Below are 72,089 nucleotides of genomic sequence, written 5' to 3'. Positions count from 1 at the left end.
AGTCATACAAATAACTTAATCAATTTACTCTCAGTAATAACGTCATATAACTTATTGGATAACAATGTTCTTAGTTAGAAAGTAATACGACTGATTTAATCTATTTACTCCATTAAGAAATTCAAACAACTGCTTTGAATCAATTTACACAAAGTAAGGAAGTCATACAACTGACTGAATCGTTTAACTCTCAGTACGAAAGTCATACAACTCATTCACACAATTTACTCTCAGTACGAAAGTGATAAAACTTATTGAATAAATTTATTTTCAGAAGAATTACTTGGAAAGTCAAACAAATAATCAAATTGATTTGCTCTCAGTCATTCAGTTATAATGTCATGCAATGTATTACATAACCTTTCTTTCATTTAGAAAGTTATACAACTGATTTAGTCCATTTACGCCATTAAGAAAGTCATACAACTGGTTGAATTAATGTACTCTCAAGTACAACGTCAAACAACTTACTGACTCAATTTTTTTTTCACTACGAAAGTCATACAAGTGATTGAATCAATTTACTGGTACTCTCAGAACAAACGTCACACAACTGTTTGAATCAAATGACTCTCAGCAAGAATGCTTTCTGACAGCAACCTATCGAACAAATACACAAACAAACAAATATCTGACCAAAGTACCGTTTAAAATATATACAGTCTCTTTTAACGTTCAACTTTAAAAACGTATATTTTCTTGTGCATTTCCGTGCCAATAATTAACCGTTTCTTTGGTTCATCAACTAGTATGTGTGTGTTTATGTTTGACCATTTTATCCGTAAAGTTCAAGATTGTTCCTACATACCTAAAATTCTCATCAAATTTATGTATACTATAGGAATGACCAACGGACACAGGAATATTATTCCTAGTTGTAAGAAGTGAAGATTCGTCGGCCGGCATTGTCAGTGTCAATTGTGCAGATAAGTTTACCTTTCATATCATACTGTCTTAAATGACGTTGGACATTGTCATTTAAGCCTCCACCACAGGTGACGAAGATGAAGTCACCTCTACAGTAAATACCTTTGCATGGAACGCCATCTGTGAACGATGTTGTCAGTGACATAGTTCCAATAGTGTACTGAGCAAACTGTATTGTTTGCTTGTCTCAAATTGCAATATCTAATTCTTAAGATCTTGAAGTTTTACATGTTCCCCATGATTCCCCTGGGAAGATGTGTTAGCCATTTGTTTAAATCACCTGCTAAAACGTTTCAGTATGTCGGTGCATGTCATAGCCAAGGTGTCATCATTCCAGATACACATATTAAATAATTATCACATACATAGTACTTGTTTTATTCGTAATCATCGAACGAACATAATAACATTCTCTTTCTTAAAAATGTTTTTAGAGGTACGTTTGCTATAGCAAGTCCGTAAACATGGTCGGTGGCATTTCAAATACTGTTGCACAACGAAAAACTAAGTCCTTCAAAAGTTTGAATATTTTTGTCAATGGTCGAATATCAACACCTTATTACAAATTTACGACTTTGCATATTATTTGTAAACAATATATGTCCAAACTTCTAAAAACAGGATGTATTTATATGCAACTGGATATGAATAAACATGTTTCTGGTAGCAACCTATTGAAAACATACATGTACACAAAGAGACGAGTATCCTGGCAGGTACATGGATTTCGTCTTTTTCTTTAAATATGTACAGTCTCGTTTAACATTCAACTTCATAAACGTATATTTTATTGTGCACGCCCATGCCAACAATTAACCGTTCCTTTGATTCATCAAGTAGTATGCCTTCAGGTTCAAGCATTTTTTCCGTAAGGTTCAAGACACTTCCTACATATCTGACATTTTCATCATATTGATGTATACTAAAGGAATCAAGGCCAGAAATAAGAATCTTATTCCGAGTTGTAATACAAATACTGAATCCATTTTTCAGAAAAGAATTATACAAATGCCTTTCTATCTTTCCATTCCTGTCAAGAACAATTATTCCTTGTGTCTGTCTGCTATATATACGTTTTTTTGTGCTTGAATCAAGAGCCATTAGGCGGGGAGATGTGAAGATTCGTCGGCTGGTATTGTCAGTGGCAATTGTGCAGATAAGGTTACATTGCATATCATACTGTCTTAAATGACCTTGGACTTTGTCGCTGCCGCCTCCGCCACAAGCGACGAACAGGTAATTATCTCTACAGCAAATACCTTTGCATGGAACGCCTACTGTGAACGATTTTGTCAGTGACATATTGTTAACAGTGTACTGAGCAAACTGTATTGTTTGCTTGTCTCGAATTGTAATAGCTAATTCGTTTGGTCTTGAAGTTTTACATATCCCATTCAATTCCCCTGGGACCGATACATTAGACATTTTTTTAAATGATCTATTTAAACGTTTCAGTCTGTCGTTACATGTCATAACCAAGGTGTCATCATCCAATATACACATATCACGTACATTGTTCCTTCTGTATTCGTCATCATCGAATATAATACCATACTCTTTCTTCGAAAGAATTTTGACAGGTACTTTTGCGGTAGCAAGACCGTCGACATGTTCGATTTTATTTCTAATACTGTTGTCCAACGTAAAACTAAGTCCTTCAAACGTTTGAAGATTTTTGTCAATCTTTCTTTTTTCGTCTCTCATTGGACTCGTTCTCTTCATTTGAACAAACAGTTGTGTTTCACCCACATTATCTATCTCTCGCACAAAATTTGTTACCTTATCTAATAAATCACTTACATGACTTGCAGTTGCATTCAATCTTTCTATTATTTGCTGATATCTTTCATTCACTTTCTCAAGCGACCTACTCTCCAGTTCTTCTATTCTTGAAACTAACTCTCTCTTATACTCTTTTATTTCTCTGATAATTTCAGTTTTTACGTTACTCATTTTCTTTATTTCATCTTGGATAGACTGTTGAGTGTCCTCGTACACGGTTTTGATCGTTATCATCTCATCCGCGAAGTCGTTGTATTCTTGACTTGTTTTGATATCTTTAGCCAGCTTTAGAATGTAGTGAACGTCTTTGCACTCTCTTAAAGTAATACATTACAAAACGGCCATGGTATGTAGTATAGAACAAAACTGCTTGTCAAAAGAAAAGTATTGTCTAGGTCAATCTCCGAAATTTGGACTAGCACATCAGAGAAAGTATCATGATGGTCCAAAGATGGGTTAAAGCTAATTTAAGATATACATGATAAGGATGCGACCGTCTACAGACAAAGTTGACAAAAATAAATCGTTTCAAAAGTATAAACATGATCCTACAACAAACCTAAAAGAGATATGTTTTTGAAACAAAAACGCAAAAGTAGAAAATTAATGTTGACAATCGTAAACAGACAAAGTTTCAAACTGATCTAATATTTACCGCTTTTTCTATAAGAAAGGCACAACAAACGATGTACATTTAATTAGTATGTCTGTCAATATATAATTTAAAAAACCTGCTTAAAATTCGAGTATAAAGGGCATTACATTTACGGAAATAAAGGTAACACGACATGTGTTAATTTGGACTGATACATGAGTGTCTTTTGAAAGAAATGATAAAAACGCAAGGCTCTGTTTATCATTTATCAACGAGTGAACAAAAATTAATGTAAAAATATACGAATGTAATATCATGTTATCACATTGTAGTTCTTTTGCTGAAACATCGAAAATTCTTTCATATTTTAAACGACGTCAACGTCAAATGTTATTACACATACTAATAATTCGATTGAAATACAGTTTACCAGTTTAGTGTAATACCAAATTTATGTAATGAATTATATCACCCCACCAAGAAAGCGTTATAGTTTTTGAACTGTATCTACGTTAACTTAAAAACTAAAGTATAACTTTAAAATATCTATCTTCATTTATCATAACATGCATGAACACTTATAAGTACAAGCTAAATAATCTTAAATTGAAAGCACATTTTGTTTCTAGAATTCTTTCAAACTGTGTTCTAAAATCGAAAATTGGAAATTTAAATAGTAATAAAAGTAAACAAAGTCGTAAACCGTATGTCATATAAAGGGTGCGATAGCAATTACTTATTTTTATTGTTTATAGCAAGTACGACATCTAAAGAAGAGGAGTATGATAAACATTTTTAAGAAATTAAGATAGTGGTTATAAAACATTTCTATTATTTTTTCTCTCGTATATGTGTTTTAATGTAATAATTTTAGGTCTTAAACTGACTGTATATACACTGTATTAATAGTTTTAAAACAACATATCACACTTAAGTTTAACAATCTTAAGTTGCAAGCATCGTTCTTTATACAACATGAATGTTTCCAAATGTTGTTATCGATTATATAAAATTATATGTCCATTTATATTTAGACCACTGTTAGGTAAAATCAAATGTAAAGATACCTGTGATCAAGTGCTATACACACAGTGCAGCAGACAACATCATGTTCACCACAGTACATTTTTATTATTTCTTCAGGATGGTCCTCACACGGTTCAGTTGGTGTTGCTTGCGTGGATACACCTGATGGCCCAGTTTCAACAGTCTGTTTCGGTTGAGAGGTCACATCTTTTATCAGGTGTCTTCTTAAAGCCGGAAATTTGTTGTGTTCGCTGAGACATTTCTTACAATAATATAGTTTACAACTATTACAGTATTTATGTGCTTCCTTATATACTCCAGATTCTTCGCACGGCGAACAGTTACAATCATATATTTCCTCTGAAGCACCGAGCACAGTTTGTGACAAGTGTCTTTCCTCCGCCATGTTTACGGTTTCAAAAGCAAACACTTCTTTAGTTTTCCATATACATAGCTATTAAACAACTATTATTTATCGTGCAAAAAACAAAATAACTAAAGATAAAGGTAGACAAATATTTACTTAAGATATTCAACATCGACTGTGCTATCATTATAGCATGATCTTCAAAAAACATCAATCAGGAAGATTTAAACGGTGTACAAATCAATGATATGAAACAAGATTAAAACTGTAAAGTGACTGGGTAACTTTCCTCTTCAAAGTTTCAGGCTCCGCGGTAAAAATGATAATTTGATTATTGTTTTTTTTCTTCTGGGTTTTGTTGTTTTTGTTTGTTGGTTTGTTTTTGTTACGATGAGGTCACCTTTCTCAGCTCTTGATTCTGCATAGAGGGGAACCTACGTGGTCGAGTGGTTAAGTTCGCTGGCTTTGATTCACTTGCCCCTCACCGACGTAGGTTCAAGCTGCGATCACTAGGGGCGTTGAATTCTTCATGTGAAGAAGCCATCCAGAAGGCTTACGGAAGGTCGGTGGTTCTACTCCCATGATGAAATAATTACGAAGGGCACCTGTGGTCTTTAGGAAAAGCTTGAAGTCGCCATACGACCTATAGTTTTGTTGGTGCGACGTTAAACCCAACAGAAAAATAATGTGTTCAGATATTTACAAATAGAAACATGTAGACATACTTAAAGAATCAATAAAAGTTGTAAATTTATAATTCTTCAAATAAAAATCAGCGGAACTGGACAGAAATGAATACATATATACCTTTTATTGGCTGAAAATAATATACTGTTCCCAAAACGTTTCGTTACGTTTCAAAACGGTATTAGATAGATATAGTAGATACTTTCTCTATAGACATAAAACAGAAATCCTGAATAGTATGTTTTAGATTTAAAATGAAGTAAAATGTTCGGAGACATTAAGTTGTTGCTTCTGGATAATGATTTATTTCAAATCTATGACTAATATGACTATCCATTCTTTGTGAACATTGTTGATGTGTTTGTCCAAAATACTGTTTTAAACATTTATTACATGTTATTAAGTATATAACATCAGTTGAATTGTATGACAGATCATACCTTACATGATGAACTGGTAGTACTGGAAAATGAATTGGATTCATTTATATTTTAATATTGGGTTCAGCAACGTCTATAACATTTAAATACACTATCAGTCTGTATTTCTTGTTCAACTTAGAACTTCTTGAATATTCTTGTGTCTTTTGTAAGCAAAAATAGGTTTATAATAGTCCGCTCTCACAAGAATATTCCAGTGTTGGTTTATCAATTTACCAATATTAGGCAAAGACGGGTTGTAAGTCAACAGAAGGAATTACTTTATCTGTATTTCTGTTATTACGCGATTCAAGAGCATCTTGCATTCTGAGAGAAGAGGCTTTCCTTCAATGCCTCATTCATAACACATGCAGAGTAGTTACGTGCTTGCAAGAATTCACTGAGTTTGACCATTTCCTTGTCAAAAATGGTATAATCCGAAGTAATACTCATAAAAAGACGCTAAGACTGACTCTTAACAAGAGACATGGTGAAAATTGTATGTACCGATGACAGTATCTATTTTTCATTAATACTAGTATGTAGGGTACCATTTTCATTTCATTCTATCAGTAGCTGTATGTTTAGCGTAACCATATGTAAATTTTATAGTATCATGAAAGCTGTTCAATCTGTCAATCTGTCAAAAAAGTCTAATAATCCTTCCTCTGTCTGAATTATTTTATTAAAAAAACGTAATCAGATAAGTGGTTTCTATAGATACTCTTTACCCATAAATAGAGAGGAAAAACAAGGAACTATTTTTGTTTCCATAGCAGTACCTCATATTTAAGAATAATCAGTTTCATTGAACTTAAAGCGGCTTTTTGTGATTCTTATGCCCTTGTTACCTATTTCCGGCTGCCTTTATTTCATTATTATACAGGTACATCTGATGTGTCACTGAAACATCTTTTCTTTGGAACCGCCTGGGTAGCCTAGTGATAGAGCTTCCGCATCGAGTGCGGGAGATCTTGGGTTTGATCCCGGGCCGCGTCATACCAAAGACGTAAAAATGGTTCTAGTAGCTTCCTCGCTTGGCGGTCGGCATAAAGAGCATAGAACTATGACTGGTCAACCCGGTGTTAGTATAATGTGACTGGGCGGGGTATCATGACACTTGTATACGGTGTGATATCCTAGTGAGCCAGCACTATAAAGTTGATTTTGTGCTCACTTCTACAATTAGACGCCGTCGTTTATATGACTGAAAAATTGTGGAAAAAGACGTTAAACCCGAACACACATACACTCTTTTCTGTGGATTATGTTATTGAATTGAAAACGCCTTTTTTCGGTTTGTTTTATTGTTTTTATTGCTTGAATAATTGACGATGCATATTTTTATTTTACACTGATGGAAAATAGTGATAACTAACAATTAGCAATAAAAAGATAAATCACATCTTCATGAATACATGTATAATATCTAATCTTACAAGAAAAGAAAATGCATGTAACATTTTGCTTAACAAATGTTTCAGTAGTTTAAACACATATTATTTCGTGACAATGGAATTTTCATGGTTTATCAAACTGGTAGTCGAATTCCAATGCATGATAAATACGAGTAGTTGTCTATCGAAACTCACGCGACCTTACAAATGAAAATGACAGAAATTGTTTGAGTGAGCATGATAAAGCACATATTACAGTAGACATTCTTAAAGTAATAAAAAATAGACAATTTTCAGCGTAAACATCTATATATATATTTATATAGGCTACTCCATTATAAGAACCCATTCTTATCCATGCATTGGTTTCCAGCCATAGGCCATTCCAGTCACTGCAAACTGTGTCTTTATGCAAGTAGTGACCCTAAGCCGCTCACCTGACATTGACTTTTTGGCCTTGATATGAATGACACACTAAATCATGAAAGGCAAAAACTATGTTTAATTTAAATGATTTTTCTATTTTTAGTTCCGGCAGCCCCTAAAAATGTCAAGCGGACCTATTTGAACAAACATGAGAGCGGACCTTAAAAGTATGCAACAGACCAAATCTGATGATAATCCATTTATCAGTTCATTAGAAGAAGTTATAAAGGTTTTTCTACTTTTTCAGCTCTGGTGGCCCTTACAACAAGTAAAGTGGAACCATTTGTCAAACAAAATCGAGAGAGCACCTTAAAGAAAGCTACAGACTAAGTTTGGTGATTATCCATAAAGCGATTCATGAGAAGAAGTCATTTAAAGGTGATTCTATTTTAGCACTGACAGCGCCTAATATCAGTAAAGCGAAACCGTTTGAATAAAATCGGAAGAGGACTTTACAATGATGCTACAGACTAAGTTTCGTGTTGAACCATCAAGTGGTTCATAAGACGTAGTCGTTTAACGGCGGTTCTGTTTTTTAGTTCTGGTGGTGCCTAATATCAGTCAAAGTGAACAGTTTTGAGAGAAGACCTTACATGAATGCTACAGACAAAGATGATTCATCAAGCCATTCATGAGAAGATTTCGATTTTTTTTTCAGCTCTGTCAGTTCCTAATTTAATCAGTCAAAATTGATAGACGACCCTATAAGGACGCTACAGACCAAGTTTTATGATGATCCTTAGCTGAGGTCGTATAAAAGGTGAAAAGCTAACGCAAGCCGATGGTTAACGAACGATCACAATAGCTCACGTTAAATCTTTGATGGAGGTGAGCCAAACAGTCATACGTAAAATGATAACGCGTTCGATAAGAATCAGCATCGATACTGTGCCTCAGGAACTCGTTCTCAGATATTACAGTATAGATCAGAAGTCCTTTGCCGTTTCTAAAATAAATGCCTTACAGCGAGACATACTAGTATTGTTTTTGCCAAATGTCAAATGTGGTGCCGTGCGACATTTATCTTTTTCTTTCATAAAAAGACAAAATTCAAATATCAAATATCGAGTACGACATTCATTTTACTTTGTTAAAAGTCGAATGTCGTGACATTTTATTTTCTTTCTTCTTTTCTTTACTCTTAAATTTCAAAGACGAATGCCGCATTTTGTGCAGCGCAACATCCGTGTTTGGAGAATGTTGTATGTCTTATACTTCACGCAGTTCTTATTTCACGGCAAGTGACCTATTACGATGAACAGTAGCGACAATACAAGGAAGTTTTACAGAAAACAATTAAGAAACACTTAACACTAAAACAATCAAAATCAAATTCAGTTTGAGGAAATCATCATTAGTTGGTTAAGTACTTAATATGTTAACCTACTAACAAACCATTAACGAGGACAAGTTGTTTCTATATCTAAACAGTTCATGTATATTAAAAAGAAAAGTTGTTGATATAAAACAGTTTCACTTTCACAGACAACACTAATCTGATCTTCAATTCAATATAGAAAGCTTTGTAATCTTACTATCTTTTTATCAAAATTAAAGAAATTGGCATATATGTGAAGTTTATTTACGGTGTAACAGGGCATTATCTTTTCAGGACTGAGCTACAGATTACTTATTTAAAAATAATTAAAATGTACATAAGGGTTCGATAAATAGACTAACAGTAAAACTAACCCATTCGTAGATGGTCCAACCTCGATGCTGCAGATTAGGAGAAATAAGTTTTAGGCAAGTTTGCCCTTGTTAATGTTTGTTGAAATGTTGCCTTAAAGCCCTGCTCCGCGGCTATGCAAATTCTTTTGTGGGTATGCAACCCAAGATTACAATAGGTAACAGTTAACGGCCACGTACCACACTATAGCATGCAAAACACAGGTATTTCATACAGAATTTTATATAAAATAGACTCTATTTTGACAGGCGTCACTGTTCATAGTCAGGATATTCATGCATTTTCAGTGACAATTCAAGGTTAAAAGGTAGGACGGGAGCAGGGCTTAAAATAAAAAATGTAAGTATTTGCATAAAATGATATCTCAAAACATATCACAAGCAACATTATTGAAACAAACAAGAGTCCCCTGCATAATACTTCTGCAGATATAGAAATAATCACACTGGAACGGCCCGGAACTGTTATAAATGTGTATGGCATTTCATACTAGTGCACATGTTTCGACAGCAATATTCCTTATCTATAAGAAAGTCTTAAAGGCAGATAAAAGCTGTTCTCATTAATCTTAAACAAATGGTCCGTTCTTAATTGATATAGAGAGAGCATAATAATTGAAATAACTTATACACCTCATGTAAAAGAATATCAAAATGTAACATTTCACTCACACTAATAAAAACGGAAAACAAAACTATTACACTCTCACACAGGCACTAGGTTTCAATACCCTCTGGCATGCAAATCGGTATGATCATCTGTGCTTAGCGCAATGCTTTCTTGTTTTTTTGACCCTAATTATGATGATTAGACAAAAAAGTGTCCTCATATTCATGTTCGGGCACGAATTAAAGGCATAATTATTGGTATCTCTGAAAAAACGCCGTCCCTTGAGGTTTGCAGACGTAGGAAGTGTGTGTGTGTGGGGGGGGGGGGGGGGGGTGACTTGATGAAAACAAAGAAAGATTTTTATCGTAGCTAACAGTGTATATGTTCAATTTTAGAAATATAAGCAAATTCAATGCATTGTCCTTGTTCAGATACGAAATTAAACAACCTCCGTTTTAGTCTGTATCCAATTAAACTACTTCCACTGTATCAAGGTCAAGTTCCAAAAGCATACATAAAGACCAAATTACAACAAATGACCCGCCATGTTTGATTTTATAGAGTCTCATTTAACATTCATCGACTTCATCAATCTTCACCAAGCTTAGAAATTCCTGTTGTTAGCAGTATGTATAAAGGACAAATCATTTCATTCTTGAAGTTCTCCTTTGTTCTGGCATAAATGAAATTTGTATTATATTGCTGCATACTATAGGAATACTGGCTAGCCACAAAATGATGTTGTAGATTGTTTGTAGTTAAAACATACAATAAAACGATTCTTCAGAAAAAAAATCATACAAATGGTTAGTAATTTTACCATTCTTGTCCTGTAGAACTTATTACACTGTCTATGTCCGCTAAGTAAATGTTACATGTGCTAGAAGAGGAAACGTGTTTGTGTCAACTGACTGTTTGCTCGTTTGTATTTAAAATAAGCCACGACTCGTACAGAGGCATTGTAATGTATTAAGACTATTGGTCAGCAAGCTGCCTACTGCTATGATGAGCCCCGCCTACTGTAACTGCCTCTCTGATACCAATATAATTGTTGTTGAATTTTAAAATTAGAATAGATTTAGTAACTATCAAAGTGACTTGTGTCTTTCTAGTCCAATGACTACTAGTATATAAGATTATATCATATAAGAACCCACAAGAACATTACATTACTAATAACATAGTGCAGGATAGCACTAGCAGCTTAACATTTGCAAAACACCTACATACGGGATTTTTATCAGACTTAGTTGGAGTAGCAGAGGATCGAAGTTACCACCCTTAATTTTATAGTCAGTGTATCAAATGAATCACTACGACCGCTCTAGTGTATTTGTACAAATTTGGTTACTTTTTGAACCACCCTTTTAATATGACATTAGACGTTATAATTGTCGCCGCCGCAACAGATGACGAAAGTTGTCATTTTACATAAACTGCCTGGCATTGAATGGCCGATGTAAACTACTTTGTCAGTGACATTGATTTTGCATTTGAACGAAACGGAACGCGGCAAAACAGGATCTTTTAACGAGGACATTTTACGAAGACACATGCCAATGTTTGGCCATATTTCCGCTATATTACTAACATGTAGTGTCATAACCGTACTCGTAGACTTTATTGTGATTTTCCAAGCCAACAATTAACCGTTTCTTTGATTCATCAACTAGTATGCCTATAGGCTTATGCACTTTATCTGTTAAGTTCAAGATTGTTCCAATATACCTAAAATTCTTATCATATTGATGTATACTATAGGAATCATACCCAGAAACAAGTATCTTATTTGTAGTTGTAAGACAAATACCGAAACCATTTTTCAAAGAAAAATCATACAAATGGCTTTTTATCTTTCCATTCCTGTCAATTACAATTATTCCGTTGTGTCTGTCTGCTATATATATGTTATTTGCGCTAGAATCAAGTGTCATTAGACGGGGAGATGTGAAGATTCGCCGGCCGGTATTGTCAGTGTCAATTGTGCAGATAAGGTTACCTTTCATATCATACTGTCTTAAATGACCTTGGACTTTGTCAATGTCGCCTCCGCCACAAGTGACGAAAAGGTTATCATCTCTACAGCAAATACCTTTGCATGAAACACCTACTTTGAACGATTTTTTCAGTGACATATTTTTAGCATTGTACTGACCAAACTGTATTCTTTGCTTGTCTCGTATTGCAATAGCTAATTCTTTTGATCTTGAAGTTTTACATATACCATACAATTCCCCTGGAACCGGTATATTAGCTAGTTTTTTTAATGACCCGCTAAATCGTTTCAGTCTGTCTTTACAGGTCATGACCACAGTGTCATCATTCAAGATACATATATCATGCACATTGTACGTGCCGTAGTTGTCATTATCGAAAATAATATCGTACTCTTTCTTCGAAATAATTTTGAGAGGGACTTTTGCGACAGTAAGATCGTCGACATTATCGAGAGCATTTCTAATACTGTCGTCTAATGAATAACTAAGTCCTGCAAACGTTTGAAGATTTTTGTCAATCTTACCTTTTTCGTCTTTCATTAATCTCATTTTTTTCATTTGAATAAACAGTTGCGCCTCTCCCATATTATCTATCTCTCTCACAAGACTTGTTACCTTGTCTAACAATCTATCTACATGGCTTGCAGTATCATTCATTCTTTCTGTAAGTTCCTTATGCCTTTCATTCACAGTTTTAATCGACTTACTCTCAAGCTCTTCTATTCTTGAAACTAACTCTCTTTTGTACTCTTTTATTTCATTGATAATTTCAGTTTTAACAGTGCTCATTGTTTGTATTTGATCTTGGATGGACTGTTTAGTTTCTTCAAACATGGTTTTGATTCTTGTCACCTCTTTCACGTAGTCGATGTATTCTTTACTGGTTCTGATATCTTTAGCCAGGTTTAGAATGTAGTGAAGTTCTGTGCATTCTCTAAAAGAAAAACATTACAACTGTCGTGGTATGTAATATAGAAGATATCTGCTTGTCAAAAGGAAAGTCTTGTCGACGCCATTCTCAGGAATTTGGACTAGCAAATCAGAGGAAGTATCATGATGGTCCAAAGACGGGGTTAACGCTGATTCAAATATACAAAATAAGGATGCGACAGTCTACAGACAAGGTTGACCAAAATACATCGTTTGAAAAGTATTAACATGATCCCGCTAAAACCTTAAAGATATGTTTAAAAAATATAAAACGTAAAAGTAGAAAATCAATGCTGACGATACATTGCAAACAGACATATTTTATATTTACCTCTTTTTATATATGAAATGTCCAACAAACGATAAACATGTATTTGGTATGTCCGACAATATATAACTGGGAATACCTTCTTAAAATTCCAGTATAAAAGGGGCATCTCATTTACGGGAAAATAAGGTAATACCATGTGTGCTAATTTAAAATCTATAAATTTGCATGCTTATTTTAATGAAACATTAACCACAAAAACATATGAAAAACATGACAACTAATACCATATTAAAAAGGATCTAGTTCTTTTGCTGAACATCGAAAATTCTTCCTTCTATTGTAGACAACGTTAACTCAATCAACGTCTTCTATATTTTAAACGACGTCAATGTTTTTTGCACTAACTAGTGTAATACGATTAAAATATAGTTTACCAGTTGAATGTAATATGAACTTGATGTAATGGTTATATTGCCCCCATGACGTCAAACCAAACTACCAAAGATAATAGGTAAGGGTAAATTACTCGGAAGCACAGAGTATCACAAACAAAGCCTCAATGCCACGCATTTGCAAAGTAGGCCAACAACAAAAAGAAGCTGTAACGGAAAAATATTACAGACGGGTTGCTTCAAAAATCCAACAAGTACATTTTAATTTTATGCTAAATTTAGATAGAGGGGAGGAAGGGGTAAGGGGTAGAAGGAGGGGTGAGGGAGCCGGTTGAAGGGGAAAGTAGAATAAAGATGAATATATAAAGGGAATATCGATAGTTTTTAAACAATCATAAAGTAAAACTTTAAAACCATTATCTTCGTTTATCATAAAGTGCGTGACCACATAGTATGAGTATCAGCTAAATATTTGGTAGCTGCTTATTCTGTCAATTCAATCGAAAGTAGTTTCTTCCATATGTTAACAAATGAATACAAAGTCGTAAATTTATGTGTGCGATTCATCATTTATAGCAAGAAGTAATACAGTTGGGACATGGTAAATAAATATAACAAAAAGAAAAAAGGAGTGCCTCTCTGAGATTACAAAACGTTTCTATTATTTTTCTCTCGTGTGTGTGTGTTTTAATGCAATAAATTTAGGTCATAAATAGTATAAATTGTGTTAATGATTTTAAATCAACATATCAATATGTAGCGACATTCTTTATACAACATGAATTTGTCCAAATCTTGTTATAGAATAAATAAAAGAATATGGCCATTTTATATTAAGACCACTGTTAAGGAAACATAGATAACAGGTAAAATGTAAAAATTTGATATTGCTATATGATGGATAGAACCTAAGAGAAAGAAGTTAAAATACCTGTGATCGAGTGCTATACAAATAGTGCAGCAGACAACATCATGTTTACTACAAAACATCTTTATCATTTCTTCAGGATGGTTCTCACACGGCTCAATTTGTGGTGCTGGAACGGATACGCCTGGTGCCCCAGTTCGAACAGCAGATTTTGGTTTAGAGGTCACATCTTTTATCAAATGACCCCTTAAAGCCGGAAATTTATTGTGATCGCCGAGACATTTCTTACAATAATATAGTTTACAACTATCACAGTATTTATGTGCTTCCTTATAAACTCCAGATTCTTCACACGGCGAACAGTTGTAATCATAAATTTCCTCAGAGGCACCGATCACACTTTGCGAAAAAGTTCTTCCTTCCGCCATGTTAACTTGTTAACCAGTTTTCGTTTTCAAAGAGAACAGTTATTACAGTCATGTATATAAAATCAAACTTTAGACAGTTTTATCTTATTTACCAATAGTGATGCGCGATCAGCAAGAAATCTGAAAAATCTGAAATCAGTCCTAAGTCAGCTTATCCCGAAACTAAATAGACGGAAGTAAATTCGGAAGTAAATTAAGTGCATTTTGTACAAGTACAGTCGGAAAACTGCGAACTGTCCCGATAACATTTAACGAACACAAAGATGCAAAAGTTGGAAATTCGGTATGAATCATCCATATTTTAAAGGAAAGATAATGGTCTAAGGTTTTGTCTTTTTTTGCAGTTTCATGGAATGTAATTTTTATCTTTTTATGTATGAAGTATGCTGGAGCTTTCAAATTTTGGGAAATTCCGTAATAAATTTGCAGCATTTCCATTTTGTTGAATTGGGGAAGAAGCGCATCTAGGAATGTTCCAGGCATATTGGTGCAGCGCGATGCTACGTAAACTCATGCAGAACCTGGATAAAACTACCGGCCTTCCCAAGAGCAGCTGGATCGCTCCTGAAGATAACTTTTCATGTTAATAAACAAAAATTTCAAAATCAATATATATGTCATAGGTCGTTATCTTCATTTTCATGAGTTGCGTCAATCTTAAGTATAGTGCCTTAACACTTATCTGTATGGGGTACAAACCATTAGAATACTGGAAGCCGTTTAGTGTTCATAAAATGATGCAAGTCATGGGTACTTCATGGCAAAAACATTTAATGACCGTGAGGACAAATGAAATAGAGAGATAACTTGATTTACTACATCTTTTTCGATGAATTGCTGAAACACTGAATATATAAATGTATATTATTCCCTGATATAACACTACAATTGTGTAAAAATTGGTCAAGACTATTGAAAATCCATCAAATAAAAGAAAAATCTGTATGCAGGTGTATTCAAAACATCTTTCACTCGTGAACACAAGAAAGCGTAAAAATATCATAAATAGAATTCTCTCGCTGGGGCAGATATTTCAATCTTACACACTGGAACTAACGAATATCCTCCATGCAATGTAAGTCATTCAGAGAAAATCAACCGACTCACGGCCGAAAAAAAATAATTTAGGGATAGTTTTGCATAGAGCAGTTCGCAAATGTCTGCCCCTTACTAAGATCCTTAGGCAGTCTGGGTTTTCCGCATGACAAGTCTACTAATTATGAGGAACATCCCTTGAAGCACGACAGAGTTAAGGACCAAACACGAACGTGTAGACGAACTTAGTGACGGACGAAAAATTGCAATCCCGTTGTCCGTAACACTGATTTTCAACCAGCAAAGGACTAATGAGGAGGCATAATTAATAAAACATTGCTGCCAAAAATGATGGACTATGGTTTGAAACAACTGTTTCAAATTTAAACAAATCCATTTAATAATTACAGAGAGAGAGCGGAAGTGCCTGAAATTCTAAGTAAAATGCGGGCATGATTAATGAAATATTGTTGCAAAAGTTATGACCTTTTTTGGAATATGATGTGGGCGATTATATGAAATTGCGTTTTTGCTGTATTTTCACGCTTGAAAGTAATATGCACTTTTTGTAAAAAAAAAGTAACGAAATTTAAAGTTGACAATACCACCATGTACACTTGTGAGAGGTCATTGACTTACATAATCTATAAGCCACGAGGTACTGGGTTCGAGCCCACTGTGGTAACGAGCGCACCTTCTCATATGTCACCAGTACTGGTTTTTCCAGCTTAAAGCTTGCATCGCAATCGATTGTCACTTGGGTAATTTACAACTGAAACCTGTTTCTAACAGTACATTAAGTGTACAGCCATGAATTTTACTAATATAAACACAGTAAGACACCTTTTGACTGTAAACGACACAGGTAACAGATCAGCTATTGGTGTGTGTGCGTGGGTTCGGGTTTAACGTCTTGTTTAACCATTTTTGACTTTTGACTTGGCCAGGAATTGAACCCATGCCTTTCCGCACGCAAAGCGGGCGCTCCACAACCGGGCGGCTACAGAGGTGGTGATCAGTGAGGCTGTCATGGAAATTAAAGTGTGTCCCATAACAAATTGTAAATTTAATCTTATTAAGAACATGTTTCATTAAAGTCCTAGCTTCTATTCGCTCTAAACATCTGATCCTGTACACTGACATGCTGAGCACTGCTTTGAGACCTGATATGTGTAGCCAAATTCGGAGCTCTGTGTATAGATCTAGTTTCACTATAAATGTGATATCAATATAAAACTAAAACGATATGAATACACTATTTTAATAAGAGGTTAGAGGAGTTTAATACCCAGTGCATTGTCTTGCCCATCGCTGTTTTCTTGCAAAAGAATGCAGTAACATAAAATTACACGGAAAGTTTGCAAGAGGAAAACTGTCAAGCACGCCTGAGAATTGTATGTTAATTTAACCCATGTACACCCGCACATTCACTAGTAGCGAGAAAAAACTGTAGACTTACCCTAAGCCTTCTTTACACAAAGGAAACAATACATTGATATAGTGGAATTCTTGAGTGAACACCGTTTGTTAATCCTAATCCTGTCCATATTATATCAGTGCAAAGGAAAAGTAACATATATATGTTAAATGCTATGCATGATGACACAGTCATGCATCTGACAGTCCTGAAATTGATTTCTTCAGTTTTCTCATATTTCTAGATATTTTCCCATACTTTGACGCATATATATGGGTAGTTGAGATTGTTCTCTTTCCAGCAGTAAACTTTTCAATATTAACATTTTCCACCTGTGGGTTTTGACTTTTTAAAAAAATCGTCTGTTTGTTGACAAATTTCACCACAGAAAATGTCACAATTTCCCCAGGGCATTAACTAATTTGATCTTTACATAGTTTTCTATTCAGATTGCTAATCCATGTGGAAATTAAGCATGCTTCTTCCCTGCTTAGAGGTAAAAAGTGGATAGTTTGCATGAGGTTCTAGGTCAATAGCCATCTAAGCCTACCACAAAGTCTTAGCGAGATGTCTCCATTTTTTCCAGATATTTTACACGGGATCATTTTTTTCAGTTCAAATAACTCTTTTTCAGAAAATGATATTTTAATATTTTGTTTCAGTTCTTGTACTTTGTTGCAGTTAACTACAGATATATCTAAAATAAATAGTTCCTACTTGAAGTTTGTATTTTTAGCTCACCTGAGCAATGCTCAGGTGAGTTATTGTGACCGCTCGATGTCCGGCGTCTGTCGTCTGTCGTCTGTCTGTCGTCAGTCAACATTTACATTGTGTATGCAAAATAGGCTGTATTTTTCGACTGATCTTCAAGAAATTTTATCAGAATAGTTACCTTGATGAATTCTAGGTAAGTTCGAAAATGGGTCATCTGGGTTCAAAAACTAGGTCACTAGGTCAAATCAAAGAAAAAACTTGTGTTTGCGATAGAGGTTGTACTTTTCAATTAATCTTCATGAATTTTGGTCAGAATAATTGAATTGATGAAATCTAGTCGATGTTCGAAAATGGGTTATCTGGGGTCAAAAACTAGGTCACTAGGTCAAATCAAAGAAAAATCTTGTATATGCAATAGAGGATGTATTTTTCAACTGATCTTCAGGAAATTTTGTCAGAATAATTACATTGATAAAATCTAGGACAAGTTCAAAAATGGGTTATCTGGGATTAAAAACTAGGTCACTAGGTCAAATCAAAGAAGACCCTTCTGTATGCGATTGAGGCTGTTTTTTTCAATTGATCTTCATGAATTTTGGTCAGTATGATTGTCTTGATAAAATCTAGGCCAGGTTTGAATATGGATCTTCTGAGATTAAAAACTAGGACACTAGGTCAAATCAAGGAAAAACATTTTGTATGCAACAGGGGCTGCATTTTATACCTGATCTTCATGAAATTTGATCAGAATGTTTATCTTGATGAAATCTAGATTGAATTTGAATATGGGTTATCTGTGGTCAAAAACTAGGTCACCCGTTCAAATTAAAGAAAAACCTTGTGTACGTAATAGGGGCTGCATTTTACACTGGATATTCATAAAATTTGGTCAGAATGATTGCCTTGATGAAATCTAGGTCAAGTTAGAATATGGGTCATCTGTGATTAAAAACTAGGTTAAAAGGTCATCAAAGAAAACCTTGTGTAAACAATAGAGACTTTATTTTTCATTTGATTTTCATGAAATTTGGTCAGAATGATAGCCTTGATGAAAGTTAGGTCAAGTTTGAATATGGGTTATCTGGAGCTAAAAACTAGGTCGCTAGGATAAATCAAAAAAAATGTTTTGTATGTGATAGAGGTTGTATTTTTCAATTAAGGTTCATGACATTTGGCCAGAATGATTGCCTTGATCAAATCTAGGTCAAGTTCGAATGTAGACCATCTTGGTTTAAAAACTATGTCACTAGGTCAAATTAAAGAAAATGCTTGTTTACACTTTAGAGACTTTACACTATTTTTGGTCAAATCTTAACGAAAATTGGTCAGAATATTTGTTTCCATGAAATCACTAGGTCAAAAATGTTTACACTGTTATGGTGTTTTTCAGGTGAGCGACCTAGGGCCATCTTGGCCCTCTTGTTAGTTACACTGCCTACCATTATGTGAAAGAATGGGCAAATCGAGGCGCAATGGATAATTGATAGTTTGAGGCTTTTCTCTGACTTAAAATACGGTCCTCACGAACAAATCAAGATTGTCGTGATATTATATAATGTCTCTAATATTGTCCTCTTTGAGGCAAAGACAATTCATTGATTTGTGTCTCTGTGCTAAATAATGGAGTTAAAATTAGATAGCATATAAATATTTATTGCAACTATAAATTTTTAAACATTAATGATATTCAGTGCTGATTCTTAGGAAAGTGTCGAAAGTCTCGTTTTATCACACTTATGAATTATTTGAAGTACCTTTACAAAAATTAAGATTTAACTTGGCCATATGATGTATGTATCAATAGTTGTCCATGCTTTGTTCGTGCTGAGTTTGCAGTTTTATATATGTAGGTTACTAACCGAGTAGGAGGTGTTCATGAAATGAAAATACACGCGCTCGTGCGAATCGTGACACCGATGTGTTACCGCACGAGCGCGGGTATTTTCATTTCACGAACACCGATCTAAGAGGTAAGTAACCGACTTATACAACGTCATTTTAATTTGTTAGTTTTTATTTATTTATTTATTTATTTATAAGTCTTTCCTTCTCCCAGTCAGAAAATAAATTATTTTGGGAATTCCTTTAACTTCAGCTGGTAAATTGAAATACGTAAAATGATATTAAAAACGTTGATGAAAGTTCTGCTAATTCGCCAATGTAAATGCATTTATTGTTTGTTGGGATTTTTTTTTATCTTTTAATGCACAACTTTACAGTTCGATTGCATGTTTATAAAACATTTTTCATGATAAACTTAGTTTCGGACTCTGCATTTACGGTTTCGTCGTGGTCGTGGTCGTTATCATCATCATCATCATCATCATCTAACAACAATGTTTAAAATGATTATCTTCTTCTTCTACTCCTCCCTGTTAAGTACTGAGCCGTGAATGTATCTTGTAGATGAAAACATGACGATCGTAATTCAAAGGTCAAAATATACAATATTTAAAAAAAGAAGTATGCATGTGTAAATTCTACTTGACGCAGGTATTGTCTATTTTCCGTAAGTATTGACCTGGCACTCATTTTTCTTCACCAGTATTTTCGGGGGTTTCCATTACTTTACGAAATATTTGTATCCTGAAATAACCAGTATAAATAACCAATGGCACTAGTGGTAGCTGTCTGACTGCCACGCACGATACCACGAGTTCAAAATCACCTCAGACCATTTTTTAATTCAATGTTATGTTGTTATTGATGTTACTTTTACTCTTACAATATCTGTGTAACATTTTTCACGAAATCTGATTGTTTTCTCCTGTAGATCTAGTATTCATTTTCAGGAAACGCTGGTGAGAAATACTTTGTCTTTCTATCTAAGATACTTTTAAATATGTATTATTCAACATTTTCCATAATGTTTATAGACCATAAGGTTTGATCAGATAAATATGGCAATATTTCTACCGATAAAATTTGGGGGAAAATGGTCAATACGCTGGAGTTGAACCAAAAATGCAGTTCAGCAGCTAAACGTTTTGTCGGCACAGCTATTTGCACATGTGACATTGTGAAAATTATAAAGAAATATATACGCAATATTTATATCGCTATTTAACTTCAGACACCGAGAATTAATTTACGGAAAATATACGGAATATTCTTGAGTGTCAGGTCAATACTTAGGGACAATAACATGGCATTAAATAAACATTACAGTTTGAACTCATCTAACATTCTTTTCACGTGCTCAGGTTATGGTATGATACCTGTGCACGAGCGCAGGTATGGTATGATACTTGTGCACGTGCGCAGGTATGGTATGTAGGTAATCATTTTGGTTATTAACCCGCAGAGAACAATAGAACAGTTGTGTAAAAATCAAGACGGGTCCAGGTAAAGACATTCTAAAATGTATGTATGTATTTTATATCGTTATTACAAAATAATCGCTCTTATCTCGTAATAACGAGATATTCTATCAATTTTATTAGAAGAAAATTACCCGTATCACATGAGATCTTTACCCGTTATAACTCATATCTCGTTTTTACGAGAAAATATTTCGTTATTACAATAAATAACATCGTTATTGCAAGAAAATTGTTTGTTAAATCAAGATCATTACGGCCAAATTTTCTGGTAATACCGAAACGCACAGTAAAACATTTTAGGGAACTTGACTTTTTTTTTTTTTGTCTTTGTAGTAGAAAGGTGAAATTGCACGCTTCTGGGTAAGACTGCAACAAATGTCAGTTATAGCAAAAATTTAACCAATTTTACATGAACACTGCATGAGAAAGATAGGTCTGCAACATTTGAAAAAGAAAGACAAATTATGTTTTAGCTCGACTATTCAAAGAATAGGTGGAGCTATTGGACTACAGTTTGTTTAATTCTGCCCATTGTTTTCTCGTTTAGGGCACAGCCATTATTTTATCTGGGGACCATACGCCGCTTTCATGGAATTGCACTCTATACAACATTGAAGGGTCCATGTGCACCGCCGTATGAATACATCTGTGGATGTCTCTAAATTACATTCTGGTACTTATAACATGTGTAAATGTTGAGTTCTGCTCAACCCGGGGCTGGAGGCCGTGGAAGCTTGCACTTTCAGTACCGTCCATGAACAGGCTCAATCAAACCGAGCCTGCAACATTTTCGTTTATGTCGTGTTGGGCGACCTGTGGTTTTTCGCTTTCTTATTTCATCCATGCGTCGGCGTCGGCGTCGGCGTCCACGCCGGCTTCCCGATTTCGTTAGGTTTTTGTATGTAAAGCTGGTATCTCAGTAACCACTTGTGGGAATGGATTGAAACTTCACACACTTATTCACTGTAATAAATTGACTTTCACTGCATAGTTTCCATAACTCTATTTTGCTTTTGTATAAATTATGCCCCGTTTTCGTCTTAGACATGTTTTATTAAGAATTGATATATTATTATTATTATTATTTTTATTATTTTACCACATTTATATAACACTCTTTTCATGCACATGTACACGTTCAAAAGTGCTTTACAGAATAAATTACAAACAATACAACAAATGCGCATACAAAAATAATGCATTCCACATTAACAAAAATCATGAATGTAAAACATATAGATTAAACAAGACAAATATACATACGTATTTAAAAGTATTTAAGTGACACTGGGGTAAAATACTGTTCTACGCTGTTTTATGAAGAAGAAAAAAGAAACAAAAAAAACATCAATGTGTCGGTCAGTTAACAAAATATTGTACAAAGAAGTGGGTTTTTAGCAGTCTTCTGAAAGCAGAAACCTGTTTGAGCTTCCCTGATCTTGACGGGAAGGGAGTTCCAAAGCTTTGGAGCAGTGAACAAAAACCTGCGATTGCCATACATTATGGTTTTAGTTTTTTGCATAACCAGTGACAGCGTGTCTTGTGATCTTAGGTTTCTGACCGGTTTATACACTTCTATATTCCTAATATAGGCAGGGGACTGATTGGGTAAAGCCTTAAAGGTGTGGGTCAGAACCTTGTACTGCACCCTGTATTTCACTGGCAACCAATGGAGCTCCTTCAGAACCGGTGTTATATGACTGCTACGGGGCTTCTTAGTGATGACGCGAGCTGCCGTGTTCTGGACATGTTGCAACTTGTTAAGTGTGCTGTTTGGAATGCCACTTAACAAGACATTACAGTAGTCTAACCGTGAAGTAACCAGGCTGTTGATAAGGGTCTTTATAACATCACAGGTAAGATACCATCTGATGTGACCTATTCTGCGTAGTTGTGCATATCCAGTCCGGCACAGAGTTGATTTGTTGTTCCATATCCATACTGTTGTCAAATACTGCATCAAGATTCCTAACACATTTTGTGGCTTTTATCACAGAGTCACCGACCTTCACAGAGGCGTCATCAATGTACTTGGAGTTACGCTTGATGTGAATAGCATTACCTCCATTTTATCAGCATTGAACTTCAGCATGTTGCAATGCATCCATGAGACAATTTCAGCCAGACAGCTCTCAATGCGGCGCAAAGCCTCACTTCTAGCCACATCCTCTATCGGCCTAAAGGGTAGGTATAACTGAAAATCATAGTCGTAGAAATGAGGAAGAAGTCCATGACGTCTGCATATGGCACCCACGGGTTTAGTGTACATGATATAGTTCTTTGGACCAAGCACTGATCCCTGGGGCACACTGTATTTCATTTCAACATAGGCGTCGACAACTCATCATCAACGCACACAGTTTGATAGCGGTCACTCAGATATGATGACATCCATGCAAGTGCTTTGTCTGTGACTCCAAAATGATGTTCGAGTCGGCGTTACAGTGTTTGGTTGTCAATTGTATCGAAAGCTGCAGACAGATCCAGTAGCACGAGAACTGTTACAATATTTTGGTCGAGAGATGTGAGGATGTCATTCTGTACCTTTATCAAAGCCGACTCAGTTGAATGAAACTTTCTGTAAGCAGACTGCAGTCCCTCATGTAGCTTAAGTGCCGCTCAAGACGCGTATCTACTACCTTTTCTAAGAGGGCGGTTAGACACAGACCTGTAGTTTTTTAGAATGTTTGGTTCAAGACCTGGTTTGTTAAGCAGGGGTCTTATCCTAGCACTTTTAAACTCTTTTGGTACATAACCTAATTCCATTGATGTATTTATGATGTTTGTGATCAACGGCCAGAGCTCATCAAGACATTTCTTCAAAAGCCATGTTGGTAAAGGGTCAAGTTCACAGGATTTGTTTGGAGATTTTTGTATGATTTGTTTTACCTCTTCTATCGTTGCAGGAGCCAAATCAATAAGACAGTTTGCTACTTCCTGGTGTTCTGAACAATGCAAGTCTACTGAATCACAATCAGTTTGGCTATGCGAAATAATGTCAATTATCTCGATAAAAAGGTCACTAAACTTCTGCGCAAGTTCCTTTGATGATGAGTTAGAGGGTCGGGAAGCAACAGGGCTGTCTCCTAGTAGATTTTTGGTTGTCTTGGCCAAACTTTTGTGGTCAGTGCCACACGACTTCACCTTATCAGAGAAGTAGTCGGTTCGGTCTTGAATTAGGAGTTTATTCACGGTAGCACATTGATCCCTATTAAGTAAGTTGATGGTCGATTGTTAGTTTAGATTTACGCCATTTCTGCTCAAGCTTGCGTTTTTAGTGTTTAGCTTCATGAAGTTCGTCTGTAAACCACGGACAGCTAGGTCGAAGAACGATAGTTTTTGTGCGTAAGGGAGCATGTTTATCTATCAGTAACGATAATCCTTTTAAATATGCATTTACTAGCTGATCCACGTCTTTGCCTTCTGGAAACGTATTTAGTGCAAGGGATGCTGAGATGTCTTGTTTTAAAGAACTACGTCAATAGAGCGTAATTTTTGAAAAGAAACTGGCTTCCGTATCAGAGCTGGTTTTGTGGCACAGGCGTTGAAATGAATTGCAACATATGTAAGCTGGTATTTCAGTACCTACTAATGGAAATGGGTTGAAACGCCACACACTTGTTCACTGTGATGAGCTGACGTGCAGTGCTCAGGTTCCATAACTCTACTTTGCATTTTTACAAAATTATGCCATTGTTTCGACTAAGCATGCGCAGTTGTTTGTTAATATTTTGTATGTAAGCTGGTATCTCAGTACCCAGTGATGGAAATGGGATGAAACTTGCACAATTGTCCATTGTCATGAGTTGAAATGCATTGTACAGGTTCCATAACTCTGTTCGCAATTTTACAAAATTATGCCCCTTTTCCGACTTTAGTATTCATTCAATTCACAAGGCTGTTGAATAGTAGAGCGTTGTTGTCCTCCGACAGCTCTTGTTTTTACATTTAGTTGCCTATTTTCGACTAAAAATGCCATACCAGGTGTATACCTGCGATACTTTTCTATTGCGATGTTTAGGAGTACACATAGAGGACTTTACTACTTTCTAACGGTTGAAGATTTAAACTAACATTTGTAATTACTTTTGGCACATTGTTTGATTTTCATTTGACTGATAATTTGTGAGGCGATTTGGGTTAAAGTCATATGTTCCTTTTCAGAGTTTTTTTATTGCAGCTACAAGTTCTGTAAAACGTTGCAGTTTACATTTTGAAACTTTCGAATTTCATAAGTTGATGTATTCACATCTCTCAACGTACAAGGTTGTTACTATACCTGTCCATTATTAACCTGTACTTGTCCATTTTTAAAGTATCCATTATTTTAAGAATGGACAGTTACAGGTTAATTATGGACAGGTATAGGTATAGTAAAATAGTCGTGTGTATAGAACGGTATCGGTACAATAACCTATATAATGGACAAAACTAACAAAGGATTACATCACAACCGTGTTTTAATATATACGTAATCAGTCTATTAGTGTAGACTTACATTAATCTACATAAAAGACATAATTGTTATCATGAACATCAGCAATCTCTATTTATTGATGAATAACCGTTTTATGTTTCAGTGTCACTGCGACCTTGACCTTTGACCAAATGACCCAAATATAATCGTCTACAGATAACAGGCAATCAGCCTATGATTTGGATACTCCTACGCTAAAGAATCCCGAGTTATTAATTTCAAACCGTTTTCAGTTTCAGTGTGCCCTTGACCTTTGACAAACTGAGCCCAAAAACAATAGTAGTCATCTAGTGACCACTCACAATCATCCTATGAATTTTAAGTACTGTTGTCCTATGCATTCATTCTCCAGTTCTTGATCGTTAACACTTTTCATTTTTGAAATTCTGAGAAAATGTAACACAAACTTTTGCCATTAATACAAAATGAATTTAAACATATTTAGAGGCAGCGTTATAAGTAAATTGCCTGAATCTACAAACATTGAAAAACATAATTTCGAATATATTTATGGTGAAATGTATACAACACAAAAAGACTAACACAATTTAATCCACTCCAGCTTGTCAAAACGTTTTGCCAGTGGTAATCCAAAAAAGAGGTTTCCTCAGATTTTGTTAGATGTGCTAGACATAATTGATAAGCCTTTCAGAAAACACTGTTCTTTGTGGACAGCGAACGGAGATGTTCAGATATGCTCTTATAGATTAAAACAGTCCTTCAGATTGTTTAAAACATACAAAATGTATAATCTGGCTAAAGTATTCGATTTTCCTAAATGTTAGGTCTGAAAACGACCATTCAAATTTATCTTTCTGTATAATCAGTTTTCCAATATTGCTATTTTTATTTCCACTTTTTTATTTATTTATTTTCTATTTGAACCAATCAGACGACTTCTTTCAACACGCGTTTGGCCTAAAGGGACTCGACTCCAGATTTTTGTTAAAAAATGTTCTTTCATTAAAGTAAAATGTAAACGTGTAAATAATGCCCGAGTCGGGAATCGACCATCGCTGCAATAAAAGCTTTCCCGCGTTCTTGACCAATACACCACGAAGGAATACATAATTAACGATCGTTCATTACAAAGCAGTTTACTACCTCCGGTGTCCCTGTTAAAAACGTTTTTCAATTTTGAATGGAAAAATAGGAAAAATATCTAATTCTCATGTGTTTCCATAAAATATATTCTTTCAGTAATTTAGTTTCATATTTGGCAATAATTTCCTGATATATATAAAAACAATCCTTTATTTTTTATTGTCGCTCGATCTGGAATCAGTGCCTTCAAAATTGTGTCGATTGACGAAGTATTATACGATGCTTTGAAAAGAATTAAAATCGATAAATTTAAAACAAAATAAAGAACTATTTCTGATGTGTGAACTCCGCCATATCTATCAGTTTTTGCTTTATTACTTGTTTCGTCGCAAACAAACAAAAATCAAGAGCGTTCAGTCATAACTACAAACCATTGAAAATCACATATCGAAAACTGGAATCCCAGAATAAATATAGATTGCTTTTAACTTTCACATTCAAAATGTTGAAAACAAGGCTCTGACTGGCTAGAGGAAAGGTCGTCTGAACGTGACTTTAGATTCTATGTGTATGATTTTATTCAGATTGACTTACGCAAGTTATTTATCGCTGGAAACTGACATTTTGTTTTCGTGTAAACATATCTACAGGGATTCATTGTCTTGCAATTGAACGAAATGATCTCATCGTTAGTTCAGAACGTGTTTTTACGTTCAAGGAAATTGAAACGTTGGGTATTTATATCAGTTTTTATCACAACCATACATCAAGGAAGCATAAATTTGACCAAATAACCGCTTTGGCCCCCCCCCCCCCCCCCCCCCCCCTATGCTTAACTCATTTGTATTCACGTTTCTACGTCCTGAACGTAATTTTTGTCATGATCTTGTATGCTTACCAACGATTGTTTCTTTGATTCGTCAAATAGTATGCCTAAAGTATAAAACATTTTATCAGTGAATTTTACGATTGTTCCTTTGTATCTGAAATTTCTGTCATATTGTTGTATATTGAAAGAAGCACAACAAGATACAAAATGTCATTCATTAGTAAGACAAATACCTCAACCATTTCTTAGAAAAGTATCATATGGGTGGCCAGATATCTTTCCATTGGTACCAAGTACAATAATTCCGTTGTCTCTGCCCGCAATATATATGTTTTTGTGTCAGAATCAAAAGTCATGAGACGGGGAGACGTAAAGAGACAAAGAGCGGTATCGTTTATGTCAATTTTTCAGATAAGGTTACCTGTCATACTACTCTTTCTAATATGATCTTGGATATTGTCATTATCGCCTCTGCCACATGTGACGTAAAGGAAGTCATCTCTACAGCAAATACCTCTGCATAGAACACCTAATTTAAACGTTTTTTCAGTGACATTGTTTTTGCAGTGTACTGAACAAACTGTACTTTTCCTTTGTCACGTATTGTCATAGTTAATTCTTTTGATTTTGAAGTTTGGCATAAGCCACACGACTCTCCTGGGACCGGAAAGCTCTCCAGTTTATCAAAGGATCTGCTAAATCGTTTTAATCTGTTCAAGGCATTGAATGCCTGTTTCAATGATGTCCTGTTTATGTTTCATTAGACTCATTCTTTTTATGCTGACAAACAATTGTGCCTCGCTCGCATCATCTCTCTCCCGTAGAATGTTGGTTACCTTGTCCAATAGGCCATCTGCATGACTTGCAACTTCATTTAGTTTTTCAGAATCTGTAATTTGCTTATACCTTTTATTCACATTCTCAATCGATTTTCTCACAAGCTTTTCTATTCTTGAAACCAACTCTCTTTTGTACTCGTTCATTTCATTGATAATTTCAGTTTTACAGTACTCATTGTTTGTATTTCATCTTGGATGGACAGTTTAGTGTCTTCATATACGGTTTTGATTATTGTCACCTCTTTCACGTAGTCGATGTATTCTTGATCTTTTCGGATATATTTAGCCAAGTTAAGAATGTAGTGAACGTCTTTATATTCTATAAAGGATATATATTAAATTATATGTAATAGAGCATGTACCTGTTTGTCAATAGAAAATAAAATCTGGAAAGTAGATCCCTCGAAAGCACCGAGAACAAGGCGAACGGTAAAAGACTCGGTTTGATTGAGTCTGTTCATAAGCAGTAATGGAAAATGCAACACTGCCCACGCCACTTGGCACTTAAGCAGTATTCAAGCTTCAAATCTAAATGAGTTGAAATCAATGATTGATCCCAAAGGACCAGAAAATATAACATGAAGTCGGGCGACATTTTACGGCCACCACATAGCACTTAACACCCGCTGTTGTGACGTAAATAAAATCTGGAAAGTACATCCCTCGGAAGCACCGAGAACAAGGCAAGCAGTGAAAATTGCAGACTCGGTTTGATTGAGTCTGTTCATGAGCAGTAATGGAAAATGCAACACTGCCCCGCCCCCCCCCCCCCCCCCCACCCCCAGCACCGACATCTGGACTGACCTATTTCGTAATATAAACAACTGTAAGAGTATTATCATGAAATGTTCCATTGTGTCCAATCATTACCAACAACAAAGACGGCCCAACTAGAATGATTCAGGCGATATGGTTACATGTGTGTATATTTAAAATATTCCAAACAAAACAAACCAATCGATAAAAACGTATTTCCATTTCTGCTCGGCGACTTCAGCTACATAATAGATATTTCACTGAAATCTCGTATGACAATATTGCTACTTGCGTTACTGTGTTAATATGAAGATTCTATTCGACTAAACTAAACTTGATAAAAGAGAGCCTTTGACCAACCCCAGCCTTTCTATACATCTACGTGCAAAGTTTCAAAGAAATATCTGTTGTGTGGTTGAACTGACTGAGCAGAAATGGAAACATTGTGTTCTCAGTGTATTAGTTTTTGTTGGAAATATTCAAGATATAAATATGCTTGAATCATTCAAGATGCAATTTTATTTTACATTGCTAGAAAATAGTGATAACTTGCAACTAGCAATATTATGAAAAAAGTATCAATTCGCTATAAACACATCATGTATTATATATAAGAAAAGAAAATGCAAGAAAATGTTTGCTTTGATTTTAATAATCTTACTCAAAGAAAGAAAAGCATTAAAACAAAAAGACAAATTACCCAATGATGTTTTAATATACATTGTAGTTATAAGAAAACTAGTGCACTGCATTGCAACTCTAGGAAACATAACATATTTTAATTAGATTTCTACTTAAAGAATATAAGCAGCTGTCAAATAATTATGCAGAATTGAAAAAAAAATGAAAATGCTTTGCAAACAAATCCTTCGGAATTATTAACGGTTGGAGTCTTATTTTAGTATTGGACACAACCTCAATATATTAAGGTTTAAAAAGGAATCCGTGTTTAAAAGAGGCTAAATTAGCTGGCCTGGGTCTTCAGCGAGAGCTAATTTGAGTCATTAAGCTTCCGTTGTCCGTCTGCATGCTCGTTCATACAAAATAATTTCTCCAGAACTACTGGAGAGAATTCAACCACATTTGGTAGGTTTTAATATGTGTACAACAGATGGAACCGGGAGCTTCCAGGCATCTGATAGTCATTTCGTTCAAACGACTTAGACTTATCCTCAAGCAGTTCATTCATGAAATTTAACAATGTTTGATTGAAAACTTCCTCTTTTTGTAGGGATACCAAATTGTACAAATGATTGAATTGGCCCCTTTGGGTCCGGGGCGGGGCAGCTTAAGGGTAATAAGAATGGTCCTTCAAACGACCTCTTCACAAGAGCTATTTGATGATATCCATCTAAATTTTGCTTGAAGAATCCTGCCAGGGGGCGGGGGGGGGGGTCGTGATAGCAATGCGCGTTTCATTACCTCTCGTGGACAGACTTATTTATATCTAGTCTGTTTTTGCTTTACTTAGTTCCACTCTATATTTTCAAAGGATCTTATAGATATTGTTATTTAGTGCTATGAACCTATTGTGGGCATGAGAGGAGTGCACATCTTACTCCTGCGCGCATCATAATTTTGTTGTAGATGTTTTCTTTTTTAGTTTGCGACAATTTTAATCAAACGGTGTATAATTATACACAACATTTTTGTAATCATGTGAAAACCTAGGCCAAGTCTTCGTGTTTCTATGACTTCAAACCTGGCCGATCTGGAAACAAATGAAAATGGTTTTGAACACAATATTTTCCCAGTTTCGTACGGGGAATTTACCAGTTCGGGAATAGAGAAAAGTTTAACTAGTTTGGAAATTTGCGTCTCAACTGTTTATACATGAGGTTACGCGTAATTATTTTCAAACCACTCAACTGTAAATAGATAGTGCAAAAGGGACAGCTGAAATGACTTTGAAATCGTTTTCTGGCGCATGTCACAGTCCAATACTGTTGATTGGGTTGATTGGGTTAGGCAAATATTTTCCTACTTTCGGTTTGGTGTTGAAATCAATATTTAGAGATGATCACATAATGTATTTAATCTTGATTTAATCCATCCTCGTTGCAAAGCCAATTTCTTTTGTGGTCAGGTGTTCTGGGGATACGAGTTTTTCTAAAACGCTGTACATGGTTTTAAGTACTTAATTTGAATTGCTTCCCTTTTTATCGATTTATCCAAAACAACATTTCGGCACAATGATTCCAGACAGTAAATTGAATTAGTTTTGGCAAAACTTTTTGTCAGAAAAATTATCATGGTTTATCGTTATCATTGTTTTTGAATTTAAAATATATATGGGTGTTTTATCGTCAACACTGATAAGAAAGATAACAAAAAAAAATATGTATTTTGAATGAGACAATATGTATAATATGGTGTGGTGATGGATGATGGCAACGTTCCATCATTACAGTAGGATCGTTTGTAGTATTTCTATCAATTCTATCTATCATTTTATGAAAAGACCGTCAGTACATGAGAAGAACGCTACGTAATTCAAATAAACAGACTATTCACTTGTACTACCTTTTGATGAAATCAATGATTACATTTTGTCAGAAAATAAATATGGCAATTACTTTTACAGAGCCAGTGTGATCTTGGCGGAAAGTGGAGCATTGCATATTCATACATCATACAATATTATTCTCTCGTAATAAAAGGTGATGGAAATCTAAACGGAATTGCTTTTATAAACATTCTTGGTGGAAATCATGAAAAAAAGACTGTTAAAGGTATTTCTATATTTAGCTCTAGCGGCCCCTACATGGATCAAATGCCTCCATTTGAACAAACTTTGGAGAGGACCATATAAGGATGCTACAGACCATGTTTGATGAAAATCCATCAAGTGGTACATGAGAAGAAGTTGTTTAAATATATTTCTATTTTTAGCTCTAGCGGTCCATAAAAGGGGGAAAAGTGCCCCCCCCCCCCCCCATTTGAACAAACTTGGGACCAACTTGATAGAGGATCTCGACAGAATCCACTGACCAAATCTGGTGTTATTCTGACCAGTAGTTTCAGAGGAGAAGATGTTTAATTGAAAATGTGACCGACGGACGACTGACGCCGAACCATCCACCTATACTAATAGCTCACCCTGAACCTAAGAAAATCTGTAAGAAGATCATTTTGAAGGTGACAGAGGTGTTCTCTAATATGGCAGTGATGTGTCCTTCGAGTTAAGTTCTTTATGACCAGCGTTAGAATAAATATGCATTTACGCCTAGCCTTGTCCCCTCTTAAGTCAAATAATTTTCGATATGTTACCACATTGCTACTGGAAACTCGTAATTTGAATTTTAAGGGTTTCTAATAAGAAATGTTAGTCTGAAAAGCCTGCATCTAAGAACATGAAATATATTTTTACAACAGTTACATAAATCCTGAAAATCGCATGCCTCAATCTGACATATCAAATATCAGATAAGAAACGCGAGGGTACCGAAGATCATTCAGTGTTTACTTTGAATAATGCGACTTACATGTGATTTTTAACCCATGGTAATTTCATTTGATGAACATTGCAAATGATAAGCGACAACGTGAAGAAAATTGTAAAAGTCAGATAACTTAATGTAAACCAAACCCGGAAGTTCCTGAATCGTGTTCGTCCAATAGTTTCGTATGACCACCAATAACAAAAGTAGCGTTTGTCCAAGCTTTCAAATCATTATTTAACGTATAGTTAACAATTGAAAAATCATCAGTTCTGACTTCGTTTATAATTCAAAAAATTAAAAGTTCAGTCCCACGGTATAAAGAAAATTGATAAAATCAGACCTTAGTTTAGCAGGGTCATTGCAGCTTTTACTAAATGTGCAAGCTTTACTCAACTCTTCTGATACGAGCTGCATGTTGAATAGTCTACGATGCAGTTGGGTCTTCGAATACAACTAAAATCATGTTTAAGGGCACTTAAGCTATGCCATTTTGATAGTTACAATTATGGCTAATTTTGGTCATTAACAGCATAAGTAAATCCTAGACTTAAAGTGGACAAAGATAATTTCCTTTGGGTAAGTCCTTAAACAATTTAGTAAACTCTATTCAAACTTAAGTTATTTCAAAACGACATAGCTATTTACATTCTTTCTTAATGACATAAAAGCGAATTGGATATTGATTTAACTGTCTAACATTAAGCAAAACAAATATTATCCTTCGCAATACACAAAAGTGTGGTCCAAATTTATAAGCCTTTATTCTCAAAGTTCTCTACGTGTTTCATCAATAACAAAATAGTGGTAGGTCAATGGGTTACACATCAATTTATTTTGTTTAGTTTAACGTTGCATCGACACAATTATAGGTCATATGGCGACTTTCCGGCTTTGATGATGGAGGAAGACCCGCAGGTGTCCATCTGTGTATTATTTCACCACGAGCGTGATCCTGGTTAAAACGACCGACTTTCCGTAAGCCAGCTGAATGACTTCCTCACATGAAGAATTAAACGCCCCGAGTGAGGCTCGAACCCACATCGATGTGGGGCAAGTGATTTGAAGCCACGGAGGCCCCTTACACATCAAAAGTAAACAATAATGTGAATTTGTGCCCGATATTTATTGTCTCAAATTCTCAGTAGGGAAGTCATACAATTGATAGAATCAATTTTCTCTCAGTAAAAAAGTCATACAACTGGTTGAATCTGTTTAATCGCAGTACAAAGAATGTCATAGAAATTACTAAGAAAGTCATTCAAAGGATGAAATTCAATTTCTCTCAGTACGAACGTCATACAACTTTAATAACTTTACTCTCAGTTAGTAAGTCATATAAATAAATTACACAATTTAATCAGTCACATAACTGAATGAATCAATTTACTCTCAGTACGAAAGTCATTCAACTTTCTTAGTCATACTGCTGAGAGTATCAACTGATTTGATCAATTTATTCGCATTACTAAGAATATAATAAAATGATTCAATAAATTTACTCTCAACTGTATCATTAAGAAAGTCATACAAATAACTTAATCAATTTACTCTCAGTAATAACGTCATATAACTTATTGGATAACAATGTTCTTAGTTAGAAAGTAATACGACTGATTTAATCTATTTACTCCATTAAGAAATTCAAACAACTGCTTTGAATCAATTTACACAAAGTAAGGAAGTCATACAACTGACTGAATCGTTTAACTCTCAGTGCGAAAGTCATACAACTCATTCACACAATTTACTCTCAGTACGAAAGTGATAAAACTTATTGAATAAATTTATTTTCAGAAGAATTACTTGGAAAGTCAAACAAATAATCAAATTGATTCACTCTCAGTTATAACGTCATGCAACGTATTAAATAACCTTCCTTTCATTTAGAAAGTTATACAATTGATTTAGTCAATTTACGCTATTAAGAAAGCCATACAACTGATTGAATGAATGTACTCTCAAGTAGAATGTCAAACAACTTACTGAATCAATTTTCTTTCAGTATGAAAATCATAAAAGTGATTGGATCAATTTACTGGTACTCTCAGAACAAACGTCACACAACTGTTTGAATCAAATGACTCTCAGCAAGAATACTTTCTGACAGCAACCTATCGAAAAAATACACAAACAAACAAATATCTGACCAAAGTACCGTTTAAAATATATACAGTCTCTTTTAACATTCAACTTTAAAAACGTATATTTTTTTGTGCATTTCCGTGCCAACAATTAACCGTTTCTTTGATTCATCATCTAGTATGTCTGTATGTTTGACCATTTTATCCGTAAAGTTCAAGATTGTTCCTACATACCTGAAATTCTCATCATATTTATGTATACTATAGGAATGACCAACGGACACAGGAATATTATTCCTAGTTTTAAGACAAATACCTAATCCATTTTTCAGAAAAGAATCATACAAATGGCTTTTTATCTGTCCATTCCTGTCAATAACAGTTATTCCATTGTGTCTGTCTGCTATATATATGTTATTTGTGCTTGAATCAAGAGTCATTAGACGGGGGAAAGTGAAGATTCGTCGGCCGGCATTGTCAATGTCAATTGTGCAGATAAGTTTACCTTTCATATCATACTGTCTTAAATGACGTTGGACATTGTCATTTAAGCCTCCGCCACAGGTGACGAAGATGAAGTCACCTCTACAGTAAATACCTTTGCATGGAACGCCATCTGTGAACGATGTTGTCAGTGACATAGTTCCAATAGTGTACTGAGCAAACTGTATTGTTTGCTTGTCTCAAATTGCAATAGTTAATTCTTAAGATCTTGAAGTTTTACATGTTCCTCATGATTCCCCTGGGACGATGTGTTAGCTATTTGTTTAAATCACCTGCTAAAACGTTTCAGTATGTCGGTGCATGTCATAACCAAGGTGTCATCATTCCAGATACACGTATTAAATAATTATCACATACATAGTACTTGTTTTATTCGTAATCATCGAACATAATAACATTCTCTTTCTTAAAAGAATTTTTAGAGGTACGTTTGCGATAGCAAGTCCGTAAACATGGTCGATGGAATTTCAAATACTGTTGCACAACGAAAAACTAAGTCCTTCAAAAGTTTGAATATTTTTGTCAATGGTCGAATATCAACACCTTATTACACATTTACGACTTTGCATATTATTTGTAAACAATATATGTCCAAACTACTAAAAACAGGATGTATTTATATGCAACTTGATATGAATTAACATGTTTCTGGTAGCAACCTATTGAAAACATACATATACACAAAGAGACGAGTATCCGGTGCAGGTACATGGATTTCGTCTTTTTCTTTACATATGTGCAGTCTCGTTTAACATTCAACTTCATAAACGTATATTTTATTGTGCACGCCCATGCCAACAATTAACCGTTTCTTTGATTCATCAAGTAGTATGCCTTCAGGTTCAAGCATTTTATTCGTAAGGTTCAAGACACTTCCTACATACCTGACATTTTCATCATATTGATGTATACTAAAGGAATCAAGGCTGGAAATAAGAATCTTATTCCGAGTTGTAATACAGATACCGAATCCATTTTTCAGAAAAGAATTATACAAATGCCTTTCTATCTTTCCATTCCTGTCAAGAACAATTATTCCGTTGTGTCTGTCTGCTATATATATGTTTTTTGTGCTTGAATCAAGAGTCATTAGGCGGGGAGATGTGAAGATTCGTCGGCCGGCATTGTCAGTGTCAATTGTGCAGATAAGGTTACATTTCATATCATACTGTCTTAAATGACCTTGGACATTGTCGTTGCCGCCTCCGCCACAAGCGACGAACAGGTAATTATCTCTACAGCAAATACCTTTGCATGGAACGCCTACTGTGAACGATTTTGTCAGTGACATATTGTTAGCAGTGTACTGAGCAAACTGTATTGTTTGCTTATCTCGTATTGTAATAGCTAATTCTTTTGGTCTTGAAGTTTTACATATCCCATTCAATTCCCCTGGGACCGATATATTAGACATTTTTTTAAATGATCTATTTAAACGTTTCAGTCTGTCGTTACATGTCAAAACCAAGATGTCGTCATCCAATATACACATATCACGTACATTGTTCCTTCTGTATTCGTCATCATCAAAGATAATACCATACTCTTTCTTCGAAAGAATTTTGACAGGTACTTTTGCAATAGCAAGACTGTCGACATGTTCGATGGTATTTCTAATACTGTTGTCCAACGAAAAACTAAGTCCTTCAAACGTTTGAAGATTTTTGTCAATCTTTCTTTTTTCGTCTCTCATTGGACTCATTCTCTTCATTTGAACAAACAGTTGTGTTTCACCCACATTATCTATCTCTCGCACAATATGTGTTACCTTATCTAATAAATCACTTACATGACTTGCAGTTGCATTCAATCTTTCTATTATTTGCTGATATCTTTCATTCACTTTCTCAAGCGACCTACTCTCCAGTTCTTCTATTCTTGAAACTAACTCTCTCTTATACTCTTTTATTTCTCTGATAATTTCAGTTTTTACGTTACTAATTGTCTTTATTTCATCTTGGATAGACTGTTGAGTGTCCTCGTACACGGTTTTGATCGTTATCACCTCATCCGCGAAGTCGTTGTATTCTTGGCTTGTTTTGACATCTTTAGCCAGCTTTAGAATGTAGTGAACGTCTTTGCAGTCTCTAAAGGTAATATATTACAAAACGGCCATGATATGTAGTATAAAACAAAACTGCTCGTCAAAAGAAAAGTATTGTCTAGGTCAGTCTCCGAAATTTGGACTAGCAAATCAGAGAAAGTATCATAATGGTCCAAAGATGGGTTCAAGCTGATTTAAGATATACATGATAAGGATGCGACCGTCTGCAGACAAATTTGACAAAAAGAAATCGTTTCAAAAGTATAAACATGATCCTACAACAAACCTAAAAGAGATATGTTTTTGAAACAAAAACGCAAAAGTAGAAAATTAATGTTGACAATGCTTCATATCGCAAACACCCAAATGTTCAAACTGATCTAATATTTATCGCTTTTTCTATAAGAAAGGCACAACAAACGATATACATGTAATTAGTATGTCTGTCAATATATAATTTAAAAAACCTGCTTAAAATTCGAGTATAAAAGGGCATCACATTTACGGAGAATAAAGGTAACACAGCATGTGTTAATTTGAAATGGTACATTGGTGTCTTTTGAAACAAATGATAAAACGCAAGGCTCTGTTGAGCATTTTATCATTGTTGTACAACGGGTGAATAAACATTAATGTAAAAAGGTACGAATGTAATATCATGTTATCACACTGTAGTTCTTTTGTTGAAACATCGAAAATTCTTTCATATTTTAAACGACGTCAAGGTCAAATGTTATTACACATACTAATAATTCGATTAAGATATAGTTTACCAGTTAAGTATTATACCAAATTTATGAAATGAATTTATATCACCCCACTGAGAAAGCGTTATAGTTTTTAAACTGTATCTACGTTAAAACTAAAGTATAACTTTGAAATCCCTATCTTCATTTATCATAACATGAATGAACACTTATAAGTACAAGCTAAATAATCTTAAATTAAAAGCACATTTTGTTTCTAGAATTCTTTCAAATCGTGTTCTAAAATCGAAAATAGTAATTTCAAATAGTAATAAAAGCAAACAAAGTCGTAAACCGTATGTCATAAAAAGGGTGCGATAGCAATTGCTTATTTTCATTGTTTAAAGCAAGTACGACATCCAAAGAAGTGGAGTATGGTAAACCATTTTAAGAAACCAAATTAAGATAGTCTCTCTCTGAGGTTATAAAACATTTCTATTATTATTTCTCTCGTATATGTGTTTTAATGTAATAAATTAAGGTCTTAAACTGACTGTATTAATAGTCTTTTAAAACAACATATCACACTTAAGTTTAACAATCTTAAGTTGCAAGCATCGTTCTTTATACAACATGATATTTTCCAAATGTTGTTATCGAATATGTAAAATTATATGTCCATTTATATTTAGACCACTGTTTAGGGAATACAGACAACAGGAAAAATCAGATGTTAAGATACCTGTGATCAAGTGCTATACAAACAGTGCAGCAGACAACATCATGTTCACCACAGTACATTTTTATTATTTCTTCAGGATGGTCTTCACACGGTTCAGTTGGTGTTGCTGGCGTGGATACACCTGATGACCCAGTTTGAGCAGTCTGTTTCGGTTGAGAGGTCACATCTTTTATCAGGTGTCCTCTTAAAGCCGGAAATTTGTTGTGTTCGCCGAGACATTTCTTACAGTAATATAGTTTACAACTATTACAGTATTTATGTGCTTCCTTATATACTCCAGATTTTTTGCACGGCGAGCAGTTGTAATCATATATTTCCTCTGAAGCGCCGAGCACACTTTGTGACAATTGTCCTCCTTCCGCCATGTTTACGCTTTCAAAAGCGAACACTTCTTTAGTTTTCCATATACATAGCTGTTGAACAACTATTATTGAACGTGCAAAAAACAAAATAACTAAAGATAAAGGTAGGCAAATATTTACTTAAGATATTCAACATCGACTGTGCTATCTTCAAAATAACATCAATCAGGAAGATTTAAACGGTGTACAAATCAATGATATGAAACAAGATTAAAACTGTAAAGTGACTGGGTAACTATCTTCTTCAAAGTTTCAGGCTCCGCGGTAAAAATGATAATTTGATTATTGTTTTTTTTCTGGGTTTTGTTGTTTTTATTTGTTCGTTTGTTTTTGTTACGATGAGGTCACCTTTCTCAGCTGTTGATTCTGCATAGAGAGGAACCTACTTGGTCGAGTGGTTAAGGTCGCTGGCTTCGATTCACTTGCCCTTCACCGATGTGGGTTCAAGCCGCGATCACTAGGGGCGTTGAATTCTTCATGTGAAGAAGCCATCCAGAAGGCTTACGGAAGGTCGGTGGTTCTACTCCCATGATGAAATAATTACGAAGGGGCACCTGGGGTCTTTCTCCACCAGGAAAAGCTTGAAAGTCGCCATATGACCTATAATTTTGTTGGTGCGACGTTAAACCCAACAGAAAAATAATGTGTTCAGAAATTTACAAATAGAAACAAGTAGACCTACTTAAAGAATCAATAAAAGTTGTAAATTTATAAATCTTCAAATAAAAAATCAGCGGAACTGGACAGAAATGAATACATATATACCTTTAATTGGCTGAAAATAATATACTGTTTCACAAAACGTTTCTTTACGTTTCAATACGGTATTAGATAGATATAGTAGATACTTTCTCTATAGACATAAAACAGAAATCCTGAATAGTATGTTTTAGATTTAAAATGAATTAAAATGTTCGGAGGCATTAAGTTGTTGCTTCTGGATAATGATTTATTTCAAATCTATGCATAATATGACTATCCATTCTTTGTGAACATTGTTGATGTGTTTGTCCAAAATACTGTTTCAAACATTTATTACATGTTATGAAGTATATAACATCAGTTGAATTGTATGATAGATCATACCTTACATTATAACAAGATGAACTGGTAGTACTGGAAAATGAATTGGATTCACTTATATTTTAAGGAGGTAGGTTACCTTGTTACCAGGGTAAAATCAAATTAGTAGAACCGCAACAATGTTCTGTATTTCGTGTAATTTAATGTTTTAACTGCTACAATCTCAATTTCGTTTATCTCTGTCCCTTCAAGTACAATTTTTATCCAGACCCTTCAAAGGTATTTTATATTGAAAGAAGAAGGAAATACGGATATTAAACACATTTCAGGGTATTTCAGTTTCATGGTTTTCCGTAGAAGTCTGCATAATAATGTCGCGGGGCTCGTGTTTCCATGGTAACGCATTTTCTCTCATTGTTTAAATAACTATGTATAAAAACGGGGTTTTCAACGGCTTCAGTGCCATTTTCTTAATGACCAACATGGAATATTTGGGTAATATTATTAGCAAAACACCAAGCACTTTAGATGGTACCCTATTTTTCTTAAAGTTTAAAGTAACCATGGCAACAGAGATGTTTAAAATAGCGTATATTTTGCTTTTTGTCATAATTTCTTATAAAAAATATTGAATAAAATTATCTTTTTTGTTAAATGTAGCTTTAAAACATATTATTTCTAACGTAAATTATATTTTCGTGTTTTCTGCATTTATTCAAACAAATTTCACTGCTTAAAATACTTACAACAGTACCCTTTGTTTTGCATTTTTCATGGAAAAATCGTTCAGCATGCTGCTATTATTCTCATAGATACTGTTGAAATGAAAATAAAAAGCCAAATCTATGTTCCTTAGATAGACCAGTGTCAACGCTTTTGAATTTTACATTTAGATATATAGGTCACGGGCTTCGTTTCCATGGTAATATCAATTCAAGTCATGAAACCACAAATTTCTACTGAAATTTGAACAATTTTAGAGCTTAATTTTACTATATAAATAACAAATTATCAACGGAAACTGAAAAATATGTATTACAGATCAAACTGCCAGCCTTTGTTTTGAAAATGGCCGTAACAAGTAACCTATCACCCAACTATATTCCGAATAACATTGGTTACCATCATCGATTTTCTTTCATTGCGCATAACATTTCAATATAACTACATAAAAGAAGCAAAATATTGATTAATATTCAGAGCAAAAGACTCATAAAAATATTTCAACAAATAATGGCTGTTTGGAAATAGTTCAAGTAAGGAAAATGCACAGAATTACGTACTTTCAAAATAAAAGCTATTGATTTTGCGCGGTAACTGACACGTAACGTCTTTAACGTCAATGACGTCATTTAAAGGCAACATTGTTTTGAAACGTTTCTGCGGCAATTTATTCATTATTCCTGCATTATTAAACCATAAAACATCAGTTCGGAGACAGGTTCATGATTTATTTTCAGAAGAATGGATATACAAACACATTTAGTATGTCGTAAACGTCGTCGTAAATCGTCACGTTACCTTCCGGTTGGACATGCGCACATACAAATATTAAGGTAACCTACCTCCAAAACATTGGGTTCAGCAACGTCTGTAACAGTAACATACACTACCAGTCTGTATTTCTTGTTCAATTTAGAATGAACATCTTGAATATTCTTGGGTCTTTTGTAAGCAAAAATAGGTTTATAGTCCACTCTCATGTTGAGAATACTTAAGAATATTCTATTCTAGTGATGGTTTATCAGTTTACCAATATTTGGCAAAGATGGGTTGAAAGTACATACAGAAGGAATGACTTTATCCGTATTTTTTGTTATTACGCGATTCAAGAGCATCTTGCATTCTAAGAGAAGAGGCTTTCTTCAATGTCACATTCATGACACAAGTAGGGTAGTTACGTGCTTGCAAGAATTCACTGAGTTTGACCATTCCCTCGTCAAAAATGGTATAATCCAAAGTAATACTCCTAAAACGACGCTAAGACTGACTCTTAACAAGAGACATGATGAAAATTGTATGTACTGATGACAGTATCTATTTTTCATTGATACTAGTATGCGAAGTACCATTTTTATTTTATTTTATCAGTAGCTGTAGGTTTAAAGTAATCATATGCAAATTTTATAGTATCATGAAAGCTGTTAAATATGTCAATCTGTCAAAACTGTCTATTAATCTTTCCTCTGTCTGAATTATTTCAGATGAAAAAAATGTCATCTAAAAAACCGTAATCAGATAAGTGGTTTCTATAGATACTCTTTACCCATAAATAGATTGAAAAAACAGGTACCATTCTTGTTTCCAAAGCAGTACCTCATGTTTAAGAATAATCAGTTTCATTGAACTGAAAGCGGCTTTTTGTGATTCTAATGCCCTTGTTACCTATTTCCAGCTGCCTTTATTTCATTATTTTACATGTACATGCAATGTTTCTCTGAAATATCTTTTCTGTGGAACCGCCTGGGTAGCCTAGTGATAGAGCTTCCGCTTCGAGTGTGGGAGGTCGTGGGATTGATCCCTGGCCGCGTCATACCAAAGACGTAAAATGGTTCTAGTAGCTTCCTCGATTGGCGCTCAGCATAAAAAGCATAGAACTATGACTGGTCAACCCGGTGTCAGTATAATGTGACTGGGTGGGGTATCATGACCACTATATACGGCGTGATATTCTAGTAAGCCAGCACTATAAAGTTGGGCATTGTGCTCACTACTACAAGTAGACACCGTCGTTTATATTACTGAAAAATTGTGGAAAAAGACGTTAAACCCGAACCCACATACACTCTTTTCTGTGGATTGTGTTATTGAATTGAAAACTCCTTTTCTCGGCTTGTTTTATTGTATTTTTTATTGCTTGAATAATTCAAGATGCATATTTTCATTTTACACTGATGGAAAATAGTGATAAATAAAAATTAGCAATAAAAAGATAAATCACATCTTCAAGAATACATGTATAATATCTAATCTTACAAGAGAAGAAAATGCATGTCTCATTTTGCTTAACAAATGTTTCAGTAGTTTAAACACATATTATTTCGTGACAATGGAATTTTCATGGTTTATCAAACTGTAGTCGAATTCCAATGCATGATGAATACGAGTAGTTGTCCATCGAATCACACGCGACTTTACAAATGAAAACGATAGAAATTGTTAGAGTGAACATGATAAAGCACATATTACAGTAGACATTTTTAATGTAATAAAAAAGACAATTTACAGCCTGAATACATATATTTATATAGGCTTCTCCATTATAAGAAATGATCCTTAACCGTGCATTGGTTTCCAACCATAGGTCATTCCAGTAACTGCAAACGGTGCTTTTATGCATGTTGTGACCCACAGCCGCTCACCTGACATTGACATTTTGACCTTGATATGAATGACACACTAAATCATGAATAGTAAACACTATGTTGATTTTTTAAAAATCTATATTTAGTTCCGGCAGCCCCTAAAAGATTCAAGCTTATTTGAACACAAATGAGAGAGGACCTTACAAGTATGCTACAGACAAAATCTTGTGATAATCCATCAATCAGTTCATGAGAAGAAGTTATAAAGGTTTTTTCAATTATTTTTTTTTTAGCTCCGGCGGCCCTTTCAACAAGTAAAGTGGAACCATTTGAACAAAATTGAGAGAGGACCTTAAAGAATGCTAAAGACTAAGTTTGGTGATCCATAAAGCGGTTCAGAAGAAGAAGTCATTTAAAGGTGATTTCATTTTTAGCTCTGACAGCGCCTAGTATCAGTAAAGCTAAACCGTTTGAACAACCTTACAATGATGCTACAGACTAAGTTTCGTGATGAACCATCAAGTGGTTAATAAGACGTAGTCGTTTAAAGGCGATTCTATTTAAGAGTCCCTAGTATCAGTCAAAGGTAACAAGTATGAGACAAGATCTTAAATGAATGCTACAGACAAAGTTTGGAGATGATCCATCCATCCATTCATGAGGAGAAATCGTTTAAAGTGTTGTTGTTTTCTTTTTTCAGCTCTGTCAGTTCCTAATTTAATCTGTCAAGCGGAAATATTTAAACACAACGCCAGCCGTCGGTCGACGGACAGTAACAATAGCTCACGCTTAATCTTTGGTTCAGGTGAGCTGAAAAGCCATACGTAAAATGATGACGCGTTCGATAAGAGTCAGCTTTGATTCTGTGCCTCAGGAACTCGTTCTCAGATATTACAGCATAGTTCTGAAGTCCTTTGCCGTTTTTAAAAAGCAATGGACATATTAGATTTTGCCATTATGTCCAATGTGGTACTGTGCGACATATATCTTTTTCTTTCATAAAAAGACACAATTCAGATATCAAATATCGAGCACGACATTAATTTTACTTTGTTAAAAGTCGAAGGTCGTGACATTTATTTTTTTATTTTTTCTTTTCTTTAAAATTTCAAAGACGAATGCTGCATTTCGTGCAACGCAACATCCGCGTTTTGAGAATGTTGTATTTCAAATGTAATTACAACTTCACGCAGTTCTTTATTTCAAGGCAAGTGACCTGTTACGATGAACAGAAGTGACAACACAAGGAAGTTTTCAAGAAAAAAAAGAAACACTTAACACTACAACAATCAAAATCAAATTAAGTTCTAGGAAATTGTCATTAGTTGGTTAAGTACTTAATACGTTAACCTACTAACAAACCATTATACGAGGTCAAGTTGTTTTTATAACTAGACAATTCGTGTATATTAAAAAGAAATGTTGTTGATATAAAACAGTTTCACTTCCAAAGATAACACTGATCTTCAATTTGATATAGAAAGCTTTGTATTTTTTACTATTTTTTTGTTGCTGACAAAATTAAAGTAAAGTGTGAGGTTCATTTACGGCGTAACAGGGCATTCTGTTACCGGAACTGCGCTACAGATTAGTCCAACCTTGATTCTGAAGGTTAGGAGAAATTAGTTTTAGCCAAGTTTGCTCTTATCAATGTTTGTTGAAATGTTGCTTTAAATCATAAATGTAAGATATTTTCATAAAATGATATCTCAAAACATATCACAAGCAACATTATTGAAACAAACAAGAGTCTCCTGCATAATACTTCTGCAAATATAGAAATAAACACACGGAAATGGCACGAAACTATTATAAGTGTGTATGGCATTTCATTCTAGTACACATGTTTCAACAGCAATATTCCTTAACTATAAGAAAGTGTAACTTAAAGGCAGACAAAAGCTGTTCTCATTAATCTTAAACTAACGGTCCATTTTCAATTTATAGAGAGAGAGCATAATAATTGAAATCACTTAACAATTATACACCTCATGAAAAAGAATATCAAAATGAAATGTTCAAATCACACTAATAAAAACGAAATACAAATGAATACACACTTATACAGGCATTAGGTTTAAATCCTCTCTGGCATGAAAATCAGTATGATCATCTGTGCTTAGCGCAACGCTTTTATTAATTTTTGACCCTAATTGTACTGATTAGACAAAGAAGTGTCCTCATTTTCATGTTCGGTCGCGAATTAAAGGCAGAATTATTGGATACCACTGATAAGCGTTTAAGCATTTCTGAAAAATACTGTCCCAATAGGTTTCCAGACGTTGGAAAGGGGTGGATAACGGAAATGAATAGGATTGTTAAGGGTTCGATGAATATTTGATGTCTTGAAACTTGAACAAGTGTTTTATCGTAGCCAACAGTGTATATTGCTGAAATGTAGAAATACATGTATCAGCAAATTCAATGCTTTGTCCTTTTTTAGATACGATATTAAACAACCTCCGTTTAAGTCTGTATCCCATTCATATACTTCCATTGTATCAAGGACAAAATCCAAAAGCATACATTAAGACCAAATTACAGCAAAATATGCTCTATGTATGATTTTATAGAGTCTCATTTAACATATATCGACTTCATCATTATTTACCAAGAAATCGTTGGGTGAATCTTTGGCACCCAACTATTTTTACAACTTTTTCAATGGTCAAGGGGGCGGGGTTACCCCTATTAAACTAACCAAATGTGTTAGGAACTGATAAATGGGTCTTTTTGATTTTTAACCGATTTGTGGGTCAAAATTGTATATATAAATTTTACGTAATTCATGGAATTGGATATGAATGTACTACATGTTTGTGACAGCCACACAAAAAACAGATATCTAACCAAAGTAACGACAAATAGTCTAATTTTAAGCTATATACAGTCTTTTAACATTCAACTCCATAAACGTATATTTTATTGTGCACGTCCATGACAACAAATAACTGTTTCTTCGATTCATCAACTAGTATGCTAGTAGGAATATCTATTTTATCCGTAAGGCTCAAGACTGTTCCTACATACCTGAAATTTTCATCATATTGATGTATACTTTTAGAATCATAACCAGACACAAGAATTTTATTCCTAGTTATAAGACAAATACCGAATCCATCTTTCAGAAAAGAATTATACAAATGTCTTTCTATCTTTCCATTCCTGTCAAGGACAATTATTCCGTTGTGTTTGTCTGCTATATATATGTTATTTGTGCTTGAATCAAGAGTCGAGTCATTAGGCGGGGAGATGTGAAGATTCGTCCGCCGGTATTGTCAGTGTCAATTGTGCATATAAGGTTACCTTTCATATCATATTGTCTTAAATGACCTGGGACAGTGTCAATGTCGCCTCCGCCACAAGTGACAAACAGGTAGTCACTTCTACAGCAAATACCTTTGCATGGAACGCCTACTTTGAACGATTTTGTTCGTGACAGTTTTCTTTCAGTGTACTGAGCAAACTGTATTGTTTGCTTGTTTCGTATTGTGATAGCTAATTCTTTTGGTCTTGAAGTTTTACATATCCCATACAATTCTCCTGGGACCGAGATATTAGCCAGTTTTTTAAATGACCTGCTAAATCGTTTCAGTCTGTCTCTACAGGTCATAACTAAGGTGTCATCATCTAAGATACATGTATCATAGACATAGCACATTTTGTATACGTCAACATCGAAAATAATATCAAACTCTTTCTTCGAAAGAATTTTGAGAGCTACGTTTGCGATAGCAAGTCCGTCGACATTATCGAGAGCATTTCTAATACTGTCATCTAATGAAAAACTCAGTCCTTCAAACGTTTTAACTTCTTTGTCAATCATATCATTTTCTTTTTTCATTTGTTTCATTTTTTTCATTTTGACAAACAGCTGTGCTCACTAGTATTATCAATCTCTCGCACAAGTTTTGTTACCTTGTCTAATAATTTATCAACATGTTTTGCAGTTAAATTCATTCTTTCTGTGATTTGTTTATACCTTTCATTCACTTTCTCAAGCGACCTTCTCTCAAGATCTTCTATTTTTGAAACTAATTCTTGCTTGTACTCCTTTATTTCATTGACAATTTCAGTTTTGACATCACTCATCTTTATTATTTCATCTTGGATGGACTGTTTAGTGTCCTCGTACACGGTTTTGATCCTTGTCAGCTCATCTGCGTAGTCGTTGTATTCTTGACTAGTTCTGATATCTTTCGCCAGCTTTAGAATGTAGTGAACGTCTTTGCACTCTCTAAAAGTAATACATTACAAACTGTCATGGTATGTATTATGTAGTATAGAGGATATCTGTTTGTCAAAAGAAAAGTCTTGTCTAGACCAATCTCCGAAACTGGGACTAGCAAATCATAGAAAGTATCATCATGATCCAGCTGATTCAAACTATAAGAAATAAGGAAGCGATCGTTTACAACGTTGACGAAAAGAAATCGTTTGAAAGTATTAGCATGATCCCGTTACAAACCTAAAAGAGACATGTTTGAAATATAAACAAGATGGCCATGATGACCCTATATCGCTGACCTGACTTTAATTGCTTGCTTGAAGACATTTCTTTAGAGCTTCAAAAACAAAGAAAAAATAGGTGAGTGGGTCATGGTAAAGATTATACAAGAAAACTACTGAAATCTTTTAAGAATTATACAGGTGGTTCAAACTTCTTTGCTGTAGCTTCAAAAACAAGAAAGTATCTCAGTAGGTCAAAATTAGATTATTCAATTTGAGTATTGAAATCTATATCAAACATTATATATGCGTTCCAAGTTTCTTTGCAGTAACTTCAAAAATGGAAAGAAGGTCAGTAGGTCTTGATTAAGACTAGTCAAGATTAGTACGACCCAGATTCGAACTTGGCCTAGGGATCATCAAGATAAATATTCTGACCAAGTTTCATGAAGATAGGGTCAAAAATGTGGCCTCTAGAGTGTTAACAATCTTTTCCTTAGATTTGAGCAAGTGATCTAGTTTTTGAATCCACATCACTCAGATTCAAACTTGGCCTTGGAATAATCAAGATAAATATTCTGACTAAGTTTCATGAAGATAGGGTCATATATGTGGTATCTATAGTGTTAACAAGCTTCTCCTTTGATCTGAGTGGTGACCTAGTTTTTGACCCCAAATAAGCCAGTTTCACACTTGTCCTAGGAATCTTCAGAATAAACATTCTTTCCAAGTTTCATGAAGATAGGGACATAAATGTGGCCTCAAAAGTGTCAACAAGCTTTTCATTTGATTTGACCTGGTGACCTACTTTTCAACCCCATATGACACAGTTTTGAGATCATCAAGATAAACATTCTGTGCAAGTCTGTATGAAGTAAAAGCATAAATGAAACAAGTGCCAAAATAGAAAATTATAGTTTTTAAACTTTATCTACGTAATTATTAAAGTAAAACTTTAAAAAAATCCCTATCTTCGTTTGTCATAACATGCGTGACCACATATAAGTACCAGCTAAATAAACTCAGATTGAAAATACATTTTGTTGCGTCCATTCCGCATTTCAAATTGCGTTCTAAAATTGAAAAAAAGTATCTTCAGACTGCTAACAAATGTAAACAAACGGGTCATGATGACCCTGGATCGATCACCTGAGTAATATGAGCTACATGTTTCAAAGGTCAAACTGATGCTAAAATTTAAAGGAAATAGGTCAGTAGGTCACATTCATGATCACATCACTGAAAGTCAGTTTTAGGATTGATGTGCAAAACTGTATATGTAATCCAAATTTCAAGGCTGTATCTTAAAAAACAAGAAAGTAGGTCAGAAGGTAAAGGTCACAGTCAAGTGACCCTAAGGTTACAGTCAAGTGACCCTAATTACTTGCGGTCATCAGGTAATTATAATTAAACAGTCTAGAAAATATGATCCGATAATAAGTACTTTTGCCTATAAAAGAAATCAGTGACCCCGGGGTGGGGCTTTAAATGGGCCCTTGGTCATGATTTCAACAATCTTAGAAAATGACCACTAGACAATTCCACATACCAAATATCTAAGCTTTTGTTTTCAGGTTTCATAGAAGAAGATATTTTGAAAATACAGGGAAACTATGTCCAGCCCCCCACACCACCCACGCCCCCGATCGGCGGTCATGTTTTTAACGAAATAGAAAGGCTTGTGCCATTTTGGTAGAAAAACAACCAGAGATCATTTCAACAATATATTTTTGAAATCGGGCTAATAGTTCCTGAGAAGATTTTTACTGATTTTCCTTTCAGTTGCCATGGCAAACCACAGTTCTGAATGGATTTTAATTATAAGAGCAATTTTAAAAGGAGGCCACCCAGGGATAATTTCTGTAAAATTTGTTGTAATTCTGCCCAGTGGTTTTGAAGAAGAAGATTCTTGAAATTTATAATATAGCCATTGAGGAAAACTAAGCCCCGCTCCCTGACGGCAATGCTTTTTACCGAAATATAATTGCTTAAACAATTTTGTTAGAGCGTCACCTAGAGATCATTTCTACAAAATATTTTTTAAAAAGATTTTTAAAGATTTTCGTTTCGGTTGGCATGTAAACCGCAGTTCTGAATGAATTATAATTGTTTGGGCAATTTTGAAAGGGTGCCACCCAAGGATCATAGCTGTGAAGTTTGGTGTAAATCTGCCCAGTAGTTTTGAATATGAAGAGTTTTTAGAAATTGTTGACGGACGGACGACATGCGTCAAGTGGACACAAAAGCTCACATTTGGTTCATGTTAGTTAAAAAGGCGAAAATCGTATTTTTAAAAAAAGCATGCGATAGCAATAATATTTTTCACCATTTATAGCAAGAATGACATCCAAAGAATAAACACATTTAATAGGGGCATGGTAAACATTTATAAGAAAACAAAAAGCAGCATCTCTCTGAAATTATAAAACAGTTTTGTTCTTTTTCTCTCATGTGTTAATGAAATAAATTTATGTCTTAAACTGATTGTATAAACTGTGTTAATAGTATCAATATGTAATCATAAGCTGCAAGCGTCGTACTTTATAGATCTACAACATGAATATGTCCAAATCTTGTTATCGATTGTGTTAAATGTTATAAATAGAATGTAAAAGAAAGTCAAAGTACCTCTGATCAAGTGCTATACAAACAGTGCAGCAGACAACATCATGTTTACCACAATACATCTTGATCATTTCTTCAGGATGGTTCTCACACGGCTCAACTGGTGGTGCTGGTACGGATATGCCATGTGTCCTAGTTTGAACAGCAGATTTCGGTTGTGAGGTCACATCTTGTATCAAGTGACCCCTTAAAACTGGAAATTTGTTGTGTTCGCCGAGACATTTCTTACAATAATATAGTTTACAACTATTACAGTATTTACGTGCTTCCTTATATACTCCAGATCCTTCGCACGGCGAACAGTTGTAACCATAAATTTCCTCAGAGGCACCGATAACACTTTGTGAAAAAGTTCTTCCATCCGCCATGTTTCCTCGTTAACCAGTTTTCTTTTTCAAAAACATAGTTATTACAGTCATGTACATAAAATCAATTGAAATTAGTCCTGCATCAACTTAACCTTATCCCGAAACTAAATATACGGAAGTAAATTCGGAAGTACATTAAGTGTTTTTTGTACATGTACGAGTCGAGTTCGATATGTATTATCCATTTTTTAAAGGAGTTCATCACAATAGTTTGTGCGCAACTCAATTGCGCAGCAAGCAATAACCACTGTAAGCAAATTTCACGATTCGCCGTCGAATGATTTGCAGCGTACTTGCGCAAAAAATACCGTATATATTGACAATATAGGTCGTACAGATTTTGCCTTTATAAGTGATGGTGTTTTTTATGGGAGGAATAGCCGTAGAAAGTTCGTGTTCAAGAAATCATCTTGCTCGAATCGAAAACATTGCGGACAGCCAAGTTAAACTATTACGTCGGGTAATGATTTAGCCGACTTGCAGTCGCATAAAATTCCAGAAAATCTTAACGCAGATCTATCTACTTCAAGGTCAGATGTGACTTGCTGAAAAAAAATGTCGTTAGACTTTTTGTGCCCCATCCCAGATTTTACGTAGTAAGACCAGAGATCTTACCCTTGGTAGTCAAAATGTACATAAATGGCCTAAAAATATTGTGTCGCATATACCTCAAAAAGTATATGGCCTAGAGTTATGAAACCATATAAGAATTTAATTCAGCAAGCGAGGCTGTGCACAAGGGGTTTTATTTGAGGTTTCACTAAGAAAAAAACTAAATTTATGGCCCTTGACTTAGTCAAATATATACGTAAATGGCATGAAAGCTTGTGTAGCAAGTATCTAAAAAAAGTATTTGACCTAGAGGCATGAAAACTTAAAGGAGTATTATTTAGCATGTGAGTAAAAAATAATTATGAAACTGTTTATAACATTGTGCAATTTGTTGTGTAAGAAAAAAAGTTCATAATTGTCCGGTGGGTGGGGTAATGAAAACATACTTCTGGGGTTTAGCATCTTTTGTCTTAGTGCTAACTTACATAATCCAAAATTCGGTAAAATTCTGTCCGCTAGATTTTTCATATCTTTAGGAAATACCTTGTGTTTTTCAGATACTTTCGACATCTCTCAAGAGTATTTTTTCTGCGTTAGTATATCTATATGTTAACATTTTATGCATAGTTATAGTGGTTTCATTAATTGTGATACAAGAACAGGAATATCAGAGTGATTTTTTAAAAATAAATAGCTGTTTGCACTTGTTTTACTATGACATGTATGTTTTGTTTTTTCAGACAAAAGTACCACTTTGGTATTCGTATTAAACTTTGAATATTGAAAAAAGAAGCACAGGTACCTATTATTTTTATTTTTATCTTAACTTGTGATACATCAATCTATAAATATGCAAAGTTATAGAAAAATCTGTACGCTAGAAATAATTGTGAAAAAGATCTTTAAGGAAAGATAATGATCTAAGGGTTTTTTGTGCAGTTTCATGAAATGTAATTTTTACAATAGATATTGTAAATGTAATAAAATATAGACGAAGTTCAGCCTAAACACATATATTTATATAGGCTACTCCATTATAAGAACTCATTCTTAGCCTTGCATTGGTTTCCAACCGTATGTCATTCCAGTCACTGCAACCTGTGCCTTTAAGCCGCTCGCCTGACATCGACTTTTTGACCTTGATATGAATGGCACACTAAATCATGAATAGTAAAAACTATGTTTAGTTTTTTTAAAAATCTATTTTTAGTTCTAGCGGCCCCAAAAAATGTCAAGCGGACCTATCTGAACAAACATGAGAGTTGACCTTACAAGAATGCTATAGACCAAATCTGGTGAAAATCCATCAATCAGTTCATGAGAAGAAGTTATGAAGGTTTTTTTCTATTTTTGTTAGCTCCGTTGGCCCTTACAACAAGCAAAGTGGAACTATTTGAACAAAATCGAGAGAGGAACTTAAAGAATGCTACAGACTAAGTTTGGTGATGCATAAAGCGGTTCATGAGAAGAATCATTTAAAGGTGATTCTATTTTTAGCTCTGACAGCGCCTAATATCAGTAAAGAGAAACCGTTTGAACAAAATCGAGAGAAGACCTTACAATGATGCTACAGACTAAGTTTCGTGATGAACCATCAAGTGGTTCATAAGACGTAGTCGTTTAAAGGCGATTCTATTTTTAGCTTCGTTGGCCCCTAATGACAGTCAAAGGTATCAATTATGAGAGAAGATCTTACATGAATGCTACAGACAAAGTTTGGAGATGATCCATCCAGCCATTCATGAGAAGAATTTGTTTAAATTTTTCTGTCTTTTCTCAGCTGTGTCTGTTCCTAATTTAATCAATCAAGCCGAACTATTTCAACACAATTAGGAGACGCCCCTACAAAATTTAAATATCAAATATCTTTTTTTTTTCTTTTCTTTAAAATTTCAAAGACGAATGCCGCATTTCGTGCAGCGCAACATCCGTGTTTGGAAAATTTTGTATGTAAAATGTGACCTATTACGATGAACAGAATTGACAACAATGACAACACAAGGAAGTTTAACAGAAAACAATTAAGAAACACTTAACACTAAAACAATCAGAATCAAATTAAGTTTTAGGAAATCGTCATTACTTAATATGTTAACCTACTAACAGGGACAAGTTGTTTTTATAACTAAACAGTTCATGTATACTAAAAATTAATGATGTTGATATAAAACAGTTTCACTTTCACAGAAAACACTGTTCTTTATAATTTTTACTAATTTTTGTCTAAATTACAGATATTGGCAAAGGTGTGAAGTTTATTTACAGTGTAACAGGGTATTATCTTTTTGAAACTGAGCTACATATTACTTATCTAAAAATGATTGAAATGTAAACAAGGGTGCGATCAACAGACTAACAGTAAAACTAACCCATTCTTAGATGGTCCAACCTTGATGCTGCAGGTTAGGAGAAATAAGTTTTAGCCAAATTTGCCCTTATTAATGTTTGTTGAAATGTTGCCTTAAATCATAAATGTAAGATATTTGCATTAAATGATATCTCAAAACATATCACAAGCAACATTACTGAAACAAACAAGAGTCCCCTGTATAATATTTCTGCAAATATAAAAATAAACACACGGAAATGGCACGAAACTATTATAAGTGTGTGTGGCATTTCATACTAGTGCACATGTTTCACAGCAACATTCCTTAACTATAAGAAAGTGTAATTTAAAGGCAGACAAAAGCTGTTCTCATTAATCTTAAACAAATGGTCCATTTTCAATTTATATAGAGAGAGCATAATAATTAATATAAATTAACAATTATACATCTCATGAAAAAGAATTAAATGTTCCAATCACACTAATACAAACGAAATACAAAATGAATACACACTCATACAGGCAATATGTTTTAATTCTCTCTGGCATGAAAATCGGTATGATCATCTGTGCTTAGCGCAATGCTTTCTTGTTTCTTGGACCCTAATTATGCTGATTAGACAAAGAAGTGTCCTCATTTTCATGAACGAGCAAGAATTAAAGGCAGAATTATTGGATACAACTGATAAGCATTTCTGAAAAACACCGTCCCTTGAGGTTTGCAGACGTGGAAGGGGGAGAATAACGGAGGTGAATAGATTTGTTAACATTTGGTGCGTGTTGGGGTTGGGGGTTACAAAATATTTCGGATAACTTGATGAAAACTAAGTAAGATTTTTATCGTAGCTTACAGTGTATATGTTCAATTGTAGAAATATAAGCAAATTCAATGCATTGTCCTTGTTCAGATACGAAATTAAACAACCTCCGTTTTAGTCTGTGTCCAATTCATATACAGTCAAACCTGTGTTAAAGGCCATCTCTAAACAGAGACCACCTGGCTCTAAAGACCACATGTTTTTTAACATTTATAATGTATTTTAACCTGCGAATAAAGACCACCTTCCAATAAAGACCACATTTTGGCTCTCCCAAGGGTGGTCTTTATAGACAGGTTTGATTGTACTTCCATTGTATCAAGGACGAGTTCCAAAAGCATACATAAAGACCAAATTACAACAAAATACCCTCTATGTTTGATTTTATAGAGTCTCGTTTAACATTCATCGACTTAGTCAATATTTACCAAGCTTACAATTTCCTGTGAGCAGTATGTATAAAAGACAAAGCATTTCATTCTTGAAGTTCTGCTTTGTTCTGGCAGTAGAACTTATTCCACTGTCTATGTCCGCTAAGTATTATATGTGGTAGAAGAGAATCGTGTTTGTATCAACTGTTTGTTTGCTCGTTTGTAGTTAAGCCGCGACTCGTACAGACGAATGTTATTAGTGCAGGATACAGAAGGAGCTTCCCTTAGCTTACCATTTGAAAAGTACCTACACACGGGACTTAGTTGGGATGGCTGATGATGGCAGTTACCGCCCTTGATTTTATAGTCAGTGTATCAAATGAATCACTACGTCCGTTCTAGTGTATTTTTACTGATTAGGTTACTTTTTGTACAACCCTTTTAATATAACATTGAACGTTATAAATGTCGCCGCCGCAACAGATGACGAAAGTTGTCATTTTTATACAAACTGCCTGTTACTGAACGGCCAATGTAAACAACTTTGTCAGTGACATTGATTTTGCATAGAAACGAAACGGAACGCGGCAAAACAGGATCTTTTAACGAGGACTTTTTCCGAAGACACATGCCAAGGAAACGATTTTTTGCCGAATTTCCTCTTTATTTCTAACATTTAGTGTCATAACCGTACTCGTAGACTTTATTGTGCTTTTCCAAGCAAACAATTAACCGTTTCTTTGATTCATCAACTAGTTTGCCTATAGGTTTATATACTTTATCCTTAAGGTTCAAGATAGTTCCAACATACCTAAAATTTTATTATCTTGATGTATACTATTGGATACACCACCGGACACAAGTATCGTATTCGCAGTTGTAAGACAAATACCGAATCCACTTTCCAAAGAAAAGCATACAAATGGCTTTTTATCTTTCCATTCATGCCAAGAACAATTATTCCGTTGTCTCTGTCTGCTATATATATCCTATTAGTGCTAGAATCAAGAGTCATTAGATGGGGAGATGTGAAGATTCGTCGGCCGGTGTAATATTAAATATTGACCCCGTTGAATATTGACCCCATGGGTCCTTTTTCAACGGATGACTGATCAATTTATAACGTTGAAAATTGACCCCGCCCGTTATTTAATGATCCATCCACGCGTGAAATTTTGACCCTCGTTGAAAACTGATCAACTATAGTCAGGTCATATTTCAACGTTGGAAACTGATCCCAATAATCTGAAGCAATTTGCCTATCAGCATACAGATCAACGATTAACATTTCCGCATTTTTATGGCAATTACTTTTACAAAGCCAGTGTGATCTTGGCGGAAAGTAAAGCATTGCATATTCATACACTATACAATATTATTCTCTTGTAATAAAGGTGGAAAATCTCGATGGAATTTATTTTTTGTAAACATTCTTGATGAAAATCATGCCTATATGGTACGCTTTAAATACATTTCAAACAATTTCAAAAGAAATTGAAAAATTAAAAGGTGAACGAAACATACCATCTGTGTATCGTGTGTAATGAAGAATGGTCATTTCAATCAACATGATTTTATTCCATGCGTTTACTGTTCATTTGTTCCAGCAAAAAATTTTTGAAGTAAATGGTTCTGTCTATAAACCGTTGAATACATGGTATCGCGTAAAAAGGCATTTTTATGGTGGGTATACTTTATGTAAAACTTTCTAAAGAGGTACCTGTTCTCGGTAGTCAAATTCGAAGAAGGCATGCTATTTTAGTAGAACAAATATTTGTCCTTCCAATCTCATGAGACATTGAAAATGTCAATAACAGAACACAGAAAACAATGTAGCGGATGGATAATATTTTATTGCATATTTACCAGAACATTTTTACAATATAAAGAGCAATTACTGTATATGACAGTATACATTCTTACATGTTCTAACATAATATCATAAAAGCTGAACATGTAATAGTCAGCCTCGACACATATAACTATTTACTCCAGATATTCTGAAATTTGCATTGTTTTCAAAACATATGTCGTTCCAGTTACAGCATATTGTGCCTTTATACAATAATTATAGAAGTATTGGAACAATGTAATCTTTTGAACAAATCTCTTCCGGTCTTAATATATGTAAAGCAGCTGTGTCTTTATTTTCAACAACCAAAAAATATACGTAAAACGGCTACGCGTTTGATTTAAGGACGTATGCTAGAATTTGGAGCGAATTTTTTCCCAATAACAGAATTTCTTCAAACTTTGGATATTGAAAGATAATCATCTAAGAAACAAAAATATGCAATAAAATCATAGGTCACCGGTGCTGAAAAAGAGTTAACTGCCCTTGAAAACGTCATTTCCCCAGACTGTACTTAGCGGTGGTTAAAGTTTATACAAAATTAAGATATGCTTCAGACAGAGTTGACCAAAAGGAAACATCTGAAGAGTATTACCATGAAATATCTCCTTGTTCACGCAACAAACCGAAAAGATATCTACTTTAGAGAGTAAATACTACAAACGTAGAGACAGATCCATAGGAAATCAATGACAAGGATATTCCACATCACAAATCGAAATATATTCAGACTGATCAAACATTAGCCGCTTTTTCTATTAGAACGGTATTTAAAAAAAAACCGAAATGTCTCATTGAGCATCTATTCCCTCTACTTTTGACTTTACCGACTTTGAATCGGCGATTTATTTAAGAAGATGCCACACATAATAATAAGATTACATTTCATTAGTATAATATATACTAAGGCTACATTTCTTCCATTTTTATCAATTTTCTATCGTGGTGCTAACACTCTAGAAGCCGTTTCTATTTACAGACTGTAGAGTGTTTTTACTTTTAACTACAACTTAAAGAAAACTGTAAAGGTCAGATAACTTGATGTAACCTGAGTAGTTCTGCGAAAACCAAAATTAAATTAGTTCAGGAATATCCTAAATAATTTTTTCCTCCAATAGCATCGTATTGCCTCAAATAAAAGTAGCCTTTACACCGGCCGTCTCACGTACAATTAACAGTTGCAAGACAAAATCGTGAATTTGACTTTGTAAATAGTTCAAGAAATTAGAAATTCTCCAGTCCCACAGTTTAAGGAAAATCGATAAAATCAGACCTTACTTTAGCAGGGTTATTCCAGCTTTTACTAAATGTATGCTGGCTTTACTCAACTCTTCTGATACTGAGCTGTATGTTGAACAGTCTACGAAGCAACTGGATCTTAGAATAAAACCGAAGTCATGTTTAAGAGCACTTTAGATATACCACTTTGATAGTTAAAATAATGGCTTATTTTGATAATTAACAGCATAAGTAAATCTTAAATTTAAAGTGAGCAAAGATAATTTCCTTTCGATAAGTCCTCAAACAATTTAGTAAAATTCATAAACTTGTAAAAATTTCAAACCGGCGTTGCTATCTACAGTCTTTCCTAATGACATAAAAGAAGAATTGGGATTAAGTTGTTTAAAATGTCTAAAATTAAGCAAAACTAATTCATAAAAACTGTACTCCAACTGTATAAGCCTGTATTCTCAACAGTTCTCTACGTTTTTCATCAATAACAAAATAATGCTAGGTTACACATCAAAACTAAACAATAATGTGAATTTGTGCACGATATTTATTGTCTCAAATTCTCAGTATGAAAGTCATACAATTGATAGAATCAATTTTCTCTCTGTAAGAAAGTCATACAACTGGTTGAATCAGTTTACTCGCAGTACAAGGAATGTCATAAAAATATTAAGAAAGTCATGTGAAATAATGTGATTCAATTCCTGAGTAAGAACGTCATACAACTTGAATAACTTTACTCTCAGTTAGTAAGTCATATAAATGCTTGTATAAATCAATTTACAACAATTTACAACATATAATCAGTCACACAACTAAATGAATAAATTTACACACAGTACGAAATCATACAGATTTGTTAGTAATACTGCTGAGAGTATCAACTGAATCAATTTACTCGCAGTACTAAGAACGTCATAAAATGATTCAATAAATTTACTCTCAGCAATATTACTAAGAAAGTCATACAAATAATGTAATCAATTTACTCTCAGTAATAACGTCAAACAACTTATTGGATAAATATGCTATTAACTAGAAAGTCATACGACTGATTTAATTAATTTACTCCATTAAGAAAGTCATACAACTGCTTGAATAAATTTACTCTCAGTACGAAAGTCATACCATTGATTCCATTAACTTACACTCAGTAAGAAAGTCATACAACTGACTGAATCGTATAACTCTCAGTACGAAAATCATACAATTCATTTAATCAAATTTCAACTTTCTTACTGATACTGCTGAGAGTATCAACTGATTATATCAATTTACTCAAAGTAAAAATGTCATATAACTAATTTAATCAATTTAGCCTCAGTAAGAAACTAATACAATTGTACAACTGGTTTATTCAATTTCCTTCGACCATTTAACGTAAAACGGTATATTTCCTTAACATAACTACTCAGCTTTTGCTCTTCTAACAAATATCATATAAGCTTGACACATAGATATAATGATTAGATATGAAGGTACATGTTTCTGACAGCAACCTATCGAAAACATACACACAAAAAACAAACAGATATCTGATCAAAGTACAGGCATATCGTCTATTTTATAATTTTATACAGTCTCTTTTAACATTCAACTTCATAAACGTATATTGTTTTGTTTTCGTCCGTGCCAACAATTAACCGTTTATTTGATTCATCAATTAGTATGCCCGCAGGTCTAAGCATTTTATCCGTAAGGTTCAAGATTGTTCCTACATACCTGAAATTTTCATCATATTGATGTATATCATAGGAATCAACACCAGACACAAGAATATTATTCCTAGTTGTAAGACAAATACCTACTCCATTTTTCAGAAACGAATCATACAAATGGCTTTCTATCTTTCCGTTCCTGTCAAGAACAATTATTCCGTTGTCTCTGTCTGCTATATATATGTTATTTGTGCTAGAATCAAGAGTCATTAGACGGGGAGATGTGAAGATTCGTCGGCAGGTATTGTCAGTGTCAATTGTGCAGATAAGGTTACCTTTCATATCATACTGTCTTAAATGACCTGGGACATTGTCATTGTTGCCTCCGCCACAAGTGACGAACAGGTAGTCATCTCTACCACAAATACCTTTGCATGGAACGCCAATTTTGAATGATGTTGTCAGTGACATAGTTTTAGCAGTGTACTGAGCAAACTGTATTCTTTGCTTGTCTCGTATTGCAATAGCTAATTCTTTTGATCTTGAAGTTTTACATATACCCACAGATTCCCCTGGGACCGATATGGTAGCCAGTTTTCTAAATGACCTGGTAAATCGTTTCAGTTTGTCGTCACATGTCAAAACCAATGTGTCATCATCCAATATACACATATCACACACACCGTACATGACGCATTTGTCATCATCGAAAATAATACCATACTCTTTCTTCGAAAGAATTTTCAGAGGTACGTTTGCGATAGCAAGTCCGTCGACGCCACCGAGAGCATTTCTAATACTGTCGTCTAATGAAAAGCTAAGTCCTTCAAACGTTTGAAGCTTTTTGTCAATCATATCATTTTCGTTTTTCATTTGTCTCATTTTTTTCATTTGGACAAACAGCTGTGCCTCACTAGTATTATCGATCTCTCGTACAAGTTGTGTTACCTTGTTTAATAATTTATCTACATGGCTTCCAGTATCATTCATTCTTTCTGTAATTTCCTTATACCTTTTATTCACAGTTTCAATCGACTTACTCTCAAGCTCTTCTATTCTTGAAACTAACTCTCTTCTGTACTCTTTTATTTCATTGATAATTTCAGTTTTAACATTGTTCATTGTTTTTATTTCATCTTGGATGGACTGTTTAGTGTCCACGTACATGGTTTTGATCTGTGTCACCTCTTCCACGTAGTCGATGTATTCTTGACTTGTTCTGATATCTTTAGTCAGGTTTAGAATGTAGTGAACGTCTTTGCACCCTCTAAAAGAAATACACTACAAACTGACATGGTATGAAGTATAGAAGATATCTGTTTGTCAAAAGGAAAGTCTTGTCTAGGCCACCGAAATCTCGATTAGCAAATCAGAGAAAGTATCATGATGATCCAAAGATGGGTCACATCAGATTCAAAATATACAAAATAAGGATGTGAATGTCTAGGCATACAGACACTAAATAGAAAAATGGCGTGAAAAAAATGGTAGTCGCATAATGGCGGATACAAATAGTCCTCAGTTTTTTTGCTCTGTCATAGACAAAGTCAACACGACCAACGTCTTCTGTATGTAATAAAATATGTGAAAAGAACCTTTGGAAACAAAGAATACAACCAAACATTGTAATAGCAGACTCGATTTAATTGAGTCTGCTCATGAGAGGTAATGAAATATTCAACACCTCTAACGCCTCGGTCGGACTCCCCTGCCACCCCCCATCCCCGAGAAAAATGGCTGGATCCGCGCATGTACCAGTTTAGTGTAAACTAATACAAAATCTGTGTAATAGCTTTATTTCAGTCCCATTACGTAAAACCAAACTACCAAAATAGTTGTTATAGTTTTTAAACAATACAAATGTAATAAAACTTTAAAATCTCTATCTTCGTTTATTCGACGCCGCCCTGAAGGCGGTGTCGAGTATATGGGATACACTTTTATTTCGGACCCTGTAAAGATGGTAATGAATAGTTTCGGAGTGATAAACTGAACACAGTGAATAGTTTGTAAAAGGATCAACGATATTGCACAATACATTTTAGTGAATAAACAAAAAATGGCAAAAATAAAACATAAAAAATGTATGTAATGCAACTTATGTGATTTAAAACAATGCTATCTGTCTTTCCTCTCCTTATTTGTAGAGCATAACATATTTTTTTATTTACAATTTCGTCAAAAATGTTGATCCGATTTATTGATAAGGGAGGTTACTCTGTAAGTCAAGTTTTCTATTTCTATTCTTAGCATGACCTACTTACCTATCTCATTTTCTATAAATAGAACACATCGAGATATACCATACCGTAAAGCGTGAATCGCCTGGACATGGGAGCGATCATGTATTTTAAAACTTCGAACAGAATATTAAAAAAAAACAATTATGGAAAATTACAATTGCCTGCATAAAAATTACTTGGAATAAAAACGTATTTACAAAGTAAATAAAGGAATCAGTAAGCATAGATATGTTGAAATGAACGAAGGAAGTGCCGCTGTTAACTTATTTTTAACCTTTTTGTCTTATTTTCTTTGTTGATAGGTACAGTGATGTAATTTCAGAATGCAGACACTTTTGCAAATTCCTATTTCTATTTGTTTTGTTTTTCTTTCTATTTTCTTTCTTTTTTTTTTTTGCTTATGTGTCATATAGATCTACTCATTGTTTACAGATATACTCAACTAAGGTGTGCAACAGGCTAAAGAGCACTTGGCTGAATTTGTCAGTGACAAGTTAATACTTCTTTAAATGTGGTTAGATCGAAATATCAAAAGCCATGGGACCATAACTTATCAAAGCATCAGTGACTTTAAAATAGAATTCCTTCTTGAATTTACAGTGCATTCGCGATGCTACGAATCGCAATTTAACGAAATACCGGTATACTTCGAAAAGGTGTTGTGGTCCCGGCTGCTTTCCTTCTTATTTCTATGTAACAAAGTTGCGGTTTTACGAAAATGCAATTTTACGAAAAATGCGCTCCTACGAATGTATTGCTATGCCTTAAAGCATGTTTTCAACGTGTTTTAGTTGCGATTTTACGAATGTATCGTCTAAGTTTTCACACCTTCCACAACGGTGTGAAAATGCTTTAGAGTGGAAAGTGTCACTATCATTTAGCCGGGCGTAAACAGTAATTAAAGTGTGAGAACTTAGTAATTAAATTCGAAACACATACGCTGTACACTATGACACAAGTTAGTGTTAATTTTTTTCTCCTATAACTATCCAATCGGATGGCATACAAGTCACACTTGCTTCGATATCTATACGTCTCAAACAATCACTGCATAATGAAAATAAAACAATATTTAAGTCCCGATCGTCTGTATATTGCCGTTTTATTATACCAAACAATTCAGTAAAGGGTAGCTGAGGGTATCGGAATATGCAATAGCGATTTTTTTCTCGTGCAACAATGTACCATGTATATGTTTTATGTATAGTGAATAAAAAGTGAAGAAAAAAAACCGTTCTACATTCTACATTCAGATTCGAATAAGATTTGTAGTAAACCCAGATGTACATATAAAATTAGTATACTGTACTCCGATACGAAAATCACTTGTTTAAGTATCACGGGTTACGACGTGTAGATATTAAGGTGCTGTATAGAGAAATTTTCTACGCTACGCTTGAACGAAAATGCGATATTACGAAAAAAACGGCCGGTCCATTGGCTTTTCGTAGGATCGCGATTGTACTGTATATGTTCATTGATCTTATATGACTAGTCAGTTGCTCTGGTTTTATTATATCTTGTTACTTGCTTCTTTTTTTTCTTTTTTCTTTTTAATTTAATAGATAGTTTTTGTATTTGTCCATTCCTGACAAAAATAAAATAAAATGAAATAAAATAAAAAAAACATTTTCATTGAAATATTTTCTACACTTTGGCAGTGGTTTATTATGCTTTCTAAATTTCTTGTAATATTAGATTTGAAATAGACACTGACATACTCCTAGTAACCTTACAGTTCAACGAGGACTTCAAGTTTATCGTTCGTCCGAAAAAAAAATGAATTCTATGATATTCAAAAGTATATAAGAAAGATACATGCTTTGTGAATAGGGACAATAGAGATTATTTATGTTATATCATTCTTTTCTTGGACAAAATTTTTGATTGTTTTTGTCAAGGGAAACAGTAAATTGCTGTGTATAATCTGCATTCTGAAATCTATAATTTAGGTGACTAAGGTCCATTAAACTTCAGCAGTAAATAGAAAACACTCATTACATTACATGATAATAAAAATAATGGTTTCTGTGAACCATAACTTTGAAATAATTTCAACATTTCCTCATTTCCCAACAAACTGCATTTCTGTGAAACTTCATACACACGCTCCTGGATATAAGAACTTCACAGGAGATGACCTTAGTTAGTGAATTTGTATGTAAAGGGACCACCTACTCGCAATATTAATGTCATTGCAGGTAGAGGATTTGTATTGCATGGTAAAACTTTTCTATCATGTTTATTCTTCATGTTTTAAACAGTTTATAACATATATTGTTTTATGTGCTGATGTTGATAACTTGTAGCCAGTCAGACTAATAAAGTAATGATTAGGTGATTTCTCATATTGCAATAAATGTACTTCAGACACAACACTTGGTGGCGTCTTTGATGCTTGCATCAATGAATTGCCTTGTTTTAATTTATCCTACCCTCATATAAGATATAGCGCAATATCGGCCTGCCTAAAAAACTTTGCTTTATCTAGTCAGTGTCAAGATATCACTTTTGCGGGAACTTTTGAAATCACTTATTTTATTAAAATTTTGCATTTAAATCATTACCATTGTATTGGAAATGTCTGAACTTGGAAAATGAGTGGTCAAATCAAAGGTTTTTATCCTGAAACAAAAAAGTTATTGCTATTTTTCACTTTTACAGCACTTCAGCCGGAATTTTGAAAACAATTTTTTTCCGAATTTTTCATTGAAACTGTTATCATTGTATTGGAAATGTTCTAACTAAGAAAATAAGTGGTAAAATCAAAAGTTTTTAAACAAAAAAGTTATCGCGTTTTTTCAATTTTCCACAAACTGAATTACACTAGCAAACGCCATATTATAAGTCTGCACGCTGTTGCTTTTTCCAACGACTTTTTCCTAATTTTCTGAACAGGTAGGATAAATAGAATATTAGATTACTGTCTGAATAAATTTAAATTTATTAGGCTCGTCTACGAAAAAATATAAGGCTCGGCAGGGCCTCACCTAATATATTTTCTTCAACTCGCCTAATAAATTTAAATTTATCAGACAGTAACCTAATAATCTCTATATGCGTGAACACATAGTATGAGTATCAGCTAAATAAACATTAGAGTTAAATTTTATTGTCAGTTCAGACTGCGTTTTATAATCGAAACTGGTATCTTCCAAATGTTAACAAATGATTACAAAGTCGTAAATTTATCATATGTCAGAAAAGTCACCAAACGTTTTTATTCTTTTTCTCTCGTGTGTCTGTTTTTAATGTAATAGATTTAGGTCCTAAATAGCACAAGCTGTGTTAATAATTTTAAATCAACATATCAATATGAAGCGCCGCTCTTTATACAACATGAATTTGACAAAATCTTGTTATCGAAAATGTTAAATAATATGATCATTTATATTTAGACCACTGCTAAGGAAACATAGATAACAGGTAAAATCAAATGTATTATTACTATATGATAGATAGAATATAAAAGACAGTTACAATACCTGTGATCAAGTGCTATACAAACAGTGCAGCAGACAATATCATGTTCACCACAATACATCTTTATCATTTCTTCAGGATGTTTGTCACACGGCTCAACTGGTGGTGCTGGTACGGATACGCATGGAGCCCCAGTTTGAACAGCAGGTTCCGGCTGAGAGGTCACCTCCTTTATCAAGTGACCTCTTAAAGCCGGAAATTTGTTGTGATCAACGAGACATTTCTTACAATAATACAATTTACAACTATCACAATATTTATGCGCTTCCTTATATACTCCAGATTCTTCGCAAGGGGAGCAGCTGTAATCATAAATTTCATCAGAGGCACCGAGCACATTTTCAGTAAACTTCCTTCTTTCCGCCATGTTTTTCTCCTTTACAACTTTCTTTTTCAAAACACACGTATTACATGATATTAAGCTTCAAAAACAATTCAGTCCCAAATGCCCTTTGCGATACGCTACTAGCGAGAAATCTGAAAATTTTAGATTAGTCCAGTATCTGCTAAAGGGATTATTGTTTACATGTATTTTAACAGACAACCTTATCCCAAAACTAAATATACGGAAGTAAATTAAACGTACATTTTATAAGAACAAAGTTGGAAAACAGCGAGCTGTCCCGACATTGTATGTTTGAAGTTTATTGATAAAAGGACTTAATCACGGCTGGTATCCAAAAGAGCAAAGGAACTAAACCGTGATGATTTTATATTTAATACAAGTAAAAGACAAACGTCCGATATTATTCCATATGTGAGCGCATACAACCCACTCAATCCACAGATATTTGGACAAATAAAATATGATTTAACTGTCTTAAAACGGGATCTACACATGAATACTGTTCTTGTAAACTACACAGTAATAAAAAGCAAGAGAGAACCACCAAATTTAAACCTGACCAGAGCAATGTTTTCGGAAAACATCAAACCATCTACAGTAACAAAATGTAATAGACCGAATTGTGGACTGTGTAAACATCTGATAGAAGGTGAATCTTTTAAATTTAAATGTGGACAAACATTCAAAGTCAATCAAGCCATTTCTTGTGATGTAAAGAATGTCATTTATGTATTCAATGCCAGGGGTGCCAATCGAATATATCAGCGGAACATGTAACCTCAGACATAGAGTGACTCTACATAACCAGCACATACGAGATGTCTCAAGAAGAATACTATTTGTGAGTGAACACATAGACGTTTGTGCAAGAACAAAGTTCAAATTTAAACCAATGAGACAAACAGGAGATACAAGTTTTAAATATTTCATGGCGGAAACATTTGATGACAGCCAGGACAACTGAAATATAGAGATAATTTGACATATTACATCTTTTTTCAGTGGGTTGTTGAAATACTGAAGCGAAATATCTGGTCATTTCGGAGTGAAAAATATATCTATAAATATATATAAATGTAAAAGATCCTAAAGAAGACCATTGAGAAAGATAGAAGTTGGTTTTTTCAGGCAAACAAAAGCCTCAAAATCAATACATAACATAGGTCGTTATCTTTATTTCCATTAGTTGCGTCAATCATAAGTATAGTGCCTTAACACATACCTGTATAGGGTACAAACCATGTGAATACTGGCACCCGTTTAGTGTTTATTTCATAAAATGATATAAGTCATGGGTATTTCATGGCAGAAACATTTAATGACCGCGAGGACAAATGGAATAGAGAGATAAATTGATTTATTACATCTTTTTCAGTGCTTTGTTGAAAAACTGAATATATAAATGTATATTATTCACTGATATAACACTACAACTGTGTAAAATTTTGTCATGACTATTGAAAATACAACAAATAAAGGAAAATTGTATATTCAAAATATCTTTCACTCGTGAACACCAGAACAAAAACATTTCCACACTCAAAAATGATTAATGAAATATCGGTGCAAAAGTTATGGCACTTTTGGAATATGATGTTGGTGGTCATGTGAAACAACTGTGGAACAACTGTGGCAAGTTCGAATCAAATCCATTCAGCTACTATAACAGAGCTAGAGTGTAAAAGTGTCTTAAATTCCAAGAATGAAGAAAATATGGCTCTTATGCCAAATAATGGGGATGCTATTATAGAACAACAATTTCAAGTTTGAAACAAAGCCATTTAATAAATAGCAGCCATAACATGAAAGTACATCAAAACTTTAATCATAAATCTTGTAGTGGAGGCTGAGGCATACATCTTTGAGCAAGTAGGACAGCTCTCCATATACTCCAGTCAACTTAAACATTTGTAAGATCTTTTTGGCAGCATAAAATGACTGGTTGTGTAACTAATACCACGACTCCTTAAGTAGCATCTGCTAAATGAAACTCTTATTGTCCATGAACTTTGGACTCCATGATCCTAGAAGATCAGAAAATATGACAAAACTGATTCTAAGTACAGGGAGAGTTTTACAGCCGTTTCACAGCACTTAAACTGTTGTAATAGTAAGTTCTCTCTGAAATCTAAGATCATTTGAGTTATTCACTGGTTTAATCAGGCCAATTTACAGTTCTGATGGACTTAGAGCAAAGGAACGTTAGTTACTGAAATAAGTTACTAAATATGCTTGATGAAGACCAAAGCTAAGTGATGTTAATGTTTTGCACTGGTGATGGTTCTGTCCATTAAAACCAGATGCATCAAAGATGACTCTAACAACTGGATTGAATGTGCTAGCAATCTGGGTTTGATTCTCCACCGGCTATTTTCCAGTGATGGGCAGTTACTTAATTTGATACTGTTTCCAGCCAACTCGAATATGTTTAACACAATACCACCATGAAATCATACTCTGCTACCTATGCTCAACATTTCTGTCATAAATAACAAAGACTTTTTCATGTTTAAAGTTCTACTTGCAATCACAAAAATCAAGAAATAAATATTAGATATATAACAATGCATTATACAGTTTACCAAGAACACAAATATCAAGTAATTAATGGAAAATTGCAGAAAGATGATATTTCAATTTTAATCAAAATACTTAAAGTTTCCATTTAACTTTCAATATCATTTTTTTCTATTTGATTCTACTTGATTTCAACAGATTCTGTCTCATGCAAATAATAGTTCATAAAATATACATAAATATAAATAATTCATTCAATGGGTATATTAAACTGAATACAGTATCTAAAATTTTCATTATAAATAAAAGAATCTGTACAATAAAACAACTCTTTTAAGGCTGGACAAAACCCCTGAACTGAAATCTGAAGTTTATTTTGAATACTCCAGTTTATTTTGAATACTCCAGTCACATAGTTTAAACCCAATATATATATGCAACATGTCATCATATAATAATAATAATCATAAATTACTGGAAATTAGTTTCAAAATACTTGCTTAAAATTTGATATAGTGTGGACAAGGAAAAGGACCTTGTGCTTGTGTTGAGACTTTAAAGCTGGGTATTGTGCTTGACATTTCATCTTGCTATTCGAAGTATTCTCAAAAGTCCTCGATGTAGACGTTGAAGATAGGACTGTAAGCACCAGACCCCAGTATGTGACCCTAACCATTCAGTCAGTTAAAGTAACATATTACTGTTTACAGCTTTTCACATGTTAGTTCCAAACTGGGTTCCCATGGCAGAATATTTACGATATATTTGTGATAATATAGGGCCATTTCAAACAGTAAAAACACTTCCGTGAGCTTTCACTTGTATGACTGCAGACAGCGAATACCGGGAAAATAAATCCCTATGGTTAAGTGCTGATTTTGCAGTACTTCTAAAACAGATTTGTTAAGCTTTTAATTTTTGGGAATGTGGATGCATTTCCAGCAGTGTGTTTACTGAAATTTCAACCTATAAATTTATCGCAGATAAATAATGAAATTCATAAAAAACAAAGACAAATATCAAACAGGGAATGCCACGCACCAAATACGCAGCCTCCTCAAAACGAAACCCACAGCAGCCTTCTTTTTCAAGGCCTAAAACAATTTGTCCTTTTGAAACTATAAATCTATTTGTTTAATCAGTATTACCTCACAAAGCACTTTAGCTGAGAAAAAAAGTACTAATTGTCCCCTTAGTGATGCAAAAACATACTGTTTTAACCGATGCAAAAAATAAGTAAATTTTATCTCATATATGATGGTATCTTATCTCATTGTTTACTCTATTAACACATCAATACCCTAGTGAGCTAACTAAAACAATTTATTCCCAAGTATTGCAATATGCTGTAAGTATAAAATAATTTGTGACAAGACCAGCCTTACATCCTTCAACAATGTGACATCCATACAGATTAGCAATTTATCATTTTATGTGTGACACTAACCCTAAAATATTATTAAATTTTATCCATACATTCCCGCCCCCCCCCCCCACCCCTCCAAAAAAAAAAATCTATAAATATGTAAAACTCACAAACATGTAGATTCACCATTATATTTGGAGTATGATTAATTATAAACATTACCATGCAGTTCTATAAATGTGTACAATTCATTTGTTGCAAGGTTGTACATTACACATAACAAAATACATTTGTCTTTCTACAAAAAATAATGTTTTTTGATACAAGTCCATCTATACAAATGAGCAATTTAGTGCAAAAAGAAAAATAACAATATAAGTAAAACGTGCTGTCATTTAGGGCCCTATGTCATGAAGTAGAATTTGGAGACAACTAAGCATCCGATTAGATGAATTTCTATTTATGCAATCCCAAGACTGGTCTACAGTTTGATGTTTTCTCAACTGAAATGTCGTACTCTGTTAGCAATATCATATTACCGTTCTTTAATTTTTATTTGAACATTTTATGTATTGCGAAGGGTTTATTTAATGAGTATAGAAAATATAGATCTGTGTTTAATAGAAAACCGTGCGTGCATTTTATGAGGACAATGCCAGTTTCTACCCAAAAATAATAATGCCTGTAATAGGTTTTGAATAAATGTAGTCATCTACATTATTTTTATTAAAATGTCGGTGATACTTTCTTTGAAGTCAGCAATATATACGTCTTTTATCGAAAATACACGATAGTATGGTTTTATACACAGTATTATCGAACAATACTCTAATAATTAACATACAATAGTGCGTCTTAAGAGGAAAGAACGGCACATACAAACAGACACCTCTTTGTCTTTAAGTTATTCAGTTTTATGCAGCATTTAGCGCATTTTGTAGTTATATCTGCTCTGTAACGAGACGTAAATGTTTACAACATCTCGTTTCGTAAAATGTACAGCAATTACTGATCCTTTTCACTTAGTGTAAGTTAATTTGAACTTCTGAATGCGTCATGATTTATGATCAGTTCCAACATAGCTAGTTTGCTTAAATCAAGGGCAAAGAAACATTATTATACATGTATGAAAGATGTATTACATCTCCATAATTCCAATATCTGTTAATGTAAGTAATTTGTTTGGTAAAGCTTAGCCGTTCTTACTTTGATTAACGCGTTGCATCATGGCCAAATAATTAAGATAGCAGTAAAATTCGAAAAAATGGTGGAACGTTTCTTATTTCTGAACGAAACGTTTAATGTCAAGTTTGAATACTTCAATAAGAACTCCAAAAATGGCATACATGTAATTGTTTATTTAAGTGTGTAGATATGTGTAAGTAGTTCAAATGTAAGAGTGATGTTCATATACAAACAGTAAAAATGACAACAGTTAATTCTATGATGGTCGAATACTAGAATGGACAACAAAATTTGCCACCGCATCAAATCATACTTCAAAACATAACACATGCAAAATTGACATCACAAAATAGGACTATAATATCTTCAAACATAGACATACTGTGAAATCATTATAACTTTCATGACTTTCGTGGAGGACTAATTTTCGTAGATTAGCAAAATAGCTAAAATAATTAAACCTGCCAATCGTGTAAGCCAGTTAATTTTAAGAATTTGCTTTACTTACAAGAATAAAACAAAATACAAAAACACTTTTACGCAAATTGAATACATTTTAATCCTCTCTGGCAACTCAAATACACAATAAACATCGATGCTCCACGCACGAAATGAACTGAAGTTTTGACAGAGGTCCGTAATTTGTCCATTCATGAAAGTATGAACGAATTTGTTAAACACAATTTGAAAGGACCCCCAAATTTCGAAGAAAATGAAAGTAAAAATACATCTCAACGATATGGATTATTTGAAAGATTAAGGATTAATCTTGCATTTTTTTTTTTTGAAGAAAAAAAAGTATCAGTTTTGCGTTAAAAGTCATGATACATGGTCTAGTTTCATGTAATCAACACAGATTTCGTACATTTTTAGACATTTTCATGCACTTTATCACCAAAGTACGATACGAGCACAGGGGAGAACAATTTTAGTTTCTGGATATGTGTTGAGGATTACAAAAACACGGAGAATGATGCATGAGAGACAATTGTTCTAAGGTGCGCTCGTAGTAAATTTTGAACAAATACGGTATTTTGTCGGAACATTTTTACTCTAAAAATAGCCATATAAAGAGACGAAACTCTTGCTTTACTTGATGAGCTTGGCGTAAAGGTAAGTATAAACATGTGACGTCATACGGAAGTGATTTCGTTTGCTTGAAAAATGGATTTTTCTCAAATTACTGATAAATTAGGCCTTTTGACAGTATTTGCGTAGCATTTTAAGAAATTGTCATTATTATATACCTACAGTATAAT

At 34.1% G+C, this 72,089-nt stretch overlaps 4 protein-coding genes across 5 annotated transcripts; all 4 read right to left on the bottom strand.

Moving 5' to 3' along the window:
• Positions 1-1,686: 1,686 nt before the first annotated feature.
• Positions 1,687-4,736, bottom strand: LOC128546127 (uncharacterized). Its single transcript, XM_053525629.1, has 2 exons — positions 4,372-4,736; positions 1,687-3,025 (listed from the first exon to the last, which is right to left on the bottom strand). The coding sequence occupies exons 1-2, from the start codon at positions 4,734-4,736 to the stop codon at positions 1,687-1,689; spliced, it is 1,704 nt and encodes a 567-aa protein (XP_053381604.1).
• A 2,365-nt stretch (positions 4,737-7,101) lies between these two features.
• On the bottom strand, positions 7,102-14,967 carry LOC123563882 (uncharacterized). Its single transcript, XM_045357004.2, has 2 exons — positions 14,447-14,967; positions 7,102-12,856 (listed from the first exon to the last, which is right to left on the bottom strand). Exons 1-2 carry the CDS (start codon positions 14,809-14,811, stop codon positions 11,512-11,514), a joined length of 1,710 nt encoding a protein of 569 aa, XP_045212939.2. The 5' UTR covers positions 14,812-14,967; the 3' UTR covers positions 7,102-11,511.
• An 18,825-nt stretch (positions 14,968-33,792) lies between these two features.
• Positions 33,793-39,171, bottom strand: LOC128555097 (uncharacterized). Its single transcript, XM_053536507.1, has 2 exons — positions 38,746-39,171; positions 33,793-37,360 (listed from the first exon to the last, which is right to left on the bottom strand). The coding sequence occupies exons 1-2, from the start codon at positions 39,108-39,110 to the stop codon at positions 36,022-36,024; spliced, it is 1,704 nt and encodes a 567-aa protein (XP_053392482.1). The 5' UTR covers positions 39,111-39,171; the 3' UTR covers positions 33,793-36,021.
• A 3,792-nt stretch (positions 39,172-42,963) lies between these two features.
• Positions 42,964-66,106, bottom strand: LOC128555095 (E3 ubiquitin-protein ligase TRIM33-like). Of its 2 annotated transcripts, XM_053536505.1 has the most exons (3): positions 65,419-66,106; positions 47,418-47,672; positions 42,964-46,465 (listed from the first exon to the last, which is right to left on the bottom strand). In XM_053536505.1, exons 1-3 carry the CDS (start codon positions 65,781-65,783, stop codon positions 46,330-46,332), a joined length of 756 nt encoding a protein of 251 aa, XP_053392480.1. In that variant the 5' UTR covers positions 65,784-66,106; the 3' UTR covers positions 42,964-46,329. The 2 variants fall into 2 exon arrangements, with proteins under 2 accessions (XP_053392480.1, XP_053392479.1); XM_053536504.1 differs by lacking the exons at positions 42,964-46,465; positions 47,418-47,672 and adding an exon at positions 56,781-60,957 and having other exon boundaries at positions 65,419-66,096.
• Between the last annotated feature and the right edge of the window lie 5,983 nt (positions 66,107-72,089).

The sequence above is a fragment of the Mercenaria mercenaria genome, chromosome 2 (assembly GCF_021730395.1).
Source record: "Mercenaria mercenaria strain notata chromosome 2, MADL_Memer_1, whole genome shotgun sequence".
In the NCBI taxonomy this organism is placed as follows: Eukaryota; Metazoa; Mollusca; class Bivalvia; order Venerida; family Veneridae; genus Mercenaria; species Mercenaria mercenaria.
The sequence above is the reverse complement of the archived record's forward strand: the minus strand, read 5'-3'. Positions and strand labels throughout refer to the sequence as shown.

Excerpts from the sequence above, each read along its gene's own strand:
- LOC128546127 (XM_053525629.1), bottom strand. The coding sequence starts at position 4,736 with ATGGCGGAGGAAAGACACTTGTCACAAACTGTGCTCGGTGCTTCAGAG. Across the intron at positions 3,026-4,371 it reads TGTATAGCACTTGATCACAG|AGAGTGCAAAGACGTTCACT; the intron begins GTATCTTTACAT and ends TATTACTTTAAG.
- LOC123563882 (XM_045357004.2), bottom strand. The coding sequence starts at position 14,811 with ATGGCGGAAGGAAGAACTTTTTCGCAAAGTGTGATCGGTGCCTCTGAG. Across the intron at positions 12,857-14,446 it reads TGTATAGCACTCGATCACAG|AGAATGCACAGAACTTCACT; the intron begins GTATTTTAACTT and ends TTTTTCTTTTAG.
- LOC128555097 (XM_053536507.1), bottom strand. The coding sequence starts at position 39,110 with ATGGCGGAAGGAGGACAATTGTCACAAAGTGTGCTCGGCGCTTCAGAG. Across the intron at positions 37,361-38,745 it reads TGTATAGCACTTGATCACAG|AGACTGCAAAGACGTTCACT; the intron begins GTATCTTAACAT and ends TATTACCTTTAG.
- LOC128555095 (XM_053536504.1), bottom strand. The coding sequence starts at position 65,783 with ATGGCGGAAAGAAGGAAGTTTACTGAAAATGTGCTCGGTGCCTCTGAT. Across the intron at positions 60,958-65,418 it reads TGTATAGCACTTGATCACAG|AGGGTGCAAAGACGTTCACT; the intron begins GTATTGTAACTG and ends TATTTCTTTTAG.